Here is a 58,681-nt window from a genome sequence, read left to right as displayed (position 1 = left end):
AGAGTTCTGTGTATGTTCTGGATAAATTCTTTTTATCAGATATATGTTTTGTTAATATTTTCTATTGGTCCATGGGGTGACTTAGTTTGTTTTAAACTTTTCTTGCTTTAAAACAAAGTTCCCCCTTTGATTTTTTTTCCAAGACTACAAAGTGTTTTAATAAATTTAGGAATCTGAAGTGAAAAATTCCCATGGCCTGACCGTAATTGCAGACAGGGCTTCCCCAGAGCTCAGTGCTCTCATTGACCAATGGCTTCTGGTGAAGGCCAGTAGCCCAATTCCTTCAGAAGAATTTATCCTCGATTCTGACTGGCCTAAGAATTAAATTGACATGAGACAAATTAACAGGAGAAAAACAAAATTGAACAACACGTATATCTCCCATATACAAGGGAGAGACCCAGAGAAACTAAGTAACTTCCCCAAATGACTGGAGCCATAACCTTAAATACCATTTTCAGATAAAGACAAAAGAAAATGTTGGGGTAGAGAGTCCAAGCAGGAGGAAAATGCACAGTAAACTAGGGTAATGCTGCTATGCAGATTTAATTGCCTTCTGCCTTAGTAACAGTTTCTGGAGATTTAGCGTCCCCCCCCCCCCACCTGACACCCTTACACCTGGAGATTTCCCTTGTAAATGTAAATGTCTGTTGCAGTTGGGTAATTTCCACTTGATTTTCAGAGCTTGTTTTATGTCTGAAGTTTTTTTTTAAGTTTATTTATTTGGAGGGGGGGAGCAAGACACAGAGAGAAGCGAGAGAGAGAGAGAGAGAGAGAGAGACCCAAGCAGACTCCAAGCTGTCAGCACAGAGCCCGATATGGGACTTGAACTTACAAACTGCAAGACCATGACCTGAGCTGAAATCAAGAGTCAGGTGCTTCACCGACTGAGCCACCCAGGTGTCCCTGTGTCTGAAGCTTCTTAAAAATAACTGATGTGATTTTGGAGTCGCAGGGGGTGTGGGTCCACAGCCAACAGCCAAGAAAGGATTCTTAAGACGTCTTTGGTGCAAAAAGGTGATTTTCTTAAAACGTGGGGAAAAGACCCACGGGCAGGAAGATCTGCCCCGGGATTGTGAGGAGGGACTGATTATATACTTTGGAGTTGGGGAAGGTAAAGGCAAGGGGAAGTTTCCAAAGGATTTTCATATGCTGAAGAAGACTCAAGGGATACTGGAGGCCTCACTTTTGTCAGTCAAGCTAAGGTTGTTTTTCCCTCTAGCAAAGCCTTAACATTAAGGCAGTAGGAGTTCCTGGAGAAATATGATCCTCTGCCTGCCTCAAGTGTTTGTCGATGGGCTGCAGGTTCTAAGGAAACTTAAATTTATCTGCATATCCTTTTGCCTTTGTTTCCCATGTCATAACCAGCTTAAAATAGCTAATATGCCAGGGGTGCCTGGGTGGTGTAAGCATCAGACTTGGTTTCAGCTCAGGCCATGATCTCTCGGTTTGTAAGTCCGAGTCCCCCACCATGCTCTGGGCCAAGAGCCTCCGTGGGATTCTCTCTCTGCCTCTCCCCTGCTCATGCTCTCTCCCATTCTCTCACAATGAATAAATAAACTTTGGGGGAAAAAATAATCAACACACTGAAGAGGCGTACCTTAGGGTGGCATAATTTGCTCACCTTTGCCATCTCTGACATTTTAGGAAGTTGTTCATGTGTGCACCTCAGACTCTCCTCCTCCTGGGGTCCTCCTCCCTGCTGCAGGGAGGAACACTTCTCATTTCAGCTCTCAGCTCTCTGCACTGGTGGCCGAGCTCCACAGCAGCCTGTAAGTCAGGGAGCTGCCCTCGCTAGAGCTGCAGATTGGCTGAGGGGAAGTCACCAGGAGACCTGAGAAAATGGGGAACTCTCTGCTGAGGAAAAACAGGTGAGTCCAGACTCCCCAAGGGAAAGCAGGAGAGATGGGGCAGAGGAACGCAGCCAGAAAGAGAAAAAGAGGTTTTTGGGTGAGGGGAGGGAACTGGGTAAAGAACTGAGAAACATGAAGCGCCTCTAGGTATCAGACACTAAGTTCAATTCCTTATGGGTTTGGCCTTCTCCCCAGAATCAGTGCGAGCAGCTGGTGGAGAACAGCTGAAAGGCAGAAGGACTTTATCAAGGGAAGTCAGGGCAGTCAACCATGACTTCAGAAATGGAACAACTTTCTGAGGGCTGGGAGGGGATGTTCTCCTGAGCTCTCAACACCTGCAGGGAGCTCAAAGACACCACTATATATATATATATTTTTTAATTTACATCCAAGATAGTTAGCATATAATGCAACAATGATTTCAGGAATAGATTCCTTAATGCCCCTTACCCATTTAGTCCATCCCCCCTCCCACAGCCCCTCCAGTAACCCTCAGTTTGTTCTCCATATTTATGAGTCTCTTCTGTTTTGTCCCCCTCCCTGTTTTTATATTATTTTTCTTTCCCTTCCCTTATGTTCATCTGTTTTGTCTCTTAAAGTCCTCATACGAGTGAAGTCATACGATTTATGTCTTTCTCTGACTGACTAATTTCGCTTAGCATAATACCCTCCAGTTCCATCCACATAGTTGCAAATGGCAAGATTTCATTCTTTTTGATTGCCGATTAATACTCCATTGTATATATATACCACATCTTCTTCATCTATTCATCCATCGATGGACATTTGGGCTCTTTCCACACTTTGGCTATTGTTGATAGTGCTGCTATAAACATGAAGGTGCATGTGTCCCTTCGAAACAGCACACCTGTATCCCTTGGATAAATGCCTAGTAGTGCAACTGCTGGGTCTTAGGGTAGTTCTATTTTTAGGTTTTTGAGGAACCTCCATACTTTTTTCCAGAGTGGCGGCACCAATTTGCATTCCCACCAGCAGTGCAAAAGTGTTCCTCTTTCTCTGAATCCTTGCCAACATCTGTCCTTGCCTGAGTTGTTAATGTTAGCCATTCTGACAGGTGTGAGGTGGTATGTCATTGTGTTTTTAATTTGTTTTCCCCTGATGATGAGTGATGTTGAGCATTTTTTTCATGTGTCGGTTGGCCATTTGGATGTCTTCTTTGGAGAAATGTCTATTTATGTCTTTTGCCCATTTCTTCACTGGATTATTTGTTTTTTTGAGTATTGAGTTTGAGAAGTTCTTTATAGATTTTGGATACTAACCCTTTATCTGATATGTCATTTGCAAATATCTTCTCCCATTCCATTGGCTGCCTTTTAGTTTTGCTGATTGTTTCCTTCTCTGTACAGAAGTTTTTTATCTTGATGAGGTCCCAGTAGTTCATCTTTGCTTTTGTTTCCCTTGCCTCTGGAGATGTGTTGAATAAGAAGTTGCTGCAGCCAAGATCAAAAAGGTTTTTGCCACTTTCTCCTCGAGGATTTTGATGGCTTCCTGTCCTACATTTAGGTCTTTCATCCATTTTGAGTTTATTTTTGTGTCTGGTGTAAGAAAATGGCCCAGGTTCATTTATCTACATGTCACTGTCCAGTTTTCCCAACACCACTTGCTGAAGAGACTGTCTTTATTCCACTGGATATTCTTTCCTGCTTTGTCAAAGATTAGTTGGCCATATGTTTATGGGTCCATTTCTGGGTTCTTTATTCTGTTCTATTGATCTGAGCATCTATTTTTGTGCCAGGACCATACTGTCTTGATGATTACAGCTTTGTAATAGAGCTTGAAGTCTGGGATTATGATGCCTCCCTCTTTGGTTTTCTTTTTCAATATTGCTTTGGCTATTCGGGGTCTTTTCTGGTTCCATATACATTTTAGGATTATTTATTCTAGTTCTGTGAAGAATGCTAGTGTTATTTTGATAAGTATGGTCTACTTTGTTTTATTGCTAATACAAGCTATTTGTACTTTGAAGAAATTAGCCCTTTTCTCTTACTACAAAAAATATTTTTTCTGTATATCTCATGCCATGCAGATATTTTATGTTTGCTTACTATCTTTTTAAATGTTTATTTATTTTGAGAGAGAAAGCGTAGGGGGGAGGGGCAAAGAGAGAGGGAGACAGAGGATCTGAAGCAGGCTCTGTGCTGACATCACAGAGCCCAATGTGGGGCTCAAACTCACGAACCATGAGATCATGACCTTAGACAAAGTCAGATGTTTAACTGACTGAGCCACCAGGCACCCCTGTTTGCTTACTATTTCTTAAACATAACTGAATTAAATCTAGAAATCTCCTTGTTTTCTACCAATTTATGCTTAAAATTCTTTCCCCTTCTTAAGACAAATCCACAGTATAATTTTTTGTTTGTTTTATTGCTTTACATGCAGCCCCATACATTCACTATATGGTGTCAAATACACACACACACACACACACACACACACACACACATTTTTTTCCCAAGTAGTTAATCAGTTGCCTCAGCATCTTCATTTCCATGCTAATTTAAAATATCTCCCTTAGAGGTGTCCGGGTGGCTCAGTCAGTTAAGCATCCAGGAGTCTTGATTTAGGCTCAGGTCATGATCTCATGGTTCACAGGGTAGAGTCCTATGTCGGGATTTTGTCTCTCACTTTCTGCGCATCCACTCACCCCGTCTTAAAATCAAAAATCTTAAAAAAATAAAAATAAATAAAATGTCTCCCTTAATATAATTTTTTAAGGTCTTATATTTATATTTACTGGGATGTGATTTTCAACTTCACCATCCAATCAGCACACCCCCATCATGGTTCTCCAGACCGGATTTGTTACAAAAGCCATGGAAATCCCACCCCCACCCTCACTGAGCAGAGTGAGAGAACCTAGTTCTCTATGAGAGGAGCTCAGAGTCTTACTTACTGACTGGTGGTCCTCAGACAAGTTGCTTAACATTTTCAGCCTTAGTTTTCTCATTGGTAAAAAAAAAATAGAATCATTATATCTACCTCATGGAATTAGTCTGAGATTAAATGAAATATATACAATGTATGTGTTACATACATGTAGTGTGTGTGTGTGTGTGTGTGTGTGTGTGGAGAGAGAGAGAGAGGTTGAGAGAAAGTAATAAACAAACATAAGTAGTATTTTTTAGTTTCTTTTTCTCTATACTCTCAATTCTCCACAAATGGAAAAAAATGGTTATACAGAAGAAACCTAACCCAAACAATTAATAGATTTTTCTTTATTTAATCCTTTTTTCTCCTCTTGTCCCCTGTTCTCTGCCTTGGTGCTGTAAAAGATGATGATTTACATGAGACAAAGCCAGTACCTTTCCCCATCCCTGTATACAGTCCTGAATGTTGTGCCCAGCAGATAGACTTCTCTATATACTGATACTCTCATGGTCACCATAAGGAATCCCGGCCATGTGGGAACAAATGATTTAGGACTGGTTGTGTATGGAGGTTGTTGGAGAATGTTGGTGGGCTGTTGCCATGGCAATGGAGAAACCATCAAATAAAAGGCTGCCATTTACATTGAGGAGGGGCTGTGAACAGATCTGAGGGCAACAAGCAGAAGCCGAGGCGATTCTGGGGCTACACACAAATGGCGGTTGGAAAACTTGTGAATTGAAGTGGGAAGCCTGGAAAGGAAGTACTTAGCTTATTCCTGATAGATTGGGTCTTAGGGGGCAACAGAATACTCATAAGATAACCTGGTCTGGAAAATCATACCTTCAAACAGAGAACATCCAGGTGAGAACAAATCCAAGAAACCTCCCGGCCTTTGCCCATGAAGAGTGAAGTCTGTCAGGTCCTGAACTTCACATACTCCACACGGAGCACCTTACTTAGACCCAGCATCAGTTGTAATAACAGTAAATGTGAAGACAAGACAAAAACACTTTGAACCTTTGGAGAGGAGATGTACTAGGAACCTAGTGTGATCCCCAGCAACTAGAAATAAGATCGCTATTTCCTGCTGTCTCTGTTCGTTTAACGCAAGTCCCTTTGTGCTCAAGCTCCATCCTGGCCATTCCATTTGAAGCTCAAAGTTTCTATTTCTGAGGTGACCACATCTCCCACATCATCACGATTGGTGAAAGGTTTGTGGAGAGAGACACTTGCAATTATCCTGATGCTGTTAAACCAAGACTCTTCTGACTACTCCCTTTGAGTGTCAGGCAATCACTCAAATATGAAACTAGTGTCTCGGGGTCCAAGAATCCCAAAGGGTGGCAAAACCAGTTGTTTTGTGGCCCATAGGGTTATCTGCACTTTTCCTATGGTTTCAGGAGAAGCTTTTGAAAGAATATCAGTTAAAAAGCTACCACTGACCCAAAGCTTCTGTTAGGAGTTAGACGCCCAAAGACTCCCCACGCCCCCAGCAGCATACATTTCTTCAGTGCAAGCTCAGGGTCACATATTTGGGGGATATCATTGGACATATGTTAAAGCACACAGTCCAAAGAATGAAACAGACCAGAAGGGCCATGGCCATTATAACAAGGGAGAGACTGGGTGGACCAGGGGGCCAGAGAAGTTTTGTGTAAGAGACAGGAGCCTGGAATTGCTGGCACATAGCCTGGTGTCATAGAGACGCATCTGGCCTCCTTCAGGGAGGTTCTCTGAACCCATCCCAGACCAAAGCATCCAAGCTGAAGAGCAAGAATGTGTTACAGAAAAGTTGAGTGGGGGAAATAACCAGTTTAAAAATAACTTTTGCCCGCATTTAACTTTATTTAACCCTTACAATTCCATGAGGTAAGCAGGGGAAGTATCTTCATTTTACCGATGAAGAAACTGGCTCAAGGTTTCCAGAGACACTGACTAACTCAAACTTGAATGTCTTTTCTCATCTTCCAAATCTGCTCCGTGAACCAGATTTCTTAGCAATTGGTGAGATTCCTTGGTTTCCTTCTAGCGTTTCTTTAGCCACAGAAACAGGAGATATAAACAAATGGCCGAAAGTAGCCCAAAGGGGAGGAATAACTACAGCCAACGCCTTTCAGCCCCCAAATTCTGATGGTACATAGACCCGAGGGGTTGTCAGAACACTCAGCCTTGCTGACGCCCACAGCTTCTCCTCTCCTGCCCTTTCCAAGGGAACTCCTTGGGAAGATCACTAGGGATGATATCTCTGAGTGACATTTTACACTTTACATAGTGTTACTGGTACATGCAATACTTTATAAAGGACCCTCACATTTAACTATGTAGGCAGCTGACTATGACTCAAATTCAGAAAGATGCCCAGAATGATACTTAGACTTCAGGCTGGATATCTGACCACAAAAAGATCCTGGGCCTTTCTGCCATAAAATAGATCACAAGTCCTGTTGATTTACCTATGCCTTGAATCAAGGAGGTAGATTTGAGGATCTGAGCCAGTTAGAGATGCTCTGTTCTTGGCTACTCATTCTTTTATGAAATACCTATGGAAAATAGATTTACTGTGTGCTCCATACTGTGGCATGTGCTGGCAAATAAATATGGTCCCCAGCTCTATGACACTAATGTTCTCGTGTAGGATGTCAACAAATGAACTGTTAAATAACAAAATTTAACCAAGTAAATTTGAAAAGCTAGTCGTCTTTATTAAACGATTCATTAGTCAGGCAACACTTCATCTAGCAAGTCGAGAGGCTCTCCAAGGAGTTACACAAAATGGAAAGTTTTTATAGAAGAAGGATGGGAATTAGGACCACCTGGGCGGCTCAGTCAGTTAAGTGACTGACTCTTGATTTCGACTCCAGTCATGATCTCACGATTTGTGGGATCGAGCCCTGAGTCAGGCTCTGTGCTGACCACGTGGAGCTGGCTTAGGATTTTCTCTTTCCCTCTCTCTTTCTCTCAAATAAATTAGTAAATATTAAAAAAGAATAATAAAGTGAAGAAACTAAATTTTAAAAAAGTTATTAGCGGGGTACCTCGGTGGCTCAGTTGGTTAAGCTTTTGACTTCATCTCAGGTCATGATCTCCTGGTTTGTGAGTTTAAGCCCCGAGTTGGGCTCTCTGCTGTCATCATGGAACCTGCTTCAGATCCTCTGTCCCCCTCTCTCTCTACCCCTTCCCCTCTCATACTATATCTCTCTCAAAATAAATATAATAATAAAATATTAAAAAAGTTATTAGCAAAAGAAAAGAACTATTTCTCGGGGTGCCTGAGTGGCTTAGCTGGTTAAGCATCCAACTTTCGATTTTGGATCAGCTCATGATGAGCCTCATGTGGGGCTCCGCCCTGGGCATTGAGCCTGCCTAAGATTCTGTCTCCCTCTCCCTTCATCCCTCCCTCTCCCCTGCCTTAAGCACGTTCTTTCTCTCTACCTCTAATAAAAAAAAAAAAAAAAAAAAAAGAATTATTCCAGGCGAGGCCACTTTCCAAGGGGAAAAGCAACGTGTCTTTATCAGGCAGATTATCTCACTTTTTTACGGGGATGGAGAGGGCCCAAGTGACAGACTCATTGGCATAGATTAAAGAACTCCTGGCTGACGGGTTAAGACTACATTTCTGGAGGAGGTTGAAACTGCAATTAAAATATATATTAAAGGGCACCTGTGTGGCTCAGTCATTAAGCATCTGACTTTGGCTCGGGTCATGATCTCACAGTCTGTGAGTTCAAGTCCCACATCGGGTGAGCCCAAGACCCACTTTGAGTAAAACACGATCTCCACTTCGAGTGAGCCCAATTTCTCTCCCTCTCTCTCTCCCCACTCTCCTCTCTCTCTCTCCTTCTCCCCCTCCTGGGATTCTTTCTCTCTCTGCCCCTCAATCAATTGTGCCCCCCCCCCAAGAAAAATTATGTATTAAGCACCAGTTTGAGAATTCAGTCTAAGTGACACCATTTTGGGCTTGTGTTGTTTTGAGGTGTTTTTTTTTTTTTTTTCAAAAGAACAATTATAATAATATGGTATAAATCGGAGAAATTCAGAGTGCTGTAGAACTCTATATAAATATTATATAACCTATACCTGAAAGAAATCTCTAAAATGTCCATGTACTTATACCTTGATTTCCTAGAGATAACTCACATGTCCTTCATCACAAGAGTCCAAGCAAATCATTAAAATCAGTCATGAGCAAGCCCTTTCCCTTTGCTGGGAATACAGCCGAAAGTCCCTTCCCTGATTAGGAGTTGATAAGCATCATCTTCATATTTCAAAAGGTCAGTTAATGTCCTGGAAGGAAGGAGTCATTCTAGCATGCTAAATGTGTCCAAGTCATCTACAATAAATACTGTCTTGGGGTAAGAAAAAAGGTTTTTCACAGAAATGGCAAAGGGAAGAGAGTCACCTAACAAAGCTGCAGAAACCAACATTGTGATTTGTGTCATCTCACGGTTATTTTAGATGCTGGGACTGCTACATTGCTGAAGGTTGTCTCTGCCTTCCGTGGTGAGTGGAGAATTATTTCATGAGTTATTTCCTTAAGTGTGGTTTCAATGTGGTATTTGCTTTAAATCACCTGTAACTGCCCACTGTCTGTGGCCACAGTGGAAGCCTGTCACTACCTGGACACAGTCATCTGAGAGTCAGTCAGGGAAGTGACAATTTGAGTTTGGTGAGAAACAGGAACAATAGTCTTGATAAGTGCTCCTCAAACGGGAAAGCCTCAGAAGCAAGAATTAAACTGGCTACAATGCAGAGAAAGACCCTTGAATCCCACCGCTAGCCCCAGAATCCCCATGTACAGAAGCATACATTTCTGTCCCTTACAGCCAGGGTGGTCATATAATTCATCCTCTGCACTGAGAAAGCTTTGAGAGTGAAAGAGACCCTAAAAATAGTTTAGGGTCCCTAAATGACTGATAAGGACGTTAACTAGGCCATCTAAGCAAAGCAGAACACACAGTCATGCTCCTTGGAGTATATGTCATCATCTCTGGAGATGATAAGGAGCATCCATTACATTTATACTGTGTTTTTCTGGGGTGGGGGCGTCATCTCTACAGAGCAGTTACCTCTGTGTTCATATGGGAGCTGTTTTTTTGCTTGTTTGCTTGGAGATCACAGACTGAGCTTGGGGTTGGGACTGGAAATAACCTTGGCTCCTTATCTCACATGATATAAAAGAAATTGAGATTTTGTTAGAAGAAAACATCCTCCAATACCTATAACATCATCATGATTCTCCATTTATAAACCAATTCCACCTCAGCCTTAGAAAAAGGAGAAGAGGGGCGCCTGGGTGGCGCAGTCGGTTAAGCGTCCGACTTCAGCCAGGTCACGATCTCGCGGTCCATGAGTTCGAGCCCCGCGTCGGGCTCTGGGCTGATGGCTCAGAGCCTGGAGCCTGTTTCCGATTCTGTGTCTCCTTCTCTCTCTGCCCCTCCCCCGTTCATGCTCTGTCTCTCTCTGTCCCAAAAATAAACGTTGAAAAAAAAAAAAATTAAAAAAAAAAAAAAAAAAAAAAAAAAAAAAAAAAAAAGAAAAAGGAGAAGGGAGGAGAAAGACACACACACAAAGGTGTAGATTTCTCCTTGATCTTATCCTTCCTTTTTCTTTTTATCTATCTTCGTTTGCCTCTATGCTGAAGGGGGTATACCTTTAACAAATGAAAGACTCAAAGATAAGGTTTTAGAGTTGAGTGTAATTTCCTTGGAGAGTTGCTGAACACTGAACCAATTTTCTTTCTTTTCTTTTTTCAGGAAAAAAACACACGGTTTAGAGGCAAAGCCGGATTCCGATAAGGAGAGTAAGTCATTGCTTTCTCTTTCCTACTTTTGATAGACTTACATTTCCAATTGCCCTTTCTCCGCGCTTCCAAAGCTCCCTGGGCATTATTTCCAGTGTAATACCTTCCACATCAGTCTGAGTCATTTGTCCAGTTGCTGGTCTCCGTCTCCACTAGACTGTGAGCTCATTGAATCAGGAGCTGGTGACTCCATATCTCCCTGAGGTCTGGAAGCTGAAGGGGTTAACTGGGAACAATAACTGGAGAGCCAGAGGTGCCAGGTGCTTCCAAGAGACTACAAGGAGGCCAGTGCGGGCACAGAGAGCACTCAGGAGGGGCACGGCCTTGTGGTCAAGCTTAGGACTGGGGCTTTTGTCTTGAGAACCGCAGGACTATTTTAAAGAAGGGTGGGTGTGATGGTGTTAGCCTTAAAAGACATCGCCTGGGTGGCTGTGCAGAGAACTAATTGTGTTAGGGAGTGGCAAGAACAGATGCTGGAAGATCACTTAGGAGGTGAGGCAACGGTCTCTGGAGACAGAACAGGACTGAAGCCAAGAAGAAGGAATTCGAGAAGGAGAGGGTAGCGAATAGCATCACGTGTGAGAAAGAGAGAAAGCATAGGCATGAGGACAGGCCACTGGATCTCTAAAGAAGAAAACTGAAGGAGTTTTGACTTTGCCTTCCTGGGTTGAAAGAGCGGAGCCTAATTCATTCACTCTGAGTCTTATCAACTAGTTTTGTAAAGTATGAAAAAGGAATAATATGGCCCTCCCATCCCTAGTGTCACCAGGGGAATCATGGGTTCCTGGAAACCCCAATCTCCATCAGAGCCAAACCCGGTAGAAATAAGACCTCTAATTCCAAAACTTGCAGGCTTTTCTTTCTTTTTTTTTTTTATTTTTTTTTTTATGTTTACTTTTTTATTTTTGAGAGAGAGAGAGAGAGAGAGCGTGAGTGGGGGAGGAGCAGAGAGAGAGAGAGAGAGAGAGAGAATCCGAAGCAGGCTCCAGGCTCTGAGTTGTTAGCACAGAGCCTGACGCGGGGCTCAAACCCATGAACCCTGAGATCATGACCTGAGCTGAAGTCGGACGCTCAACCGACTGAGCCACGCAGGCGCCCCTCGGAGACTTTTTTTGTAGTGATAATCAGGGACGTCCCAGATGGCCATGGGAATTTATGGAGATAAGAGCATCCGGGATGTCAGTCCTGAGGAAATGCAAATCCATAATAATAAATCAAGTGGCCTGCAAGGGCTTACCCACCTTCTGTGTAGGATGGCGCCATGCAGCTTCCGTGGGAAAGCTCACGTTTGCTGATCGAGCTGATGTGTTTGTGAAGGGGGGAGCAAGTCCATTTGCCTCTTTACTGAGGGGCCAGAGCCAGTTGGTTTTAAATAAACTGGTTTTTGATAAACTGGCCTGCTTTTGTTTGTATCTGCTAGCAAATTCAGGAATGGGAAGGTTCAATTTAAGAGTTTGCTTCTGAAGGGGCACCTGGGTGGCTCTCTTCGTTGAGCATCCAACTCTTGATTTCAGCTCAGGTCATGATGCCTCGGTTGTGGGATCAAGCCCAAGTCAAGCCCCAAGTCAAGCCTTGAGTAGGGTCCCTACGTAGGCATAGAGCCTGCTTAAGATTCTCTCTCTCCCTCTGCCCTCTCCCCCACTCATGCTCTTTCTCTGCCTCTTCAAATAAAAAAAAGAAAAAAAAAGAAAGAAAGAAAGAGAGAGAGTTTCCTTCTGTCAAGCTTTTCTTGAGCACCAGCCCCCGCATGACGGCCATCCCCTCACCTGCGTAGACACCACAGCCCTCCTTTGCATGGTGGATCCTCTGAGGCCCTGGTCTGTCCCCTACGCTAGCCTGTGAGCCCCTTGAGGACAGGAAATGTTTCTGATTTTTCTTTGTCTCCACAGTGCTGGTACATGCGGGTCTGCAATGAATTTTGTATGAGGGATGGAGGGAATTGTGATTTCCTTTCCAATGCCCCACCGAATGTGTGTCCCTCCATGCAGCCTCTCAGCCCCAGCACGGCTCTGCTGTATCTTGTTTAGATAGTGCCGTCACTCCCCAGGGGTGTGCTGCAGGTCAGGGTAGCCTGATGGGCTATCATGTGGCTCTCTGGCTGCTTATATCCAAGTGTTTGCCCCGCCACTCCCCATCCTCTGTCCTCAAATCTCCCCGTGACCCGAAATTCATTGAGTGTATTTTCTTTCTCCAGATACAGAAATGTCATCTGCTCCCATCCAGGTAATGCAAACATCTCTGAGCCTTTTTCTGAGATGATGACGGAAATGCGGACACCCCAGATGGCAGAAGTTGGCCTCCAAGACCCCTTCAAAGCTCGATATGAAAGAAAAACTTTAGGTGCCAATGCTTGTTAGCCCAGGACCCTGTACGGGGCCCGAGGGCAGCAGCAGCTGCCACCACTGTTGTTATACGTCTTATTGAAAGGAACTAATACACACGGAGTCCTTTGTTGGCACCAGTGTGCTGAGGGCTTTGCCTGTAGTGTCCATGTAACTGTTACAGCAACCCTCTAAGATTGGCACTATGATTCCCTCTGTTTTACAAATGAGAAAACTGAGAGATTGAGTGATATTCTCCCAAAGCCAGACAACTGACAAGAGGGGCAAAGACATGATTCAAAACCAAGCCTCCGTCCCAGATCCAGGCTCTCCCTCTTAGATTTGCTGCTTTGCTTTTTATCTCCTGAGATGCCGCTGACTAGGAACCTCTCTTGAGTGGTTTCCCTTTTTAATAATGCCAAAGTGTCTAGAACGAGTGGTTAAATATCATAACCCAGCCATGTGAAGGTATCCTCAGATTGTTCTGTTATGTATGAATAGGCTGCCTTCAGGGCCTGAGATTTGGGAATTACACGGAGTGGTCAGGGGTCACTCTGGAACATGGAGCAGAGAAGACATGCCTGAGTAGGCCGAATACTCCAGAAAGCATGAGCTCTCTGGTGGCCTGGGCTAGGGGTTGGAGTGGGGACAGCCATTTAGGAAAAACATCTAAGAGATGGGGGGAGAGATGGTCATGGAAGACAGACTTTGCCCAAGGTCAGGTCTGGGTTGAGCCTAGAGTATAAAGGGAATGGCAAGAAACCCACTGTTGACGAGGCTCTTTTTTCACCAGCAGGATAATGCTGACCAGAGCTCCTTAGAAGATCTCTCCTACACCCTCATCAATCACAGCGTCCTCGGAAGAAGGTCATCAGGGATCTCTGGGGCATACTATGAGAACATTTCCCCCAACACCAAGAGACCCAGGGAGTTCTTGAGAAGAACCGAGACGTCGTATGCACTTCTCCATGTGCCTTCCTCCCCAAGGCATTTGCCCTCCCCAGAAAATGAATATGAACTTCTCACTCCTGGTAAAATCTCCTTCCACTCCCTGCGTCAGCCACATCCGCCTATGTTACCTTCTGAGATTCGGGTTTCTTGTTTAAAATGAAATAGACCAGAACTTGTCTAATTACCAGTAAATAAAAGCTGGGGGTATGGGGATCTGGTTGAAGCAGGCATGGGGCACAGAGCCCTTAAGGGGCACACGCACGGGCACACACACATACACACACACACACGCCACCCCTTTCTACAGGGATCTCTGCAGAATGTGGTTTACAAACCACAGGCATCCTTAGATCCTACTCAATATTCATCCCACAAAGACCAACCACTTATCCTAAACACCACTCTTTGAGAAGGGAGTGGCCATCTTTGATTCCAAATGGCTTTGGGAATTGGCTGCTTTGCTCAGTGGTGGGAGGGCCTTCTTGGTCTTCCACAGCTGGGAGCATCACAAAGAGTCTGCTCCTGTGTCCAGGTTCTTCTCATAAAATGTCTACATAATTGCCTTCTGAAGTCACAAGGAAGCATTACCCATCATACTAAGCATGCCAGGGGGGTCTACTCATTCCACACGTGGGCCCAACTCTTCACCTGGAGCCTTCAGGGGGCGGGGGGAGGAGGGGGAGGCTGGGTGCGTTCCTCTCACTCCACACCACTCAGCGATGGTCTTTGCATAGTGTCCTTTGACTTGTTGGCCCTCATGGCTTTGTCGGTTACATGGGTTGAATCAGTAAGTTCTAGGCCAGGTTTTTATATAATTTTTAGTATAATTTTAATCCATATTTTAAACCTTGTATTTCTCCCTAGAAATATCTTAATAAGAAAATCATAGCATTAGAGCATGGAAGAGTACAAAGACCTATGGAGACACTCTAATGCCACCATCCCTTTTTCGCTCAGAGAGGATAAGGAGGCCAATGCAACTTTGCAAGTTACTGACAAAACTTTATCCAGAGCCCGATTTCCTGGCTCCCGATTCCACACTCTTCCAACATACTACATAGAAGAGCCTCTATTTAACTGTATGATGTATATGTGGATTAATTCATATGTCATGTATAAAATAATAATAAAATGTCTCCATGGGAAAAATAACACCCCCACACACATACCCCTTCTCCAATGAGCCTTTCTCTGTATGTTCTATTTTTCCTAATTTTTTTCTCATTGTTCCTAGAATTCTGTCTACTCCCTAAAACAGGGGTCAGTACACTGTGGCCCACAGGCCAAACCTGACCTAGTGCCTTTTTTTTTTAATAAGTAAATTGTTATTGGAACACGGCCATGCTTATACATGTTCATACTGTCTATGGCTGCTCAAACACAGAAGACTTGAGTCGTTGTTGACACACACTGAGGTCCTGCAAAGCCAAAAATATTTATTTTTTTGCCCTGTTCAGGAAAAAAAAAAAAAAAAAGTTTGCAGACCCCAGGCCTAAATGATCATATTTGGAGAGAAACTCAACACAAATGTGTTTGGGTTTTGTAACTCATAAGAGCCGATACGAGTAAACTGGCATGAAAATATTAAACCACAATTTATATGAGACCAAGAATAATTAGCAAATTAGCCTATTTCTATATTCACACCTGTGTTCTCAACTTCCTGTTTTATTTAAGCCACGGCCATTGTCCTAATTTTAGGGATGTTAAAACAGCAAGAAGTTTGTTGACAAGGTAGTGGATACGTTATGTGTTTAATCACTGTTTTGACCCCAAAACTAACCAAGGTTAAATAACTGCTATTTAAAATGTGCTAAATGCCAATGAGGTTAATAAATCTGGTCCCATGAGGCTGGATGTGCCAACACAGGTTTGCTGAGACTTCAGCCAGTTGGTGGGCTTCAGCTAAGAGCCAATCACATCTGGGCATCTTGTCCTCTGCTAACTTCCTGTTTTCAACAAAGTTCTCTCACATGGAACTCTAACTTTGACCCTTGGCCAGGGTTCACTTAGGGGAAAGAGTGTGGACATTACAGTCAGATAATGATTCAAATCCTGGTTCTACGTCCTTCTCCCTCTATGACCTTGAGCATGTAACTTGAAGGCTCAGCTTTAACACCCATCAACAGGAGGGTTGCATCTAATGTATGTAGTTGATTTACCACAGACCCTGAATAAATTATCTCAAAGAGCAAAGAGAAACAAAAAAACTTCACGATGTCTGAGGAAAATCACGTGTTGATGTGCTTGATGATCAGGGTCACCCAGCTCTCCTCCAGGGAGAGAGAAACACAATCGCTGGGTTTTATACTGGAATTTTTCATTTGGACTTTGGACCTTTACTGAAGTTGACCGGTTTATAACTTTTTAGTACAATGGAAGTTATACAAATTTGAGTCTTATCCGTGAAAGTATTATTTGTCCCAAATAGTATACACCTTTTATCAGCAATACATTAAGCATAAATGCTTAACCAAAGAAATTTGTTCTTATGGTGACATTTAGAGGGATTACAGAAGGGAATTATTTTTGAGCAGGAGAGCACTTTGGGAGGGCTTTGGAATCCCTACTATGTCTGTATATAATGCTGATCTTGTTTTCCATGGATTTCAGGATTTCTGATGAAAGCTGTGAAGCCCTTTTTCCTGAAAATGCACACACACACACACACACACACACACACACTATGTTACACAATTTAGGTTGTAGAGGTCATCCATCAGGGAAAGAATTCCTGTGTTCTGGATAAGATACTGAGGTTGAGGATCTAAACTGCTCCTTGAGGGAGCACAGATATAATCAGAAAACTCCCTTCCCCTCGCCGGTCTCACACCTGTACATGGCCAGTACACAGAGGCACATTTCATACAGCCACTGCAGGTTTGGTGGTTTCCGTTTTATGTTCAGAGTAGCATCTATAAATAATCCCTTAACCCGTGAGTAAATTCTTATTCAGAACAGAAGAGAGGTACAAGAAAAGGGCAGGGTCAGGAAAATCTACCGTTGACAATAAATGCAAACGCTGACATTTTTAGGACAACCGCAGGTGACGGGTGCTTCGAATACTCGCAGGAATGGAAGGGCATAGGTAGAACAGGACAGATGAGTCCCCAGGTTACCGCAGGAGCCTTCAGAGAGAAGGAGATTCTGCTCACATTTCTCTGACTCTGTTCTTTTTCAAGCCAGCCTCTTGTGTTCAGAAAGTAACTTGAAAGTCATTTGATCTGAGCATACCTCAGTTCTGCCATCTGTTAAATGGGTCAGTATAAGTTCTTCCCCCTTTTAGACAGAGGGTGCTTTTTGCAAGGCACTTGGGGAAGCACTGAGTGGTCTTTATCATCCCAGAGAGTCTTCTACAGTCTGATGGTGACACCTGTCAACCCATCCCTTCCCCCCTCACCGCCTGTGCTCTTTGTGGCTTCCCAGACATCAGCCAAGCCTGAACTGAGCAGGACCTTGGGGTGCCTGCCAAAGTCGGAGGCCACTGATGGTGTGCAGTTGCCCCATGGGCTGGACTTTGCCCCCCAAAATGGTGGAACTCTAAGCTCACTCTTTGCTCTCTCCAGACCTCGGTTTCCTAAATAGATGATGAGGGGACTACCTTCTGAGGCTAAGAATACATGGTCTCTAACGATAACCGAAAGGTGAAAGGATGTCTGAGGATACCATTGCCATCAGCGCAGTGACAGCATGAATTAGTTATTTTAAAGCAATGAAACAGTAATAGGAGCAGAGAAGGGAAGGCTCAGAGAGACTTCTCTCGTTTTTCTCAGCACTGACCAGACTCTGGATGGAGCAGGAGTCCATGCAGAGCCCACATCTAAAAAAGACAAAACGTGAACCTCATCCTCAGAAGACATAAACACGTGTAAAGGAAAGCAAATATATTTACTCAAACCCCACTGGTGTATGCTGACCACTCGTTTCTCTGACTGCCCACAACCCTACAGTTTGTCTTTATTTTTCAAACCGGGCTGTTTTTTTCCTGCTGTTTCCCACTTGGTCTGTGCAGAGTCTCAATGCCTAACAAGACCAGCAGCTTCTTTTCTTGTAATCGGTCTCTCTTGTAATTGTTTGCAAAGCACATTAAAAAAAAAATCTACAGAACTAAGTTAAATTGAGAGGCAAAAAAGAATTGGACACATGGGTAGAATTTTTCTTGGGAATAGGAGAAGGGGCACATCCCACTGATCTGGCTGTCTCTTTCCTGTCCCTAAGTGACTTCCAGAAAAGATCGGTTTCTCTTTTTTTTTTTTTTTAATTTTTTTTAACGTTTATTTATTTTTGAGACAGAGAGAGACAGAGCATGAACGGGGGAGGGTCAGAGAGAGGGAGACACGGAATCTGAAAGAGGCTCCAGGCTCCGAGCTGTCAGCACAGAGCCCGACACGGGGCTCAAACTCACGGACCGAGAGATCATGACCTGAGCCCAAGTCGGCCGCTTACCCGACTAAGCCACCCAGGCGCCCCGGTTTCTCTTCTTAAATCTTTCAATTGCTTCACAGTTGTTGAAACCTTATCATGCACCAGGCATTGTGCTCACCGTTAAGATGTGTGGCGACCCATAAACTCATCTCCAATTGCAGAATAGTGTATACGTGAGTGCCATTTTTTTTCCAGACACTTCAACATGCTTTAGTCACAAAGTTCAACTCTTTCCACAGCACATGAACCAAAGAGCCACACCTCTGGAAAGTCTTCTGTGTGATTCACAAGGGGTCAAAACCCAAGAAAAGGTACTTGCCTCTCAGGAGAAGGGAAAACCACACCATCCTGTCTCCACACAGGAACAGGTCCTTCCTTCTGGCCCCAGGCCCTTGAGACACCTGGTCCTACTGGGAGAGCCCTGGGAGGAACTGGAAGGTAGAGAGAGGGCCCCTCCCCGCTCTCACTGGCACGGAGGACCCAGCCCACCCCAGCCCATCCAGCTCAGTCTTACTCAGAAGGGGAAGCTGCCCTCAGGGAAATGAAAAAAATCACTTCCAACACCATTAACTGCAAGAAAATGCCAGCTGAAATCATGGCCCTGGAGAGTCAACAGCTACGAAGCAATAGTAATGTGACAATGACCACGCAAAAATAATTTATTGTAAATATTTTTAAATCCTTCTCCATTAAAGTTACTCATTACATTCTACAAAGTACAAACACACTAAGATTTACATTTGACATGTAAAAAATAAAGAGGAAGGGAAATTCACCTATTTTGCTAGTTTAAGGAACTATCCTCAAAATGGCACACCAAGTTTACAATAAATGCACCCTCTAATTAAATAAGACAGCAAATTCACATTTTCCAGAGTCCTGGATCTCAAAAAGACCAAGGCAAATCTGGCCTGACACGCACCATTTGGACACAACCCCATATACAATAGCCCCTCATACTGATGTCCACCCACAGCCAATTTAACTGAGACACCGGGGCTAAGACTCTTATTATATGATCACAACACTCTCTCTTGGAAAGTTTCCAGCAAATCAATTTTCCCCACGAAACAAATACTGTGCTTCCTCGTGCTAGGCAATTCTGTACCCACAGATGATCAACACAGTCACTAATGCTCCCCTCAGCCTGCAAACAAGTTGGCATTAAGCCTCCAACAGTTTCTTTCCAACAGAGAGTTGGAAATTGCTTCAAACCATCTTCAATAAGATAAACCATCATTGCCTGAAGACACGGAGTTTTATAGGAAGGCCAGTAACATTGGACAATAAAAATCCCGGGGGTAGTATCTACAGCACAGGGCTAGGCAGCCTTAATGTTTCTCGGATGGAAGTGTGACAAACTGTAAATTGGCAAAACTATCCCAAATGATAGTTGTGTGTTCAAACCCCCAAGCTTATAGGGACCCACTTTCCAAAAGTGGGGTTCAGGAGTCACGGGAGCAATAAGAAGACGGGAAATAAACACGCGTGGTATTTCCGTAGCCATACATAATGCAGCGATAGCGGATAATGTGGCCAAGGCCGGTTTGCAGGTCACGACATAGACACAGAACTCTGCCGCTCTGGTCTTGTCCAGTGCCTTCCTCACAGTCTTGCTTGGAGGTAGATCAAATATCACATCGGGAGTGGGGGAATGGGAGGGGATTTCAGAGAGCGAGGGGCTCAGTTGTCCCTCACCCCTGCCTACCTACTGTGTTCTCTTTCCACCTGAGGAGATCCCGCCTCAAGGGTCACCTTTGCACTAAAGAGAAAGTGTCCACATGTGGGTGGGGGCAACCAGTGCTCCAAGAATAGCAGTAGCCCCACGTGGCAAGCTCCGCCCACCTACCCCGTTACCCCCCCACCCCCCACCCCCAACCCCACTGCGGGCTTCCTGCCTCTGTCAAGGCTGAACCCAGCCACAGTAGCTCGCAGGTGCTGTTTTGCTGGAGACGGAGCCAGACCTCATAAACGCAGAATGGGGGGGAGAGGCCATTGCCAGTCCTTCCACGTTAATTCACAGGATCCCTTCTGGAAAATGACATGAATTCTCTCATCCCCAAACTCAGTGGAGCACTGCTTTCAGATACAGACATGTATCCACCGCTTCATTCTGAAAAGAAAATACAAACGGAAGTCATTAATTTTTTTAAATCATGATTATTGTACAGATTTATGCTTTCATTTTATTTCACTGGGTTCGAAAATAAACTCTTATGTAAACTTGAAATGCCTATAAATCCCTAACAGAGGAAGTTTTCTCTTCGGTCAATACACACACGTATCTCTGAATGCTTTTCTTTTTTTTTTTTTTTTTTTTCTTAAATTTTTATTTTTATTTGATTTTGAGAGAGAGAGATAGCCCCCAAACTGGGGAGGGGCAGAGAGAGAGAGAGAGAGAGAGAATCCCAAGCAGGCTCCACACCATCAGCATGAGCCCAATGCAGGGCTCGAACTAACCAACCAGGAGATCATGACCTGAGCCAAAATCAAGAGTGGGACCTCAACTGACTGAGCCACCCACGTGCCCCTGAATGCTTTTCAAAACGCAGATAACCCGTTGCTCATTCATTTGGGTATGATTCACGATAACATTTTGTTGAAGCCTTTTGGGTGCTGAGGACATTTAAATGATGTCCGTTTTCACAATCTATTAGCCTCTAGCTAATAGATATCTACTAGCCTCTAAATTTTCAGTGTGTTAAATGGTATACAATAGACTGTGAGCAAGTCTGATGAGGGAAATGGCGTGGACCTGGCCTGACCAAGGTGGAGATGCCCATGCAAGGACCTGAGGACCATCACATGGAGGGTCCGTGCACTGCCACAGGGTCCTCACAGTTGACATTTGGGGCTGGACAAATCTTTGCAGTAGTGTAGCAGGATTCTAGAGAGTCGTGACACTGAGGCTTTTCTTTCCAGGAAGCAACTTCACCCATGCCGGCGCCGCTTAGCTGGGTTCGTACCCGAAGCACTGAGCCCCGAACGGCAGGTAGCGTAGTTTTTTATATACATTTTCTATTTCTTTGTCTCCCTATATGGTCACACACAAACATGCAGCCTGATTGAGTGGTCTCATGCTATAGGGTCATGAGGGATGTTGTCACGCATGCGTCCAGCCAGGTTGCCTTGAGGTTTTGGTTTTTTTTGTTTTTTTCCCCCACAGGGGAAAAACCTCTACCACAGTAGAGAGGGGCCCTGTGCCTTGTAAGATGGTCAGACACTGGTATCTAGATGCTAGATGCTAGTATCTCACATACGCACCCAGTCGTGACAACCAAAAACATCGGCAGACATTACCAGCTACCCCGAGGGGGCAGTGGAGGGGCAAAACTGCCCCCACTTGAGAATTAGTGCCTCTTGGCTAAACTTTCCAAGATTCCGGGAAAATCAATACACAACCTAAGCGATTTTCCTAGATACCAAGCAGTCCTGTCAAAACCGGAACTCACACGTTGGCTCCTCTGCCAGCAGCCAGCTCATCAGTTTACCCCCAAAATGTGCAAACAGGATTCACTCTTCTCACTGCCTGCAGCGTTTTCCTCTTTTCTCTCACACAAATCTGGCTTTTGCCTTCATTTAGTCTAGCTGAGTCCTTCACATATGCGAAAACAGTACAAAATAACTACTCCAGGTCAAGATGTCTAAAATAACTTGTGCTGCCATTTTACATTTGTAAAACAGACTGACCCCTGCCCCATCCCCAGGCCCCCAAACACCCATAAAGTGAAGGAGCTCAAAAATAGCGGAAGGGCGAGGTGGATGCTATGTGACCTAAGTCAGACGGAGAAAGGCAAAATGTTGCACGATCCCCCTTACACGTGGAATGTAGGAAAAACAAACTCATAGAAAAAGAGACCAGATGGGTTGCAGAGGGAGAGGGCCGGGTGAAGGTGGTCAAAAGGCACAAACTTCCAATTGTAAGATAAATAAGTTCTGGGGGTGGAATGTACAGCATGAGGGCTAGAGTTAACACTGCTGTGTGGTACCTTTGAAAGTTGCTAAGGGAATCAATCCTAAAAGCTCTTATTACGTGGGAAAATTTTTTTTTAAGTTTACATATTTTGAGAGAGAGAGAGAGAGAGAGAGAGAGAGAGACTGGGGAAGGGGCAGAGAGAGAGGGAAAGAGGGAGAATTCCAAGTAGGCTCTGCACTGACAGTGCAGGGCTTGAACTCACGAACTGTGAGATCATGACCTGGGCCAAAATCAAGAAGTCAGACACTTAACCAACTGAGACATCCAGGCGCCCCTGGAAAAAGAATTTTAAGAATCATTGTTCTTTGGAGTGGCTGGGTGGCCCAGTCAGTTAAGTCCTGGCTTCAGCTCAGGTCATGATCTCATAATCCGTGAGTTCGAGCCCCCCATCAGGCTCCACACTGTGCAGAGCCTACTTGGGATTCTCTCTCTCTCTCACTCTCTCTCTCAAAATAAATAAACTTAAAAAAAAAAAAAAAAAGAAGAAGAAGAATCATTGCTCTTTGCAGAATTGGAACAGCATCTCTGTGGGAAACTGGTTGCCCAGAGGATCACGGGGGGCGGATGGGGTAACCCTCAGACCTGCAGTGCGGTGAACACATGGCCTAAGAACACATGGGGTCTCACTGGGTCCCTCCCAGGGGCCTCTGCTCAGCCCACCTATCCCTGACTGAGCCCGTCCCCTCCCTTAGCCTGCCTGCCTTTTCGGGGTCTCTCTTCTTCCTTCCTCACTCTTCCCAAGTGGTCACTGTGTTGTCTCCCGTTGGACTGATACTCACCCTCCTGAGGGTATCAAATGGCTCAAACACTGCACATGCATGCTCTAGAAAGTGGACGCGGGGTCATAGAAACCCCCCACCCCCAGCAGAAAGGTCTGAGAGGAACAATGATACAATCTCCTGCTTACTCCTGGCTGCATCCTTTGGGCACCTGCCACCATCTGGCCCCGGGGATATGTCTCCAAGGCCATCTGTCTGAGCTCAGATTCTTCCCAAGCTCTTCCCAGGCTCACAAGCCACTGCCCTCTGAGTGGCCCTCCCACCCTTATAACCTTCTCAATTTTTTCTCACCCTCCTCTTCTACTTTCCCTGCCTACCTTTGGAAAGAGCTGGTAACCACCAAAGTACAGAGGGGGCTCGGAAAATCGAGATCACTCATGACACAGCAACGGCCACCAGACGCATCTCAGGCAGCTGCACCTCCCTTCTCTCACCTCTTCAAACAGCAGAGGGTTGAAGGGTTTCCTCCCTTCCTTCCTTCCTTCCTTGCCTCCCTTCTTTCCTTCTTCCCTTCTCTCTCTCTTTCTAAAATTCCTGTTGAGGGGTGCATAACCTCTTCACCCTACACTTGGATGCTCTCTGTCTGGCCCACAGACACACTTTACTTATTCAGGTAAGTAAAACTGCTCTGTGAGGAAGCAATTCATTCTCAGTGAGCTTAAATTTGGCCCTCTGAATATCATTCATTCTACTTATTTGGGAAAAAGCAAGCTTCAAGAACTGCTTTATATAACTCTACACCGTCTTAAACAAGGATTAGCCTACTTTCACTTCCCGTCATCAAGAAATGCCAGTAGAATAAACACCCCTTCTCATACTATGTAGGAACAGGAGTACTTGCCAATCTGTCCTGCTCTTCTGATTCTAGGCTGGCTGGCACCGTGCCTGGTGCTAACTACATCTCCTAATTTGCCTTTTTCACTCATTTAACTGGCATTTACTACTACCGTGTGTAGAAAGTATTTCCGGCGGATCGCAGATGATGAAATATACAAGATGGTCGGCATTATGGGCTAACAAGGGCCCGTGCACCTCCAAGCGAGGGATCAGGGTGGGAAGTGAGACCAGAGGTCAGGCCGAAGCTCCCAGTGCAGACGCAATGGAGGCACGTCTCCAAGGCTTGTGGTTACTTCTCCTCCCCACCTTCCTTTTCACCGGGTTTTGTGCAAAGTCTTAAAAATTCTCAGGTTCTGACAAGCAGGGTGTTTTCCGTGCTGATGAAAAGTAACATACCAATGTTCTCATTCCACTCTTGGTTTCAAAAGTAGATGAGTAAGTTGATGAACTTTCCAAAGAGACTGATTTGCCCTTTCATGCCCCTCTGTTAATGTAATAGACTCAGTGGCCTTCAACAGAAAAAGGAGATCGGTTTCTCATAGTGAGATAATCTTTCAATGATTTAGCAGTATCATTCGTTCCAAATTCAATACTTCTCTTGTGAAACCGTGGAGTTTTCATGAAGCTCACCGATGATGTTGCAAAGTGGGATATGGAACTCCAAATGTGGGTGAGCTACAACAGGGAAACATTTAGCCTCATCTTTACAATTTAATTATTTTTTCCCACCTACTCTGTCTGCTCATGGAGGCAGGACCGTGTAACCTCCTCCATGGAGCGTGAACATCACTTGCGCAGAAATCAAACCAAACCAGCTGCTCTCCATCTGGTTCACTTACTGAAGGTCACAACTCTGCCTTCCTGACTTCTTCGACTTACCGTAGAGCAAGAGGGATGCTGGATCAAGCCCCAAAGTCTCACAACCGGACACTCTCTGATCATGGAGATCCTGTAGTAAAATGCCCAGCACCAACTCTTTACTCATCATATACTTCATAAAACTGTCATCTTCTGAAGGAACCCCAAATTGCAGGTGGTAGGCTACGGTGGCATTTTCACTGCTGAAAGGCACGCCAAACAGACACAGCAACACAGATCAACAGCATCACACTGCAACCCAGGAAGCTGACTTTACCAGGACCCTCTTTCTAGTTCCTCATGTTCCTCCAGTACAAAAAGGCAAAGGGCACACTGTCCTAGAAGAACCCTCTTCTGTAATCTTGCCGCAGAAAGTTGAGATGACCCTAACCTCTTCCTTCCACCTAAAACCCATCCTCTAGGAGACCCCTGGGAGAGGCCCTTGATGGGAGAGTCGCCATCCAGCTACTGTCAAGGACGATCCAAGGGCTGGCCCATCCTCTGCCCCAATACCAGCCTTTTATCCCCTGAGGCAGGGAAGCCCTGTTCTCCTCTTGTATTCCCTTCTCCACATCCTCGCGCTCCACCCTCTCCCTGCCCTGACAAGTGACTGTCACAGCTGTTTGGTTTAACCAGTTCATTCCTTAACCTACAAAATGTCTGAGGTAGGACGCAAAGCTCCCTGCCACCAGCTGGCTCCAGAATTCCCGAATTCCCACCGGCTGCCCTGTGTAGCGGCAGCATATCACAGCTCCAAAGTGAGACCCGTTTTCTGTCCAATTTCCACCTCCCGAGGCTCTCAGCTTTGCAACTGTCAGGAAAGGGAACTAAGGAAAAGGGGTCTTCATCTTCCTAGAACATTTTTCCAGTCCCAAAATGAAAATAATCATAGGGCTATCTTCGGTTAATTAGTAGCTTACCCTGGCTGGTTAAATGCTACCTCGACATACAGGTTTTTCAAAGTTATCCGCATACTTTGGTTCAAGAAGGCCCCGATTAAGAGCCTGCAATAAAATAATTAAGAGGTGGCCACATCTGAGACTCTCACCAGACTGACCTGCCGCTCCCGGGAGCCTGGATCAGAGCGCCGGTCCTGCTAAGGACGGGGAATGAGCTCCCTCTTGTGGCCAGAGGTCACATAGGCCACTATTCTCATATTCATGTGGCTGCCGGTTTATAACCCGGGATAACCAAGCAGTGTGCCAAACTCCGCAGTTCGGATGAACAAAATACCATCGAGACTGTGGAGAACCTCTCGGTTTATGTGTGCTGCTACGGATGGGCTGCAAAATGCACGTTCAGGCTCTCAGCCAGAGACACAAGTGTGCAGGTGTCATTACTTGTTCCCCGTGCTCCACCTGCCAGTTATTGCTATCGATGGTCAACATCAAGGTTGACCATTGATAGCACATCAAGCTGCACATCAAGGCTTACATTCACCCTGCACTCCCACAGGTGGGCAAGGTCTCAGGCTGGCTTATGGAAAGGATCACAGGCTGACTTTCAGAAGACTAGACCAGAAGTTTTTGAAGGAGAGGGTTGCCCTGCCTAACCCAGCCTGGCTAGCCCAACCTAGTCCCACCACATCAGGTCACCCACTGGGGGAGTTTACATTAAGGCTAGATCTTGAGGGGAAAGGAGGGATTTTCAGGAAAAACAGAGCCATGTGGACTTCGCCTCAGCTGTCCACTATTAGAGTGTGCCTGGCAACTGACGAACCAAAGGCCATTTTCGCAGGTTCCTGTTGGGCTGGGGCAGGACTGAGGTCACTATCCCGTGTAGACACAAACCTGGCTGCCAGGGGTCTCTGGCTGTCTCCTGCCCGCTAGCGGCAGCACCTTTTGGGGGACAATGGCTTTTGTTTCTTACTCATCCCAACACTGTTAAAACGCTGCCTGGACCTCTTAAAATGCAACAAAAGTGCTTCCCGTACAGAGCTCCTCTACCCAAAATCCTCAAGTCTTAGATTTTTCTTTCAAATAACTCGTAAAAACAAATTCTCTAACATTTAATCTTCAGGTTTCTAGCCACATTTGATTCAACCTTCTAATGTTTTTGTTTTGTTCCCCCCAATGTCTACCCCAGCCCATTATGCAGCCCCACCTCCTCTAAACCCATAATATGGGGGCTGGATTCTCAGAAAGACCCTTCAGGCTGAGTGTCTTTCCTTTCTCAGCTCTGTCTTTAAATTGCAAGTCGGGGCTAGTATATAGAGGAAAATGGGCTGGGCTTTTATATCAGCATTTTAATACCAGTAATTTGTGATTAAAACGAGCAATGTCAAAGATGTAACTATAAGGTGATATGCACAGTGGGGGGTCCATAAAGAAAGAAGGATGGAGTTGTCAAGGCAACCCGCCACTGTATGCAGTTTCAGACTTCAGGTCCCTTTTGGCCCTATCCCGTTGTGCTATCACCTTGGTAGCTTCCCCCCTGTACTAATGCTTCCCCACCCTGTACTAAGATTATGGTCTGGGAAATTTATAGTTTGAGAAGCAGGAATCCCAATATAATACTATCTCTTTTTTAAGATAATACTATCTGTGATGGTCACATTCCAGAGATATCTTAAGAATAGTGGATAAGAAAGCTTTGTCATGTAAATCTTCTCCTAACAATACAAAAAAATAATCAAATGACACCCCTACACACATACACCTTTTATCTAGGTTCTATAGATAGAGACAAAAATATTTAGGATTAAGAGATATATAAAGAAAAACTATATATATGCATGTATTTACTATACATGTATAATATATAAAGTATATATGGTAAGTACATGAATAGAAGAAATCACACCAAACTGTTGATGGCAGCCCGTTCAGTAGAAGGGAGCAGAACATACCATGTGTATGGAATTGACTAGAACATGCAATATCCAGGGGTAGTAGGTGGGGTGGAAGGAAACGGTAGACTTTCCCTGTATGAGATGTCTTTATATTTTTAATATTGTATAAGGAGCATGGACTCCTGTATTCCTTGTGTTCCTCAAAAGCAAAAGCTAGTATCTGGATTATACCATTTACATCACGTCACTATCTGAGATCTATTTCTATTCCTACCCCTAGCTTATTGGAGCATCTGCAGGAATGGTTTACCTGGGAGTGGCTTCTCCTCTCTTCCATGCGACCCTGTTGAGTCATATAATTAATCAGGGCTTCACTTCGCTCCTTTGTAAAATCAGGGAGTTGAGCTAGTAGGTTTCCAAAGACCCTTCCAAAGCCAAAGCCATCACATCCCGTCATCAGTTCCTTTTGTGCTTTGACACTCAGGAAGTCCTTCTAGACAAATGGTGATGGGGGTTGCTTTCCAGAGAAAGAGCAACGTGGCATGCTTCACATTCTTACCTGAAGTCCGTAATTTCCACTGAAGTAAAGTAACGACTCAGAGACGGGGATGAACTGTACACATCTGTGAGCTAAAAAAAAAACAGGAACAAGGAAAACAACCACACGCGTTACAGATGGATCATATTGCGTCTGTATCACCTGACAAAGCAAAACCCTCATAGACAGAGATTCCACACTAGGTAGGAATTCGCTTATCCAGAGGCCCCGGACCGAGAAACAGGAAGGTGTGGGCCTACCCCAACTGAAACTCAAGCTAACACTCATTTAAAAGGAGCAAGTGACCAGGCTGGGATTTTCAACATCTCTTACGTGTTGTGCTGACACCTGTAGCCTTCACGCTGGGAGTGGTCTGCAGCCAGAGCCCAACAAACCCCAAGACCCCGGGCAGGAGACAACACGGCAGGGGCTGGGAAGGTGGCAGAACAGGCCACCCGGGGCCTGGCACACCACTGGACAAGGGCTTCTTCTCTCCTTTCCGCAGAGCTTTAGTGTGAGGAGAAACAGCCACGGAAGCCACAGGAATAGCACCTTCCCCTGGGTAATGGGACCAAATGGAGCTGGCCTCTAATTGCAAAGATACAGAGTCCTCGTTTTATGCATGAAATACTGCAATCGCACACAAAAAATGGCAGCTGTGTTCCCAAAACCCAGGTTTCGTGACTTCACATTTTCCTGTACCTAGTTCAGCCCTTCATTTCAAAAACAAAACAAAGCTAAACCGCCTCCTACACACTATTTTTCCTCCCTCCCTTCCCCAGTACGAATCATTGTCCGCAAGTCGGCGCGTATCCTTTTCACGCCATGTTTTTCCAAATGTAATAGTTCCTTGCGTAACATAACAATTCATAATTACTTTGTGTTTTTATGCAAATAAAAGGTGCCATAGTCTACACGTTCTTCTTTTTTTCACTCCAAATTACATTTGATAACTCCCCATGATGGTACGTAGAGACGGAGGTCATTCACGCTAACTCCTAACTCCTGCGGAGTCACCACTGACTGAATGGTCACTGAATGGTCACACCAACCCTTCCATTCCCCTATGATGGCCACGTGCACTGTTGGCACAAATCTCCTCCTATCACAAACCATGCCCAAGCAATCACCCTTGGACATTTCTGCGCCGCTCTTCTTGTACGTGTAAAAGGTTCCCTTGAGTCTGTGCAGAGCAATGGAATCACTGGGTCCAAGAGGGGATGCGTCTCCAGCCCACCTAAATGTTGCCACACTGCTCTCCATCCCAGCAAGTGTGTTACATTTCCCGCGGCCTTGCTGGCACTTAGCGTTACCAGGTTTTGGGGGGGGGGTTAATTATTGCCAATCTAAGGGGTACAAAATGGTTTTCCATATGCATTTTTACTAGTGGGATTTGAGAATCTTTTCGTGTGTGTTTACGAACTCTGGGATTTCTCACCTTTGAATTATTATCGGTTTCCTGTCTTTCTCTTGGGTTGCCTGTTCCTTGGCGGTATCTGCAACTTCTGTATCTGGAGTGTTTGGTGTTATTGTCTAAACGCTAGCTGGTGTTACATTACAAATACCTTCTCCAAGCCTTTGATTAGCCTTTTCCTCACATTTCAGAGATAGGAATCCTAGCCTAAAAGCAGTGCCCTGAGGGGAGCTCCGCTCTTTTTGTCTCCCACCTACTTCCCAACAGAATCTCCAGGCGCTTACATTGCCACAAACGTGCCCACTGAATTCACCTGGTGCCAATTCAATCTCCTGAGGGTGGAGCAGGGGGGATCAGAGCACCTACAGTTTGTACGCCTCCAATCTTGTCACTTTTGCCATGCTCTTTACAAGAACCTGACATAAGAAGCATGACTACCTCTTCCCCTTTCGTTAATAAAGGACACAGCTTTCGGAAAGGTCATGAAACCTGCCCAAGGCCACTCTGCTCACAAAGAATCCAGTCCTAGGTGTTACAGACACTAAATCCCCTCCTCCTCACATGTTACCACACTACCCAGTGAGGACGAAACAAGAAGGAAAGTGTCCTGAATACCAAGGAGGAAAGAAGCATAAAGTGATAAGAACTTCAGAAAAAAATGGGGCGCCTGGGTGGCGCAGTCGGTTAAGCGTCCGACTTCGGCCAGGTCACGATCTCGCGGTCCATGAGTTCGAGCCCCGCGTCGGGCTCTGTGCTGATGGCTCAGAGCCTGGAGCCTGTTTCCGATTCTGTGTCTCCCTCTCTCTCTGCCCCGCCCCCGTTCATGCTCTGTCTCTCTCTGTCCCAAAAATAAATAAACGTTGAAAAAAAAAAAAAAAAAAGAACTTCAGAAAAAAATGACTAGGTCATCTTACAGTTGCTGAGCCTCAGAGAAAAGAAAGCTGCCAACAGGCCCATGCAAGAAGAAGGCGGCTCTCACAGGGTTGCGCAGAACAACAGGAAGGAGGAAGAGGAGGAGGAGAAGGGGGGGGAAATGCTAGCGATGGTGTTCTTTCCACGCACTTCCTTACATACACACAAACACACACACGTATTATGGAAGAGATTATGTCCTTCCAGCCTTCTCTGTTTCCTCTCTCCTCTTCCTTTTTAATCCTTAGGGCCTAGTAGTATTTTGCATATAGTAGACTCTCAGAAAAAATGTCATTTATTTATTTATTCATTTATTTTTATTTTTTTAAATGTTTATTCATTTTTGACAGAGAGAGTGCACGCATGACTGGGGGAGGGGCAGAGACTGAGGGAGACACAGAATCCAAAGCAGGCTCCAGGCTCTGAGCTGTCAGCACAGAGCCCAATGTGGGGCTCGAACTCACCAACTGTGAGATCATGACCTGAGCTGCAGATGGATGCTCAACAAACTGAGCCACCCAAGTGCCCTTTATTTATTTACTTTTAAATGTTTATTTATTTTTTTTTAATTTTTTTTTTCAACGTTTATTTATTTTTGGGACAGAGAGAGACAGAGCATGAACGGGGGAGGGGCAGAGAGAGAGGGAGACACAGAATCGGAAACAGGCTCCAGGCTCCGAGCCATCAGCCCAGAGCCCGACGCGGGGCTCGAACTCACGGACCGCGAGATCGTGACCTGGCTGAAGTCGGACGCTTAACCGACTGCGCCACCCAGGCGCCCCTTAAATGTTTATTTTTGAGAAAGAGAGGGGAGGGGCAGAGAGGCAGGGAGAGAGAGAATCCCAAGTAGGGCTCCCTGCCGTCAGTGCATAGCCCCATGCAGGGCTTGAACTCACAACCGTGAGACCATGACCTGAGCCAAAACCAAGAATCAGACACTGAACCGACTGAGCCACTCAGGGGCCCCTCTCAGAAAAAAATTTTAAGTTAAAATTTTATGTTAAGAGCTGAAATGGTATATCAGATCCCTTTTAGTGTCCGCTCTATGATTCTGATTCTTTTTGGTGACACGGTCCCCTGCTGTCATTAGGACATGTTCACATATCTGGGAGCCGTTAACCACATTACTTTGACCCAAAGAAGTGAAATGAGGGACCTCTCACCCCTTGCTCTGGTGTCCCACACTGTGCCTACGAGGCTGGGTGCACCCTGAGCGAGGCGCCCAGTGAGCTACCAGAATTGGGCAGAGTCGCTAATTCGGGACCAGGGAGACAGCTTCCCTGTGTTACTGGAGAAGCCACTGTTAACTCCTGCATCAAGCACACAGGCCAGGGTTAACACGACATGCACCTAACAGGCTGGCTTAAGCAGAATCAGGGCCCCACCTGGAAGAGAAGAAAACTCTGGCAGTAGGATAAGCGAGAGGCTAGGAAAATTGTTTAGAGAAGCAAGACAATAAAGCAAAAGCAAGGACATGGTGTTCCACTGTTCATTCTCATTTACCTTCCGTATCCGGAAACTTCCAGAAGTTAGCCTGAGTGAATGAAAGAAAGGAGTTCTTGGGGCGCCTGGGTGGCGCAGTCGGTTAAGCGTCCGACTTCAGCCAGGTCACGATCTCGCGGTCCGTGAGTTCGAGCCCCGCGTCGGGCTCTGGGCTGACGGCTCAGAGCCTGGAGCCTGTTTCCGATTCTGTGTCTCCCTCTCTCTCTGCCCCTCCCCCGTTCATGCTCTGTCTCTCTCTGTCCCAAAAATAAATAAACGTTAAAAAAAAAGAAAGGAGTTCTTGACCTAACAGTAAGACTAATATCTCATGGGGCAGCTGGGTGGCTCAGTCAGGTAAGTGTCCAACTCTTGATTTCAGCTCAGGTCATCATCTCATGGTTGTGAGATCGAGCCCCATGTCAAACCCCACAATGAACCCCACATCAGGCTCCCCGGTGCTGGGTGCATGGAGCCTGCTTAAGATTCTTTCTCTTCCTCCCCGGCTGGTGTGCCCTCTCTCTTTCTCAAAAAAAAAAAAAAAAAAAAAAAAGACTAATATCTATAAGTTGCTCACTTTTGTTCCTGAACATATTTGGTTGGGACACCAGAAGGCAGTAGCTTTTTCACTTCACTGTGCCTTAACTTGTATCATCTTGCAAACCAGATAGCTCTTTTTTAAAAAAAGGTTTTACAGAGATGGTGCCTGGGTGGCCCAGTAGGTTAAGCGTCTGACTTCGGCTCAGGTCATGATCTTCTGGTTCCTGAGTTTGAGCCCTGCTATTGTGCTGACAGGTCAGAGCCTGGGGCCTGCTTCACATTCTGTTTCCCTCCCTCTGTCCTTCCCCTGCTCACGCTCTCTCTCTCTCTCTCTCTCTCTCAAAATTAAACATTAAAAAAAGCTTTTTTTAATGTTTTACGGAGTTGTTTATACGCATCTCATATGCACCTGTGGGTATACAGGGAATGTATAATGATTTCCACTGATCCCAGAAGGAACCAGCTCAAACTGGCCTGTAAACTTGCCCCAGGGATGACACCAGTCCCTGTTCTTTTGGCACTACACAGTGATGAGCTAAAAATACCTGCAGAATCTGCTCATGTCCGGCTCTGTGCCAGAGATATGGCTCTAAGGTGAATGATTAACATCCATTTCCCTTTGACATCAAGAATTCAGTCTGTAACACGTGACATGTACAGATGCTGAATCATTTCATTTCCGCTCGGCAAATGCAAAACCCCTTGATGAAAAAAACAATCAAGAGGAAAAAGGCAGAAGGCTATTCACACGGCCACTTGCTCTGGAATCAGGTGGAAGAAAAGGAGGGAAGGGGGCTTGCAGGTAAGATTTAAACAAGGGAAAGAAGGAAGAAGAGAAGCTCAGATAATCATCCCAGAGCACAAACTCCTGTGACCCAAGGCGCAATCAAATATCATGCACCTCAGTACCCAGAAACAAACTCTGGGGTGACCGAGAAGGAATCTCCTCCTGTGGGAGCCTTCCTAGGAATCAAAGGGAAACCAAAGGAGGGTGACTCACACCATTCAACCTATCAACTGCAGATAAGCATGTAATGCATGCCAGGCTGGTCTTGCTTACACTCTCTTAGCCTATACTTTCCTGGGTCTGGCTGTGAACCCAACCAACCCTCCAGTATTTCTCCATCACCACATACAAGGGCTCAAATGAAAGGTTGACCATGTCAGCGAACGTTAAAAATTTTCAGTGCCTGGGAATGCAAGCTGGTGCAGCCACTCTGGAAAACAGTATGGAGGTTCCTCAAAAAACTAAAAATAGAACTACCCTACGACCCAGCAATTGCACTACTAGGCATTTATCCACGGGATAAAGGTGTGCTGTTTCAAAGGGACACATGTACCCCTGTGTTTATAGCAGCACTATCAACAATAACCAAAGTATGGGAAGAGTCCACCACGTGTCCATCGATGGATGAATGGATAAAGAAGATGTGGTGTGTGTATATACATATATATATGTATATATATATATATGGCATGTGTGTGTATATATATATATATATATATATATACACACATACATACATACAATGGGGTATTACTCAGCAATCAAAAAGAATGAAATCTTGACATTTGCAACAACGTGGTTGGAACTAGAGAGTAATATGCTAAGTGAAATTAGAGAAAGACAAAAATCATATGACTTCACTCATATGAGGACTTTCAGAGACAAAACAGATGAACATAAGGGAAGGGAAACAAAAAGAATATAAAAACAGGGAGGGGGACAAAACAGAAGAGACTCATAAATATGGAGAACAAACTGAGGGTTACTATAGGGGTTGTGGGAGGGGGGATAGGCTAAATGGGTAAGGGGCACTAAGGAATCTACTCCTGAAATCATTGTTGCACTAGACGCTACCTAACTTGGATGTAAATTAAAAAAAAAACAAAAATCAAACAAGTTAAAAAAAAATCCTACTTCTGTTACGGTTTCAAAAGACACTGAAAATCAATACGTACATAGTAATTCAATTTGTAAGATCTGTGAATAGATAGAAAACAAAATAAATTTTGGATACTTTGAGGGAAGAAAAAATTTTTTTTCCGGGGCCTTGCCAAAGAATAGGAAAACCACACCTCGCCTCTGCAAATCCCCACCACACGCTGCTGTGCAGTGTTCTCCGCTCTTTTATCTAGAACACTCCTGCCTCATATTTCAAGACTCATCCCGAGTATCACCTCCTCCAAGAGGCCCTCCAAGCCTTCATCCTCACCTCAGGTAGTTTAGAAGCCCCTCCTTTGCGCCTTTAAAATATTCTATATGCATCTCCACGATAGAACATATCGCCCTGTTTTAGAACTATTGAATTGCTTCCTCTTCTTGGACTGTGAACCCCCACTGAGGGCACAGACCTTATGGCTCTGACACTTGGCAAGCTGTCTAGCACATCACAGACCCTCAATGACACTACAGGTTGAATCAAATGTAAGACCAGAGTGAGGAAACGGAACACTGTCCTCCAGGACGCATTTAGCTGGAGACCAGAGCTCTTCTGTCGGGCTTTACACTACAGAAAACCCATTTCTAAGGATCAGTTTCTGCCAAAATCCAGACAAAGAATCCAAGCCTGAAGCTACTTACTTGAGAGCCCAATGCCAGCTTTTCTCCAAGAACCCACATTCTAATGCTAAGGACTCTGTAAACAATGCTTAAGATATAATTACCCTTTTCCTGAGCTGGTGAGGCAACTCCTCCTCGGTAACACAGTCCTCTGGAATCTTTAGCTCGACCAAGAATGTTTTATTTGATGATAATTCAAGTATTTCGTTTTCATCTTCATCGATGTAAGTTGCTAAAGAGGGCGGGGATTAAAAAGCAAAAGTAAACACAAGTTTAACATAATAAATTGTTCCACCAGCCGCTGCAGAAAGCCAGGAGCATTCATCAAGGATAAAGCCCAGACACCGTAAGCAGGCACAAGCAGAAGTGCTGTGTCTTCTTGGTAATATCAAAATCTCAAATGGAGGGGACTTGCCTCCATTATGACAAAAATTTTGTTTGTGTGTTTTACAGCAGAAGAGGTCCCAGATTCCATCGAATACAAACGGGGCGAAGCCGGTGGGGGTGAGTGGGAAGAAAATGAATTCCTTTGTTAAACTGAACCTGCAGCCTTAGCTATGTACGTGGGTGTCCAGGCAGGTGCTGGAAGGGGGTCTGCGGGGTGAACGGTGGGTGATCGGGGACAGGGATTGGCAGCAAGGAACTTCAGTGAGTCCCCTCCATTCTGGGCTGTCAAGGACCATGTTGAGAAAGGGACATCACATCACGGACCAGAACAGCGCAGGGACTAGACATGAGCCGGGTCTTGACATCACCCAGGATGACAAAAGGTGGGCACGAAGCCATCACTCTGCAGTCTGTCCCACCCAAGAGAAAGGTCTACGCATTCTGTTTGTAGAAGGGAGGCCAAAGTGTACTCAGAGCCCCAGGGCCTTGCATCCTGGCCAAACGTGTGGCTGCCTGCACTCTAATGACGGTGAGCTAATTGATTTTGAAGCAGTTAAAGCCAAAGGAAAAACACACAAAGCCAGGCGCCAGGAGCTAGAAGCTGTCACTCATGGTGCTGCCTCTGCTCCCCGGGCTCCGCGTGGGCCTCACCACCGGGCCCACGAAGGAACCACCCCTCTGGCCCTGAGAAAGGCGTGGGCGGTAGAAACGTGTGTCCGTGCTGCCTCAGACCGTCCTCTCAGATCCCAAAGTGCAGACATAACAGAAGTGGCCTCTTTTACTGGACACTGAAAAGGCCATCAGTGTATGATGGAAGGGCCAGTGAGAAGAAGTAAGAATCCTGATACTTACTCCCTGACGGAGTTGAGGAAACGGGAGGCACGAGGAACGAGGGAACGTGCAGAAAAGAGATCACATGGCCCGAGATGACCAGCTGAGAAAGGCTTGCTCACGCTGGCCCCTCACTGGACTCTGGGAACCTGGATTTGGGGAGGGTTCCCACCTTTCCCTCTGAAGAGGGGCTCACCGTGCCTCAAACGGTTGGTACAAACAGTGTGGCTTATGCTGAACACCTCCTTTCTTTTCTGGGCATCTAGAATTTTGGTAGGTACCAGGCAAAGGCTTCCTATGGGAACAACCCCAATAAAAACCCTGGGCACTGGAGCCTCTCATGAGCTTCCCGGGTAGACAACACTTCACATGAGTCGTTACAGCTCATTGCTAGAGCATGGAAGTATGTCCTGAGGTTTGTGCCTAGTTTCCTCTGGATTTTGCTTTATACCATTTTGCCATGATAAGTCGCAATCATCTCTATGACTGTATGCTGAGTCCCAGGAGTTCTCCCGGCAAATCATTGGATCTAGGCGTCATCTCGAGGGCCCCCAACACAAGGAATTATCTCTGCACCCTTGTTTGTTGAAGGTCATTACATTCATTTGTCTGACAATAAAGTTACGGCTTCATAGCTGCAAACTTGCCAAGTACAGGAAATTGTAGCAAAACAAGAAAAAAATTACAAATAACCCCTTAATCAACAACTCTTCCCCCCGTATTTTATTTAAAAAAAAATTTTTTAATGTTTATTTATTTTTGAGCGAGAAAGAGAGACAGCGTGAGAGGATGAGGGGCAGAGAGAGAGGAAGACACAGAATCCGAAGCAGGTTCCAGGCTCTGAGCTCTCAGCAGAGCCTGACATGGGGCACAAACCCAAGAGCTTTGAGATCATGACCTGAGCCGAAGTCAGAAGCTCAACCAACTGAGAGCCACCCAGGCGCCTTCCCGCCCATATTTTATATTACATATTTTAAGTCTCCATGAGAAGACTATTGCTTATTTGTCTTGATTCCGTTGTTAGTTGTTGTTGTTGTTAACGTAACAAAAGCCGTTTCCCCTGGTGTCTGGAATTCTTGCCAAAGACTATTCTAATGGCTGCATAATGTTCATAATTGGCTCACCATTTCCTTACATCAGATTTTTAGCATTTTCACTTTCCACTGTAATAATGCTGTGATGGGTACCTTTGATCTCCACAACCACCAGGTTACGTTTCCATAACAGATATCACTGCCCTGGAAAGGACCAGGGAAAGCCAGAAAATGAATTCAGGATTCACACAACTGCTGAATTCAAAGACTCTTAAGAAGAGACACCAAAAGAGGTCTCTAATCGGAGCTCCAATGACATACACTTATATGATCCAAATAATGAATCTGTATCAACACCTGGCTATAATAGTTGTGTCTGTTAAAATAACAATACTAACAATGGACTTATCCAGTCAGGAGAGTTTTTATGCCACTAATGAGACTTCATCTGGACAGAGAAAAAGTGTTTTAAAAAAAAAATCACAAAATAAGGACACCTGGGTGGCTCTGTCCGTTAAGCGTCCAACTCTCAGTTTCAGCTCAGGTCGGTTTCGTGAGTTCGAGAACCACATCAGGCCGTGCACTTGACGGTGCGGAGCCTGCTTGGGATTTTCTCTCTCTCTCCCTCTCTCTCTGCCCCTCCCCTACTCACACTGTCTCTGTCTCTCTCAAAATAAATAAATAAACTTCAAAAAAAGTCAGAAAACATACAAAGAATGCTGGAGACACACAAAACAGCTCTTTGTCTGGAATATAAGAAATGAGGCTTCAGAGGGAGGCCCTAAACGCCAGATGTCTTCAGGAGATGATGGAGGTTGTTAAACGTCTCCCAGGAAGAAGTGGAGGAAAATCTGATGATGGATGGGAAGAAAGGCAACTGGGAGGGCTGAGGCAGACAGGCCACTAGACACAAGATTGGGAGAGACTGATTTTGACTGCAGGCAGTGGAACTCGGAAGGAAGGAGGGAGGGAAGGAGAAAGCCTGAGATGGAGGAGACGGAGCTGGCTTTAATGGTAGCCAGACTTAGTTTGAACGTTGGTGTTGGCCAATATTTATTAGTCATGAGACCCGAGTCAGTCTCGTAAATCTCTGAAGCTGTTTTCTCAACAGAAATATCAACCGCTCCATTGTGGGAAATGGGAAAGATGGGAATCAACACATACAAAGGACCCACCGCAGCAGCCTGCAGGAAGTGGACAGTCACTGATAAAGGCACTTGCCAGTGCATTATCAAGGCACTGCCAAGGAATGACCGGATGAGACTGGGTAAGATTTGACTACTCCCTTTGGGGCGCCTGGGTGGCTCAGTCGGTTAAGCGGCCGACTTCGGCTCGGGTCATGATCTCACGGTCCGTGAGTCCGAGCCCCACGTCGGGCTCTATGCTGACAGCTCGGAGCCTGGAGCCTGCTTCGGATTCTGTGTCTCCCTCTCTCTGACCCTCCCCTGTTCGTGCTCTGTCTCTCCCTGTCTCAAAAATAAATAAAACGTGGGGCGCCTGGGTGGCGCAGTCGGTTAAGCGTCCGACTTCAGCCAGGTCACGATCTCGCGGTCCGGGAGTTCGAGCCCCACGTCAGGCTCTGGGCTGATGGCTCAGGGCCTGGAGCCTGTTTCTGATTCTGTGTCTCCCTCTCTTTCTGCCCCTCACCCGTTCATGCTCTGTCTCTCTCTGTCCCAAAAATAAATAAACGTTGAAAAAAAAAAAATTAAAAAAATAAATAAAACGTTAAAAAAAAAATTAAAAAAAAAAAAGATTTGACTACTCCCTGGACACAAGAGAGACGAAGAGATCAAAAAACAGTTCCAAGATGTCAAGCCCGGACAACAGAAAGAATAGCTACGTACTAACCATTATCTACAGACACTCAGCTGCATACTTGCAGCTTTAATTCTCATGTAATTCTCAAATCGACCCTATGAGTTAAATGTTAGTGTTTTCATTTTATTTTTTTTAAGTTTTTATTTATTTTGAGAGAGAGAGACAAAGCATGCATGCGAATGGGGAAGGCGCAGAGAGAATCCCAAGCAGGCTTCGCCCTGTCAACCCCAGAGCCTGATGTGAGGTTCAATCCCACGAACCGTGAGATCATTGACCTGAGTTGAAATCAAGAGCTGGACACTTAACTGACTGAGCCACCCAGGCACCCCTAACGTTTTCATTTTAAAATGAAGACACTGGGGGCGCCTGGGTGGCTCAGTCGGTTGAGCATCTGCCTTCGGCTCAGGTCTTGATCTCACAGCCCGTGAGTTCAAGCCCCGCGTCGGGCTCTGTGCTGACAGCTCAGAGCCTGGAGCCTGCCTCGGATTCTGTGTCTCCCTCTCTCTCTGCCCCTCCCCCGCTCACGCTCTGTCTCTCAAAAATGAGTAAGTATTAAAAAAATTTTTTTTAAAGGAAGACATTGAAGCTTAGAGAAAATCCATAATTTGTTCAGGTCAGGTTGAGCTAGTAAGCAGTAGTATCAGGATCCACTTATAGAATCAGATTCAGAAATCATTTAGATCTTACAAATGTGGAAACTGAGGCTAAGGAGGTTGAAGAATTTGCGTGAAGTTGCACAAATGGATGGTAGCAGAGCTGGAATAAACAGGGTCTCATGAAACCATAGAGGGCGCTAACGGGGGAAGGGGACACAAACGAATAGTAGTTTCGTATAATGATGGAGACAATCAGGAGGAGATCTTTCCAGCCAAGAGTATGACTCAAATTCAGGAAAAGAGTGTGGATGCACATCTAGGAGTCAGCTCCAAGAGGGGTGGCTGCTGCCTTGGGAGTAAATGAGTTCCTCAAGGGAAAGGATGCAGAGTGTGAAAAGTAAGAAGGTTGAAGACAAGCCTCAAGTACCACATGTGGAGGCCAAAGGCAGAAACAGCAGGAGACACGAGGCCCGGGGGTTCTGTAGACCCACAAGAGCACAACGCACTCAAATAAGCTACAAATAGGGCAGAGATGAGGGAAAGGCCACTGGGCTTCATGATCAAGCAATTACGGGTAACCTTGGGAAGAACGACCTGGAACCAATGGGTTAGGAGTAATCAGGAGGCAAGATCCAAATGCAGACCCCTATTTCTAGAAGTCTGCCAGTGAAAAAAGAGAAAGAGAAAAAAAATCCTAAAATGAAGCAGCAAGATTCTGAGGGAAGAAAATTTTGAAAGACACACAATGCCAACACATTTGAAGAGGCTCAGGTTGAGAAAACCCTGAAGATGCTTAGCCAGACATGGAGCTATCTAAAGATCCATGGGTTAGGAGAAGATGGAGAGGATCCCATGGAGAGCATAAGTGAAGCGGTTGGTGTTGGGAAGGTGGAGAAACATATGAGATTTGAGGGAAAGAGAAAGAGGTGAAAACACAAAGAAACTTCAAGGGACTGGGCCTACAGATTTGCTACTAAGTTCCTGCCCCCAAAGGCCTTGCTGGTTTATAACTTGCCAATGCTGTCTGTCTAGGATTTTCCCATGAGCCAGCCTGCACCGGGGAGCACTGCCCTGTGCAACCTGTCTGCCAACACATTGCGACAGCGTAAAATGTGGCTCTTATACGCGACTCAAAGGCAAAGCAATTCATTCAACAAAACATTCAACACACGCCACTTCTGCTGAAGTCTCTGCTTACATCTTTGACAATTACCTAGATATAGGAGAGAAGAAGAGATCAAAAACAGTTTCAAGACATCAAGCCTAGACAACAGGAAGAATGGCTACTATATACTAAGCATCATGTACAGACACTCGGCTATGCCTCGGTAGGTGTAATTCTCATGTAATTCTCAAACCAACCCTATGAGTTAAATAGTACTGTTTTCATTAAAAAAAATTTTTTTTAATGTTTATTTATTTTTGAGAGAGAGAGAGAGAGAGAGCCAGCAGGAGAGGGAACAGAGAGGGAGGAGACACAGAATTCGAAGCAGGCTCCAGGCTCTGAGCCGTCTCACAGAGCCTGCCGCGGGGCTTGAACTCAAGAACTGTGAGGTCATGAGCCAAAGTCAGACACTTAACCGACTGAGCCACCCAGGCGCCCCAAATGTTTTCATTTTAAAATGAAGACATCGAAGCTTGGAGAAAATGCATAATTTGTTCAGGTCGGGTTGAGCTAGTATCTTGGAACCACAGCATTCTTATTCACGGAAAAGCCTGTATGTAAAGAGAACAAAGAAGCCAGGCAGAAATCCGTGATGCTGGAGAATATCACATAAGGGTCTCCACAGTGTTAAATCTGATCACCTTTAACGTATATTTCCAAGTGTCCCCCTACCTGTCACAGTTTGGCTTTTGTAACATTTAAAATACTTTGCCCAACCCAGAGTGTCACTCGTAGGGGGTGTTCCTCAGGTCTCTCCCCTCCCTGGCTGGGGCAAATCAAAGAGAACCCTGAAGGGTGCTTAAATGATCCTCCAAATTATCCAGAAAGAAGATGACTTTGAGTCGGGGGGGGGGGGGGGGAGGGAGGGGGGGAGCCTCCCCCGACCCTTTACCATTTATATCAAGGAACTTACAATTCTTTAGAGAGAAGAAGAGAATCCATCATTATCTCTTCCCTCAAGAGCTAAGACAAAACCAAGCCTCCAGACTCAACACAATTCCCTGGGCTCTGCTCCCAAACGCGGCCACTTAACAAGATTTCACTGTTTACCATAAGCCTGGCAGAGTGCTAGCCTCACCTGCACAGTGTGTGGGCAGCCCCGGCTCAGTGGTATAAGCAGAGCCATGACCCTGAATTTGCCACCATTTCAATGGCAGGGCAAAGGCAAAGTGGCTGGACAGCCCACCCGAGGGGCAGGCAGTAAAGGGTGCACAGCCTGCAGAAAATTAACAATAACAAAACAGACCATAGTTGATGGTCGATGGTCATTCTTTCCTTTTTTTTTTTTTAATTTTTTTTTAATGTTTATTTATTTTTGAGACAGAGAGAGACAGAGCATGAACGGGGGAGGGGCAAAGAGAGAGGGAGACACAGAATCGGAAGCAGGCTCCAGGCTCCGAGCCATCAGCCCAGAGCCCGATGCGGGGCTCGAACTCACGGACTGCGAGATCGTGACCTGAGCCGAAGTCGGACGCTCAACCGACTGAGCCACCCAGGCGCCCCTTGATGGTCATTCTTAACAACGTTAGTGACAAGGTACACCTCCACAGTGGACACCTCTCTGTGGGTACCCCACTGTGCCCTCCTCAGGTAGTTACCCCTTCCGTTGTGGGACCTGCTTCGTGTCCACTTCTGTGTCCACTCCGGCTCCACAGTCATTAACACCTCTGCCTCTGAGCCTCAGTCTGTGTACTACGGAGCCCTGAGACAGGACACTGAGGAGCAGGAGAAAGGGAAAAAGGAGGCAAAAAAATGGCAAAAGCAGCTCAGGAGGAACCTCGCTTTTTTTTTTTCCAAAAAAGCTTTTAATGTGTATTTATTTATTTTGAGAGAGACAGAGAGAGACAGAGAGAGAGCAGGGGAAGGGGCAGAGAGAGAGGGAGAGAGAATCCCCAAGCAGGCTCAGTGCTGTCAGCAACAGAGCCCCACACGGGGCTCGATCTCGAGAACCATGAGATCATGAACCACGAGATTGTGACCGGAGCTGAAACCAAGAGTCTGACACTCATTCACCTGAGCCACCCAGGGGCCCCTGAGGAACCTCACTTCTTAATGAAGCCAGACAGCCATATGTGCAGCCCTTGACTCTCCTAACACTGTGCTTTTCCAGGCGGCAGTATTTTCCACACAGAGCCCAGAAGTTCTATGAATTTGATTCCCTTGCTGGGGCTTGGCAATTAGGCAATAACCAATTCTTAATACTGTCATCCCAGAAGTACCTACAGAGCTCGCTCTGGGTGAGGCCGGGGCCGTCATGGAGGGAGCCCTGTCCCTGCCCTTTTTCCCTATTGCAAACTCCCACCGCCACATATCATGACTCTCCCCAAAGGCCCAAACCCCTGAGGGCTGAGGTGCCAAGTAAAGTAAAAGTAGGGCTCTGATTTAAAAAATGTGAAAGTTTGCAAATCTCTCTACAGCATTAACATTTTTAAATACGATTTTACAACCACACTGAGAATGAAGCTTGCACTACACGTAGTATAGAGCTCCTCCCTGAATATTATCCTATGAACTCACATGTCCCCTGGGAAACTGTGGAGGGAAATGCAATCCCTGCCTCTGCAGATCGCTGTTTGTGAGTTGAAGAGGTTGGATGATTTTTGAGAATGGAAGACAGCTCTTGGGTCTTGTGCTTTAGAATCCTGAATATTAAACCAACTGGACCTGAAGCATCATCCTTTGTTAGAGGCCCCAGACGCCAAGAGACAAATCGGCCAACATTCAGGATAGCACCACCTAATTGTGATGGGACAAGGCTGCATGGCTCAACCTCAGTTTCAACATCCACCTGTGGGAGTTGATGGGAAGAGGGCATATGAAGGCCCACCCCAAAACTGCTGTCCTCAGCATGATGGAAGGGGTGTAGCACCTACCTCAAAACCAGCCCATGGCCTCCAAGGATCACCCATCCCACCTCAACTGTGCCATAAGTAACTAAGCAAACATGGTGCCTGCCTGAGAAACATGCTGGAGGTTGGCATATATCTTTCAGCTTTCCTATTCCTTCAGGGACTTTAAACCCTTGAGACAGGAGAGGAGGAGGTCGGGAAGAGGAACATGAGGTGAAGGGCAAGTGGAGTTCCTGAAGAAAATCCCAGGACGCCTTCTGGAGAGACTCAGGGGACCCTCAATCTTGCTCTCACCCAAGACCGGGTTTACTAAGAAGAACCCAACTCAACCCAAATCCTTGTGGAGACTAGATCACCCTCAAGAGTATCCCAACTCCAAAAATCTCCCCAAAAACAAGAGTCCAGGACCAGATGGCTTTCCAGGGGAATTCTACCAAACATTTAAGGAAGAGTTAACACCTATTCTCTTGAAACTGTTCCAAAAAATAGAAATGGAAGGAAAACTGCCACATTCTTTCTATGAGGCCAGCATTACCTTGATTCCAAAACCAGACAGAGACCCCACTAAAAAGGAGAATTATAGACCAATTTCCCCGATGAACATGAAGGCAAAAATCCTCAACAGGATCCAATAATACATTAAAAAAATTATTCACCACGACCAAGTGGGATGCATACCTGGGATGCAGGGCTGGTTCAATATCCGCAAAACAATTAACATGATTCATCACATCAATAAAAGAAAGGACAAGAACCATATGATCCTCTCAACAGATGCAGAGAAAGCATTTGACAAAATACAGCATCCTTTCTGGATAAAAACCCTCAAGAAAGTAGGGGTAGAAGGAGCATACCTCGACATCATAAAAGCCGTATACGAATGACCCAACACTAATATCATCCTCAATGGGGAAAAACTGAGAGCTTTCCCCCTAAGGTCAGGAACAAGACAGGGATGTCCACTCTTGCCACTGTTATTCAACATAGTATTAGAAGTCTTAGCCTCAGCAATCAGGCAACACAAAGAAATAAAAGGCATCCAAATCAGCCAGGAGGAGGTCAAACTTTCAACTTCGCAGATGACATGATACTCTATGTGGAAAACCTAAAAGATTCCACCAAAAAACTGCTAGAACTGATTCATGAATTCAGCAAAGTTGCAGGATACAAGAGTATCCCAACTCCAGAAGACGTATCCCAACTCCCTTCCCCTGCAATCATCCCCACTTACAAATAAAAACAATTTTCTTCTTTCCTATTTTAAAACTGAAATGATTGTCCACTGGAGGGTCCTATATTTATGCATCATGAAAACCTTAATATCAATAATCATAAAAAATTAGCAACTACTTAAAAACACTTTAAAATGGTGTGGAAGACTACATCACACACAGTCATTTTAAAAAAAGTGTTCATAAATAATTTCTTTTCTTTTTAATGTTTCCTGATTTTTGAGAGAGAGATAGTGCATGAGTGGGGGAGGAGTAGACAGAGAGAGGGGCAGAAGATCCAAAGTGAGCCCTGTGCTGACAGCAGAGAGTCTGATGTGTGGCTGAAACTCACCAACCATGAGATCATGACCCAAGCTGAAGTCGGATGCTCAACTGACTGAGCCACCCAGGCACCCCTCACAAATAATTTCTAATAAATTGGCAAAATGGTCTCAACATGGCATTAAAAATCCTAAAGGTAGGCCACAAGATGATTAAAAAAATCTTTATCTCAAATTATTTTAAAAATGCGAGAAAAGGATAGAGAAAGTATAATGAAATATTAATAATATAGATGGGCTTCATGGGTAACTGAATATGGATTATTTTCATTTTCATAATAAATAATAACTAAAATAATATATGTAAAGGATATAGTTAGCACCATGTAAGTTTTGTTTTGTAAACACATATAATACAAATATAATAAACAGTTATTTCCAAAATAAATTAATGACATTTTATACATTCATGGTTCTGTTGAAGTTTTAAAGATGCTTTCAAATGGGCTATTCATTATTTATCATTATAATAATGTCCCAGGTATATCAGATGAAGTACAATAATTATTTTAGCAAACAAATGATAAGGAAAAATATTCAAACAGCAGGTGCAGAGACACAATGAAATACAAGTTAGTGTTTAAATTAACACTTGAGAAATTTTCAAGATCTGGTGGGCAGAGTTTAAAGTAAAATGTTGGTCTCCACCCTTCTTTCAGAGCTTATAAAACAAACCACAAAAAAAAAAAAAAAATGAAATAAAGCAAACAAAAAACCATGTATAGCTGCCACTCATACCAAATCCCAAACCAGTTTTAAATTCATATCATAAAGAAACAGCAATCAGCACATCTTTCATATCAGAAACAAGTGTAAGTCATAAACATTACATAAGTTCTTAAAATGCATCAACTTAGTCCTACTTAAGTCCTCTTACCTCCAATAAGACATAAGCTTATGATGATCACTACAATGAGACCTAGGAAAACAGAGGCAATGACCATCCACAGTTTGCACTTTCCAATCAATTTCTTATTACAGGAGCTCCAAGGGTTCTCCTTGTTAGCCTGGAAAGCAGAGGGACACTGTGAGGCAGTCACTGGTCTCAACAAGCACTTCTGAATGCTTACCAAGGGCCAGTGATACAGAAATGAAGGCAGCGGGATCCTGCCCTCCAGGGGGCTCCCCTCCACGAAGTCAGGTTTACAAAGAAGCAGAATGGAACCTCACACAGAAGTGAGGGAGAAAACACCCAGGGGGCCCTGAGGTGGGGAGGTTAGGCAGGATTCGGAAGGATGGACAGAGAAAGGCATTCCAAAGCCAGGAGAGAGCAAGCATCCTTTGTGTGGGTTCGTGACGGACCTGGCCAAGAGCCTCAGCTAACAGGAATGTGGCAAGTAATAACAGCTAAGATTAGAGAGAGTGAAAGGCTGGAGGCAATCTGAGAGGGCTCTGAATGCGGTCAGAGCAGTTTGGACTTAATTTGGTGTGAGCTGGGGACCTGTGGAAGGTTTTGGAGCATAAGAGTAGACTTAAGATTCAGAGCAAAATGGTGTGTGCAAAAGCTAAGAGGCTACTGCTGTGACCTGTAACGTGTAATTAGGGCCTGCGAAGGGAAATGAAAGGAAGGACATGAGACAAGGCAGGAAATAAGCTGCAGTGAGGCAGCCACTGCCATGGCTTATTGATCACCAACACCAATTCATTGCATGCCAGCAGCCCCGCAGGGGGGCCACTGGCCCATCTCCCAGAGGCAGGTACAGAGAGCAGCCAGGGCTGATGCCTGCTGTGTGTCCCTACAAAGCTGGCACCTTTTGTCCACGCCCCCCCCCCCCCCCCCCCCCCCCATGCCATCGTGCAGAGCTCCAGGTTACGAGTGGGCCTGGCTGCCACGGTGCTTCCACTCAGGGCCACCACCTGCCCCTACAAGGTCCCAGGACTCTTCTGCTTCCCACTGAGCCATTGGGTAATTCCCACACAGAGACCAAGGACTGCGATGGGGAAAAGGTGTGTTTCTGCATCGGGATTCCCCTCCCACACTTAAAAGCAGAGCGATGCCCTCATTCAGCAAGCTACTGAAGCTCACCAGCCCCGACATCCTCAACTGTAAAAATAACAAGTGTAGCACACAGGGCTGTGGTAGAAACCAGAGATCGCGTGCACGAGAGATCGCATGCACGAGAGATCGCTCGCACGAAGCCCCTGCTAAACAAAGATTAGCAATTCAACAAATGACAGCAATCGTTGCTCAGTATTCTCGTCTCACAAAGCAGCAGCAGGCATTTCTGGAGTCTCGCTCCTGAACAGGCACCTTGTTTACTGTCTCTCCCATCATGACGGTGCTGGTGGCCAGCAGAAAAGGAAATCGTTTACTTTAGGACTACAGTTCAGACTTTCTCAGTGACAGGTTCCCAAGCCTGGCCGGCTGCACATGAGGAATTTAAACTACACACCCCGAGGCCCCACCTGGACACAGGGGACCAGATTGCCACGAGGTGGGGGCAGGCCCCCGTTTGTAATTTTGAGCCTCCCGGACTGAATCAGTTGCTCTATCAGGGTTGAGACTTCTGTCCTGAAGCCTCGTCACTCTTCAGGAGCCAAGTCAGATCTCTCCTTTTGTGGAGACCTCCCTGCCACGTTGCCCAAGGAGACAGCGCCCAGAACGTGAGCTGTCCACGCAGCTCATCTGCCCCTGCTTTGTCTGGTTTCATGTTCAAGATACCAGCTTATCTTCCAAGGTAAACTGAAACCAGATAGAAGGAGGGGTGGTTCTTGAACTTCCTCGTTCTTACATCTCACACTTGTGCCTCAGTCGGGCAGTAGGCACGTAACACATGTGTGTGGCTTCGTTGTAGAGGGTTCTACAATTTGTAAGAAGGTACTTGGAGAAATCCTGGAGTAGAGCTCACGTTGTGGAGCCCCTGAGTGCACTTTACATTGGCTCCTCTGGTTGGGTATGAAGGACCAATAAAGGGAACGTCTGGACAGAAGAAAACGCTCTTGACGTAAGTATGCTTCTGGAGTTCAAGGACAGTGCCAGCCAAAAATTGAAAACTGCTCCAAAGCCACCAAAGCCAAGGGCTCAATAAGGCATGGAGGAAAAGAAGTCTCAGTATAAGGAACCTTTAACTTCTCAGGGAACAGGACTATATCTTCCTACTTACAGAGCCCCTGAGAACAAAATGACCCCATGCCATTTTCAGTCCTTTTTTTTTTCTTCTAAGTTTATTTATTTATTTTGAGAGAAAGACAGAGAGACAGTGGGGGAGGGGCAGAGAGAGGGGAAGAGAGAATACCAAGCAGGCCCTGCACTGTAAGCACGAAGCCTGCCATGGGGATCGAACCCATGAAATGAGAGATGGTGACCTGAGCCGAAACCAAGAGTCAGGTGCTTAGCCAACTGAGCCACCCACATGCCCTGCCATTTTCAGTCCTTCTACAAGAAACAGCCAGGACCATAAGATGAGTACAAAATGAAATGGGCTGACGTCTCAAATGAACCACAGAATGAGGGTCAATGCATCTCTCTGGCCTCTTGTTGCCTTCACTGATGTTTTCCCTTACAGATAATAAACTAGGACCCTGGTGGTATGAAGGGCCCACTACTCTGACTTCAGTGGGGAAGTCAGCTCAGAATTACACAGCCCTCACCTGTACAAAATGCCTCTTCGTGTCCAGCCCAAAGCTGTCAACACACAGCCAGTTCACTGTCCTGCCGTCAGCCCTCGGGGAGAGACACCATCCTTTGCAAAATTAACCTTCACAGACTCTAAGCCATTATAAAGTAGTCGGTCAGCTACTCCTAACCCAAAAATAAATGACAGTGCTTCTCAGCTCTCTGCACATTAGCATCAACCAAGACTTGTGTATCCCTTAGAAGTTCCCCCTCACCCCCGCCCCCACCCCCAAGAGTCCACGGTGCCCTGAGGGTGAAGAGACTCTGATACAGCAGGTGAGTGCTCCCTGCGCTGAGACTCCCCTAAAAACCAGGTCACAAAGACATACTGCCTCCTTCACTGGCATCTTCATTCTCTCACGCCCAAATTCTAGGCCAGGAGGAGAAGCCACAGGCAGGTTTTTCCGCAGGGTGCTTTCCAGAGACTTTTGCAAACTGCATCTTACATTCTATGATCTGCATTTTATGGCTCAAGAATTTTTGTAGCTTCCCTCTAAACATTCCCCCAGATAGTCACATCCAAACACATGACATAAGGCCCCGCCACAATGGCAAGACTATCTCTTGGATACAGACAGCTTTTCTTCTCTTTGGCGCAATTAAGAGCAGATAATGTACGTATCTGGAAAATTTTTCTTAGCGCGTAGGAAAATCTGTGCTTTGTAATCTCATTGTGGGATTTAATTCACTTGTCCACACATAAAGAATCTAGCTGATTCTTGTCCTAAATTCTGAACAATGCATAGCAATGGGGCTAATTTTTAGCTAGCCGGTCCACAGAAGTCTTGCCTACTTCAAAACTATCAACTTATTGCATTATTAATGATGCTGTCCCTTAAAATGTCTCCGGGACTTCTATTTGGGAACCGAGGTCAGAGCCCATGTGATGAGCCATAAAAGAAAACCAATCTCCATCTATTACCCATAACTTCATTTTCATTTCTGACCCAACTATATTACCATGTTTACAGTGACAACAGGCAAAGTAAACTCAGCGGCTTACATTCCTTCCCCTCAAGCTCCAAGAAGAGGAAAGAAGTTCTTTCCACTGCCTCTGTATCCCCTCCCAGATCAGACCTTCCAATAGGAAGCTACCCTAGACACGGGGTGTCTTCTTCCCAACTGTCCCAAAACTGTCCCCTCCTCTTCACCCATCCACCCGCAACTCCCTCCTCATCCCAGATATGCTACGCAAATACTCATATTTCACTTAAGTGCCCAAACTTACTGAAATTAGGAACATATAATTTAGGCAATTATACATAAGTGAGTATAAATTACATATATATTTTCTCTCCCTAATTATCAATAAAATAAACCCATAAAAACAGCGTTGTTTGAGACCTAAAAAGCCTGAGTTCAAATCTCAGAGCCACCACTGAGTGAACCTGAGTATTGTGGTAACTTCTCTGAGCCTCAGTCTTCCAGTTTCTTCATCTGTCAAATCAGAACACTGACACCTTCCTCTTAAGTTTGTTGGGGGTAATTAGAAGGATTTATGTATGGGAAGTATGTGGCACATGATACGTACAAAGCATATGGTTACTAAAAATACGTGGGCTTAAAAAATAATAAAATAAAATAACAAATAAAAATACATGGGCTTAAGCTGCATTTCAAAATTGGAAATCTTAGCATAGAGTTGAAGGAGACCCTACACACAAAATTCTCAGATGCCTGGCACGCCCAAGCACTTTACAGGATTGTACAGTAGTTGACTTTTCAATTTAAAATACACTTCAGGGGCGCCTGGGTGGCTCAGTCGGTTGAGCGTCCGACTTCAGCTCAGGTCACGATCTCGCGGTCTGTGAGTTCGAGCCCCGCGTCGGACTCTGGACTGATGGCTCAGGGCCTGGAGCCTGCTTCTCATTCTGTGTCTCCCTCTCTCTCTGCCCCTCCCCCGTTCATACTCTGTCTCTCTCTGTCCCAAAAATAAATAAACGTTAGAAAAAATTTTTTTTTAAATACACTTCAGGGGGAGCCTGGGTGGCTCAGCAGGTTAAGCGTCCGACTCTCGATTTCAGCTCAGGTCATGCTCTCATGGTTCGTGAGTTCAAGCCCCGTGTCGGCTCTGTGCTGACTGCATGGAGCCTGCTTGGGATTCTCTTTCTCCCTCTCTCTCTCTCTCTCCCTCTCTCTCACTCTCTCTCTCAAAATAAATAAACTTCTAATAAAATAAAATACACTTTAACTTATTCTACAGAACCAAAGAGAATGATTAACACATTACAGGAGGATTTTCTCATTTTTTGATGTTTCCTGTCCAAATATATTTGAATGCCCTCCGAGTGCTCAGGTAACCCTTCACCTCCACACCATTCTGTCAACCACCATAGCTCTTACTATTTGGTGACCTACAAAGCTAATTCACAAGGAAGTCTAGGCTCTCCGTGTATACCCGGCTGATGAGGAAGTAATTAGAACATGAAAGCGCAATCTCTCCTGGGTAAGTACTAAATAAACAATTATAGAATATGGATGCCCTACGTGAGTGTGGCTTCTACTCATCTGTTTTCAGCAAGGCATTCCCAGGCCTCCCAGAGAAGCCCAGTTAACCACATTACATTACCATTTGACCCTTGGGAACACAGACCTTTGCACCTTGCCTCAGGGCACACCTTTTAGTGGTGAAGTTGTCACCAAAACTCCTATCTCTGGATTCAGTCCCTGGAGTCACTGGGGAGTCCTGGATCTATCTAACATGTGGCAAGTATTCCCAAATCCATTCCTAGTCCCTGCCATGGAGGTCTGAGGCAGAAGCCCATGGTGGCAGCCACTTGCACAGATATCAGACCATCTTTCTTTCACCCTCATTCTTCTGTGGTGTTCATCTCTCATTCATAAAATCCCCCAAATCACTCTCCGGGGTATCAATAGGTTCTTCTAAAAGCAGAGTGGACAGTGTTTCCAGGAACCCATGCAAAAGCAATGCTTTCACCGTTTGATTTCCTTGCTTATCCCTGAAATCAACAGCTGAGAGTAGTCAAAGGCGAGGCGTGGGAGTGGAGAAGTGAGATCTAAAAAAGATCAAGTTGGAGCCATATACATGGGGAGTTCCAAGCGCTCTGTAAACCTCAAGCCAGTCTTAGGGTTCATCAGACGGCAGATGGCTGTGAATTCAAAGCCTCTGCTATTTTACGAGTATTTGATGAGAATGAATCATGTTCCTGTCACTGCTAGGGCTGGAGCAGAAAAGAGGTCCTTTAGAGATTGAAAGGAGGCCCAAGCAAATGAGCCATTAGTCTAGTTCTTCGGGACAAGAACTTTGAAACCACTTCCCATCAACTGAGCAGGGCAAGTTCACTCCCCTGTCCCCTGTCTTCAGGAGAAATCAAAGTCTGGGAAAAGAAAAAGTGTGTGTCTGAGGGATGTGAGCCGGCTGGGGGATGATGCGCAGAGGGGGAGGATGGAGGGTGGGTGGAAGTGGCAAGGCAGTAAAGGTAAGGCCAGGAGATGCCCATGAAAGAAAGGGAGAAGACTCCATCTATCGCTCGAGTTCTCCTTACTTGGAAAACACAACACACACACACACACACACACACACACACACACACACACACTGAATTTAAAGTTACGGAACCTTTTTAAACCACCTCTCTCCTTGGGGATTCTCTCTCTGAAGACAGGAGCCACACACCTCCGGGGTAGGATTCCTCAAGTTCCATGGCGGTCGGAGGGGCCAGAGGGGTCGCAGGGACTCCGGCCGGCTCCGGCTAGAGCGCACTCCGGAATCCGCTCCATTCAGTAGATCCCAGCGCGCACCACCAGCGCTCCGCGTCCGCGATGCGGGGAGAGGTGGCTGGAAACGCGCAACTGGGAGGGTGCCAGCCTGGGTTCGGGCCCACAGCCGGGCTCAGAGCGCGCTCCGACACCGCCCCGGGAGCCCAGCAGGCCTTACCTGGGCTGCGCGGGGCTCCTCGACCGAGAGAGGGATGACCTGGACGGTTCCGTTGAGAGGCTTCTGCTCGTCGGGCTGCCCCCCGAGCACCGAGAGCTCCAGCTCTTCCCCCGTCGATGGGGATCCGGCCCCTTCCATGGGCAGGCAGAGGACGGCTGACACGCGGGAAGTAGGGCGCACACACGTAGGGGTGCAGAGTCCAGAGCGGCCTCCCGGCGAGCTCACACTCCGCCCCCCGCGGGCGCGGCGGGGCCGACCTCGGGCGGCGGGCGGGGCGGGGCGGCACTGGCGAAGGGGAGGCGCCCCTGGCCCCCGCCGGGGTAGAGCCGCCGCGCCTACGTGGGCTCGCGAGCAGAGCAGAAGAGGGCTGTTTTTCTGGTTTGTTCAGGGCGCTGCCGGCTCTGCCTTTCCCTGTTCGCGCAGATCCGAAGCAGAAGCTGAGCCCAGGGCCCGTTGGGTGGCAGCTGCGGCCAGGATGGGTCCGGACCGCCGTGCCATGGAGGAAAGGTAGCATTCCACCTCCAGGAGCTGTCTGCTGCCGGGGCTTGCCCCAGCGTTCTCTGCCTAGCGCCAAGTTCATTCATCGAATCAACAAGCAACTGGGAAGGCTGTACGCACTCGCGCAGAACGTCTAGTTCGGGGAGCCTGGGATTTTGTTTGCTAAGCAAGGTGTGTGTTGATCATCTCGAGCTTCTGTTCAGAGCGGGCTTGCCCTCAGCACACGTATTAAGACCAGTTTGAGTTGTGGACAGGATGCATGTAAATAAGCTTCACTTCAGAAGAGGTCGACCTGTGTCCAAAAGCCTGCCTACTGTTCAGACACTTCCTCAATATTGGGTCTCTAGTTGTCAGTTGCCTGGTACCAGAACGTCTGGACTCCATCTGCCTGATGGAGGGGGTCATGCTGACTGCAGCTGCTCAGCTGCCGGTCTGCACTGACTTCTGCTTTCTTCGCTCTAGCTGGCACATTCTGCAGGAATCAGGCTGCATTCACACAGCTGGGATTTTTCGAAAAAGCTTTTCAACAAAGGATCAAGGGTTAAGAGAACCAAGAAGGGGTGCTAGGGCACCCAAGGACAAGCGAGAGTAGAAAGCCATCATTACCCACGGGCCTAAAAGGGACTGGAGCCTTGAAGGAGGGCCCTCCCGATGGGCTCTATGGTCACAAAAAAGTTGCAGCCACTTCCAGGACTGTAGCCCAGCAAGGAGGAGACAGACAGGAATAAATACGGTGACCTTTCTCCATACCTGCCACTTTCCTTGCCGTGACTCCCACCAGAAACTGGTGACAGAAGTCAGGGGTCAGCCTCCTAAAGCTCAGAGAAGAAAATGAATCTGGGGTGCCAAGAGAAAGGGAGCCTGCACCCTATCTTTCCCTACAGTAACTGACATCTTGTCTTCCTTCGCAGACATTCAATAGTCTGGTCTGGTCACATTCCTCTTCCGGGCTGGCCCTCACATATTCCATTCTATTGCCACCCCCACATCTTTGTATATGATGTTCCCTTTGCTTGCAGTATTTTTCCTACCCACTTTCTGCATGAACAATTCCCATCCATCTCTAAATTCTAGCTAATACATACTTTTAGCACTAAACCTTCCCTGACTTGCGTGCTCCCCCAGAAGTTTTCCACGCTCTTCTCTGTTACCAGTACGTGGTATACCGTGCTGAATGGGGCACAGGTTCAGTCCACTTTAATTCAACCAACATCACTGAGTGCTTGCTATATGTCAGATATTCTTCTGGATGCTTGAGGTATGTCTGAAGAAGTAGCTAAATAAAACAAGATCACTGCCATGGCGATCACTTCTATTTAATGAGGGAAACAAACTTAAACAACATTTCTAGAATATTAGAAATGACGTGTGCTATGGAGAAAAATAAGGCAGATTAAGGGAGCTGGAGTGTCAAGTGGTGAAGGGGAAAGAGGAGGTGCAATTGTAAATAGGGCCATCAACTCAGGCCCCAGCCAGAAGGTGGGATACGTAGGACCTGGGGGTACAGCGTCCAGCATGGTGACTGCAGGGTAGCATGTGTATTGCATACATGAAAGTTGCTAAGAGGGGCGCCTGGGTGGCTCAGTCGGTTAAGCGTCCGACTTCGGCTCAGGTCATGATCTCAAGGTTGGTGAGTTCCAGCCCCGCGTCGGGCTCTGTGCTAACAGCTCAGAGTCTGGAGCCTACTTCAGATTCTGTGTCCCCCCCTCTCTCTACCCCTCCCCTGCTCATGCTCTCTCTCTCTCTCTCTGTGTCTCAAAAATAAATAAATGTTAAAAAAAATTTTTTTAATAAATAAGAGAAATAAAAATTAAAAAAAAAGAAAGTTGCTAAGAGAGTAGATCTTAAAAGTTCTCATCAGGAGACAAAGAACGATAACTTTGTGTGAGGATGGACATTATAGACTTATTGTGATTGTTTACACAAATATCCAATCATTATGTTGTACACCTGTAACTAAATTAGTCCTTAATTTTTTAGAAAGTGAAACTTGAACAAAGAGTTAAAGGTGGTAAGGACAGTAGCTGGGCTGTGCTGAAAGAAGAGGGACATTCAAGACAGGGACCTGAAACTGAAGCCTGTTGGACTTTTCCTGTCTGAGAATCAGTAAAGCGGCCAGAATGGCTAACATGAAGCATGAGTCATTTCTTTCTCTTGTGTACCTCCTCTGTTGTTTAAGCTCCTTGAGGTATCAATGTATCCCCAGTACTTAGCTCTGGATTTAGCACAGTGCCCTCTATAAATGTTGATTAGTTTGATATTCTCAGCAGTGCTGGTTTGCTAGGCCCAGGCTCTGAGACCCCAAATAGGATCAGCAAGACGTCTCAAATCCCAGCTCTCATCCTTACCGGGGGGGCCCAGACAACCTTCCCCACGGCCCTGCAGTTTACAGAAGATCAGTTTCACTGGAAGACCCTCTCCCCGTGTCAGATGAGTTGTAGCTATCTCCCAAGCCCAGTTTCTCCATGAATAGATATTTATAAGCTCCTTTACGCACCAGAGGATCAAAAAGCTACTGTTTACCGTCACAAACACACTCTAAGTCAGATTTCCTAGTGCCTTCTGAGGTCTGCAAAGCAGGGTTTCTGTATTCTCTAATCTCGACTAGGGTGCATTTCTAGAATTCCACTAACCTAACTCTTGCATATAGTTGGCGTCCCTATGGAAATATAAGCTTTGAAGACAAACAGATTTCGCACTCTCACCACCGTGTGTACTTTGGCAAGTTGTTTAATATGAGCTTCTTTCCTCATTATAAAATGGTTTCTACCGAGTAAAGTCGATTAAATGAAGTCATTAGAATAAAGCCTTTATTCGTGGGCCTGACAAATAGCAGGGTCTCAGTAAATATTCCTTACTTTCTGTAATTATGTTTATAATTAATATGCACCCACCTCCAACCCTTAGCAGCCAGGAATAATTCTCAATTCAATATATTTTCTTTTGACATTGATTTGTGTTCCTGTCCTGTCACATTTTCTTTCTTCCTTCCTTTCTTCCTTTTTCCTTTCTTCCTTTCTTATTTTAGAGAGCAAGAGAGCATGAGCAGAGGACAGGGGCAGGGGAAAGAGAGAGAATCTTTTTTAAAAAATATTTATTTATTTATGGGGGGGGGGAGTGGCAGAGAGAGAGAGAGAGAGAGAGAGAAAGAGAGTCCCAAGCTGGTTCCACGCTGTCAGTGCAGAGCCTGATGTGGGACTCAAACTCACAAACCATGAGATCATGACCTGAATTGAAATTAAGAGCCCAACCTACTGAGTCACCCAGGCCCCCAGAAAGAGAGAGAATCTTAAGCAGACTCTACGCTCAGCACAGAGCCCAACATGGGGCTTGATCCCACATTCTTGGGATCATGACCTGAGCCAAAATGAAGGGTCAGACACTTAACCGACTGAGCCACCCAGGTACCCCCGTCCTGTCACATTTTCTCGACCACCGACACTTGTTGGCACCTCCCAATATTACCTGAACTACTTAAATTCTTACTTGAAACTTACTCCTGATTTCTGGTAACTGCAAATTTCTTACTCTCCAGAGAGCTGACCTAGAATGACGAGAAGGGTCCCAATCTCTTCTTGAGGACTTTTTCATCCTGTCAGTCAGTCTGACTCGAAACTAAGGATTCAGAGTGAGTTAGAAAGAAATGTTTCTCCCTTGAGGTACAACCAAATTTAGATTAAACAATTCTTTTTTTTTTTTTTTTAACATTTATTCATTTTTGAGAGACAGAGAGAGACAGTGTGAGTGAGGGAGGGGCAGAGAGAGAGGGAGACACAGAATCCGAAGCAGGCTCCAGGCTCTGAGCTGTCAGCACAAAGCCTGACGTGGGGCTGGAACTCACGGACTGTGAGATCATGACCTGAGCTGAAGTCGGGCGTTCAACTGACTGAGCCACCCAGGCGCCCCTAGATCAAACAATTCTTGGCAGAAGTTAGGTATTTGTGAATGAGAGCCCAAATTCTACATGGATTTGTTTTTCCCATTTCTTCAAAATCCCCTTCTATACAGGTAGATTTTTAAAGGGTATTGTTCTTTCGTAAAGTTATGCCAACGTGTTTTTTTCAAGTATACTCTTCTTGAGCGAATAGTTCTTTGTAATATAATTTCAAATTATTAGTCACTCAATTGCTTCAGTTTGTTCAAGGAGTAAAATGTAAATAAATTAAAAACTTAAAACATACTTGTTGCCAAGACTCACTGACCTGTATAACATTTTCAGTTTTGCTTTTCTTATCATACACATTCTTCTTCCTTCATGTCTCCTTTGAGAGCAAATATTTTCCCAAATGATAGTATAAACTGAAAAATAAAATCATATCATCCAAGTGAGATCACCAAAGCGCCAAAGCATCTCGTAACCTTCAAACAGGTCGGTGCCACTTGAAGACACAACAATACGTATCCGTATGTTGTCTGGTGACAAACACTACGACTCTGTGAACAGCAGCAAAGGGCTCAGCCACTCAGACTAATCAAGCAGAAAACAACTGAGACATATTTGGTTTGTGATGCTGCATTTTGCAGATTTCAAGACACCGTGAAGGAGGCCAAGAGTCCCCGATAGTCTGATACACAGAAATGCTCCTGTCTTGATTTCCGGAGGCCGTTCCACTCTGCCAACCAAACCAGAATTTGGATTTGCCTCTATTTACCCTTTGGCAAGAGTGAAGTGACATCATCCAGGCATTTGGGCACAAAAGAGCCAAGGGAGTTAGGCTGGTGTGTCTGAACCTTCTCCCCGCCCACCCCTGCACTGCTGAGGAACACGGGGCACTCACATTTGTGCAAGCAAGTGCTTAGAGGGGTAGCATGGACATGTGGTTTGAAAAACTCCCTGTGATGAATCTGATAGATCGTGCTAGCCCTCCTCCATCTCCTAACTGAGACCACAAACTGACTCAAGGTGGGTGTATACTGTTGAATGGCAAATCTCCTTAGAACTGACCATAAATACAAAGTACAGGGGCACCTGGGTGGCTCAGTCAGTCAAGCATCCAACTTTTGATTTCAGCTCAGGTCATGACCTCATGGTTTGTGGCTTCAAGCCTCGCATCCGACTCTGCGCTGACAGCGCAGAGCCTGCTTGGGATTCTCTCTCACCCGCTCTCTCTGCCCCTCCCCTGCTCACGCGCTCCTTCTCTCTCTCAAAATAAATAAATAAACTTAAAAAAATGTTAAAAAAAAAAAAAAAGTACAATTTACCTTCTGCCTAGGTCATAGCAATCCCAGACAAAATAAACCTAGGTTTTAAGAAGCAGCAGCCTGATTCGTTCTTCTACACAGTGGATTTAGGAACTAAGTCCCACTTTGTGAATTAAGTGGTGCACTCTGAATTGTACTGTGCCCTAGCTTGTTTACTGAATCCTTAGGGACCTATTCAGAAAGGTATCATGGGGCACCTGGGTGGCTCAGTCGGTTAAGCATCTGACTTCGGCTCAGGTCATGATCTCATGGTTTGTGAGTTCGAACCCTGCTGACAGCTCAGAGCCTAGAGCCTGCTTGGGATTC

The 58,681-nt window shown here is 45.7% G+C and overlaps 2 protein-coding genes across 12 annotated transcripts; one reads left to right on the top strand and one right to left on the bottom strand.

Moving 5' to 3' along the window:
* The first annotated feature begins 1,708 nt into the window (after positions 1-1,708).
* On the top strand, positions 1,709-17,934 carry GCSAM (germinal center associated signaling and motility). 4 transcript variants are annotated; one of them, XM_045502027.1, is made up of 6 exons: positions 1,710-1,871; positions 9,201-9,245; positions 10,499-10,545; positions 12,740-12,768; positions 13,663-13,897; positions 17,591-17,934. In XM_045502027.1, the coding sequence occupies exons 1-6, from the start codon at positions 1,843-1,845 to the stop codon at positions 17,677-17,679; spliced, it is 474 nt and encodes a 157-aa protein (XP_045357983.1). In that variant the 5' UTR covers positions 1,710-1,842; the 3' UTR covers positions 17,680-17,934. The 4 variants fall into 4 exon arrangements, with proteins under 4 accessions (XP_045357984.1, XP_045357983.1, XP_045357981.1 ...); XM_045502025.1 differs by having other exon boundaries at positions 13,660-13,897; XM_045502028.1 differs by lacking the exon at positions 9,201-9,245 and having other exon boundaries at positions 1,709-1,871; positions 13,660-13,897.
* A 938-nt stretch (positions 17,935-18,872) lies between these two features.
* On the bottom strand, positions 18,873-54,743 carry CC2H3orf52 (chromosome C2 C3orf52 homolog). 8 transcript variants are annotated; one of them, XM_045502024.1, is made up of 6 exons: positions 52,676-52,933; positions 46,039-46,168; positions 35,034-35,161; positions 28,043-28,113; positions 24,714-24,895; positions 18,873-20,355 (listed from the first exon to the last, which is right to left on the bottom strand). In XM_045502024.1, the coding sequence occupies exons 1-6, from the start codon at positions 52,811-52,813 to the stop codon at positions 20,351-20,353; spliced, it is 654 nt and encodes a 217-aa protein (XP_045357980.1). In that variant the 5' UTR covers positions 52,814-52,933; the 3' UTR covers positions 18,873-20,350. The 8 variants fall into 8 exon arrangements, with proteins under 8 accessions (XP_045357980.1, XP_045357975.1, XP_045357974.1 ...); XM_045502019.1 differs by lacking the exon at positions 46,039-46,168 and having other exon boundaries at positions 24,714-24,783; positions 52,676-54,715; XM_045502018.1 differs by lacking the exon at positions 46,039-46,168 and having other exon boundaries at positions 24,714-24,892; positions 52,676-54,704.
* Between the last annotated feature and the right edge of the window lie 3,938 nt (positions 54,744-58,681).

This window comes from Leopardus geoffroyi, chromosome C2, assembly GCF_018350155.1.
Source record: "Leopardus geoffroyi isolate Oge1 chromosome C2, O.geoffroyi_Oge1_pat1.0, whole genome shotgun sequence".
Lineage (NCBI taxonomy): Eukaryota > Metazoa > Chordata > Mammalia > Carnivora > Felidae > Leopardus > Leopardus geoffroyi.
Note: the sequence above shows the minus strand (reverse complement) of the source record. Positions and strands in the feature narration are given on the sequence as shown.

Bases quoted from the DNA above. Each gene is read 5' to 3' on its own strand.
- CC2H3orf52 (XM_045502017.1), bottom strand. From the start codon at position 53,255: ATGAACTTGGCGCTAGGCAGAGAACGCTGGGGCAAGCCCCGGCAGCAG. The intron at 35,162-52,675 runs GTAAGGCCTGCT...CGCCCTCTTTAG, and splicing joins AGGAGCCCCGCGCAGCCCAG to CAACTTACATCGATGAAGAT. The intron at 28,114-35,033 runs GTAATTATATCT...TTTTTTTTTTAG, and splicing joins CTCACCAGCTCAGGAAAAGG to CTCACAGATGTGTACAGTTC.
- GCSAM (XM_045502025.1), top strand. From the start codon at position 1,843: ATGGGGAACTCTCTGCTGAGGAAAAACAG. The intron at 9,246-10,498 runs GTGAGTGGAGAA...TTCTTTTTTCAG, and splicing joins GGTTGTCTCTGCCTTCCGTG to GAAAAAAACACACGGTTTAG. The intron at 10,546-12,739 runs GTAAGTCATTGC...TTCTTTCTCCAG, and splicing joins GCCGGATTCCGATAAGGAGA to ATACAGAAATGTCATCTGCT.